General features: G+C 35.5%; 2 protein-coding genes and 1 non-coding gene across 3 annotated transcripts; all 3 read left to right on the forward strand.

Annotated features, from left to right (window-relative positions):
- The first annotated feature begins 3,820 nt into the window (after nucleotides 1-3,820).
- LOC132274662 (receptor-like protein 35) lies at nucleotides 3,821-38,731 on the forward strand. The gene is made up of 3 exons (XM_059775988.1): nucleotides 3,821-4,049; nucleotides 36,893-37,036; nucleotides 38,466-38,731. The coding sequence occupies exons 1-3, from the start codon at nucleotides 3,821-3,823 to the stop codon at nucleotides 38,729-38,731; spliced, it is 639 nt and encodes a 212-aa protein (XP_059631971.1).
- LOC132283939 (small nucleolar RNA R71) lies at nucleotides 16,119-16,227 on the forward strand. Its single transcript, XR_009472170.1, has one exon. It is a non-coding gene; the product is annotated as a small nucleolar RNA R71 (small nucleolar RNA).
- A 671-nt stretch (nucleotides 38,732-39,402) lies between the features above and the next one.
- LOC132274671 (probable LRR receptor-like serine/threonine-protein kinase At3g47570) lies at nucleotides 39,403-40,901 on the forward strand. The gene is made up of 2 exons (XM_059775999.1): nucleotides 39,403-40,445; nucleotides 40,634-40,901. The coding sequence occupies exons 1-2, from the start codon at nucleotides 39,403-39,405 to the stop codon at nucleotides 40,899-40,901; spliced, it is 1,311 nt and encodes a 436-aa protein (XP_059631982.1).
- The last annotated feature ends 31,188 nt before the right edge of the window (nucleotides 40,902-72,089 follow it).

Here is a 72,089-nt window from a genome sequence, read left to right on the forward strand (position 1 = left end):
ATTTGAGACTAATGAATATTGAGTCGAGAAAAAAGAAAATTATAAAGTTGTAAAGAGAGAGGACTGAGAAGAGAGGTCATGACTTGTAACTCATAAGTAATTTGTTGAGTTTGCTGAGAGAGAAGATAAATCAGATGATTAGGAATAAGAAAAAATGAATAAATAAATAAATAAAATAAAAATCTAGAAAAAGAGAATATGGAAAGTTTCTTCTTTCCCCATATAATGGCTAAATATTTATTGTAGTGCAACTTACCGAAAAAAAACGTGTATAAGATAGACAAAGAAATAAAATATTAATGAGATATTTTAGGAGATAAATAAAAAAAAATGAGATATTTTAGGAGTTAAATGTGTATAAGATAGACAAAGAAATACAATATTAATGAGATATTTTAGGAGATAAATAAAAAAAAAAAGATATTTTAGGAGTTAAATAATTTCTCTCTTGGTTAAAATTTAATAAAAAGGCCAAAAAAGAAGAGTTATTTTAGGTGATAATTTTTTTAGAATTAGTGTTTAATAAGAAAATAATTACAATATATCATATACAAAGCAATTATAATATTTTGAGGTCTTTTTATTGACTGTGGCCTTAGGCGGTCGCCTAACTCATCTAAGGCTCGAGCCGCCCTTGGGTACTCCCCTCGTATTGGTTTCAATCTGATTGTAGGCAGGGCTACATCTAAGGCTCGAGCCACCCTTGGGTACTCCCCTCGTATTGGTTTCAATCTGATTGTAGGCAGGGCTACGAGGTGGTTAATGCTATTATTAAGCTTTCCAGTAGTCATGTTTATACGGATTATGTGATATATCCAGGTTCTTTCGGTGCTACTTGTTACCTTTGCAGACCAAGATATCTCAAATGTGGATGCTGATATGCATGTGTGTGTTTGTTTGGATGATGGGATGATCTCCTACTCTGTCAGGTTCTTTAAAGATTACTCTGAATATTGCCCTTCATCCGGTGTGAAGGCTCCAAGTCTTGTTCAGCTAGCATTGATTAGGAAGTTATCTTGGAGAGCTTCAATGATTTTCACTTTTGTTTGTGGGTGTTTTTCATGACATACTTGTTCAGTTTGTTAATACTATCTTCGGTTGCCAGAAAAAACAAAAAAAAAAAGTATATAATGTATAGAGAGGGAGAGAGAGAGAGAGAGAGAGAACCTGCATCCAGGACATTTGCGCCACATCATCTCCTTGGCAAGCTCCCTAAACAATTTTTTATTTATCTTTTCATCCTTAATTGTTTGCTCTCATTTTTTTGCTATTGTTGTTGTTACTTGTTACTTAATTGTTTGCTCTCATTTTTTGCTATTGTTGTTGTTAGTTGGTATGTATTTGTTTGCTCTCATTTTTTGCTCTCATTTTTTTGCTATTGTTGTTGTTACTTGGTATGTACTTTGTTTGCTATTGTTGTTGTTACTTGTTACTTAATTGTTTGCTCTCATTGTTTGCTATTGTTGTTGTTACTGGTTTTTTAAACTAAATTATGATATTATTGTTGTTACTTGCTATGTACCATCAATGGAAGATTACTACTAATTCTTTGTCATTATGTTAAATGAGTCAAAAATTTACTAGGGTTAATTTAATTTTAAAAACCATAGGAAGCTATAATTATCATAATATAAATATTCAAAAATTATTTAATAAAAGCAACTTAAGCAAAAATAATTATCAAAATGTCAATTTTCACTATTCATAGATACATAAAAATACCTCTAAACACCTTTTGAGACTTACCAATTGCCCTTTCCATCTCATCTCTCTCGTACTTTACCAATCTCTTATTCTTTCTTTCCCTTGGACCACCTCTTCCAATGATTTTTTTTTTTTTTCATCACTTGGTTTTCTAAGATGTGGGTGTGTGTTTTATATATTTTTAGTTTTTATGGATTTGAAGAGATGCCAATCAATAAATATAGATTAACCTAATCAGTCGAACGAACAGTTAAATCTCTCATCATTTTACATTAGCATTATAAACAAATTTTTTTTTTCCTAGTTGGGTACTCACACACACATGCCTCCATTGAGGCTCAAACCCCTGACCTCTCTTTGAAAAGTAGAGACTTGGTACCGCTAGGTTACTGGCCTGTTAGTCATAATAAACAATTTATATTAGTGTATTGAATTCATTAGTGTAGTGAACCGTTTACATTTTACAATATTAAAATAAAATTTTCTACTTCATTTTAACAAATCAGTATAAGAATGCACCCGCGTAAAATTTCTCAAGTTTACCAAAGAGATAACTAATTTTTTTTTAAAAACAAAGTATATATATCATCTACACTTTGAACTATTTTTAAGTTTGACATTTTACAATATTATTAGTCCAATAAAAGTTTTATATTAGTGTAGTGAATGTTTTTCCTTTTACAATAGTATTATCAGTACAGGAGTGTGGCACAAACATTTTTTACCGTACTAAAAATTTTGGCAAATTTTTTGGCCGAAAATTTTGCACATTGTATTTGAAATACATAATAGACATTAAAAACTTCTGAATGCACTACACATGAACACAATGATTCATTAACACACACACACACACGTTCGTTTTAGGATTGCGGAGAAGTGCATGGACGGCGGCAGAGAGAGAAAGAAGAGAGAGGAGAGAGAAAGGAGAAAAAAAAAAAATTTATTTCTATTTTTTTTATTTTAGGTTTTGGGTTGGGTTCGGGTTGAGCCTGAGCCCAATCCGAATTTGTCTGGATTTTGACAAAACCCAATCCGAACATGAACCCGATTTGTGAATATAAGCCTTAATTTCAAAAATTTTGGGTTGGGCAGGGTTAGCCCGCCCAAGTTGCAGCCCTAGAATATACCAGACTTGAATTGGTAGTACGTCAATCTTCTATGGAAAATTTTTAGTACTTTTTCTATTTTTATTTTTATACCAGATTTGGGTTTCCATCCTATCGGTTCTAGTCAATTTCCTGATGAAAGGTAAAACTATAAAACTCACTTCCGTATAAGTATGTTGCCGCGAATTTTTCATGGTTCTGTGGGTGAAGTTCATCACAACTAATTATAAATTTTTTTTAGATGTATTTTTTCTTTTATTTAATGTATACTCTTGGATCATGACCTGGTCAGTATATACAAGATCATTTTTTTATGGAGACAAGGAAGAATGCTACATGAAGTGTTGGATTCATATACATTTTAGAATCAGAAGGATGGTTTTGGTCTTCCAATCTTTGTCTAGTCTAGTGCCTAGTGGTGTTTCAGTATTTGTCAGCATGAATTGACTGAATATATATGAATTGGTAGTCTTTGTTTCGTGTCCTATATTTTCTCCTAAAAACCGGCCTGCCATTACTCAAGGCTGCCAAGTCCTTGTTTACCAAAAAAAAAATTGTTTTCAAGGGCCGGCTGCTTGATCATTCTAGAAACATCATATAGAATTTAACATAAACTTCACATTCATTTCTGTACTCATCACAACAATAAGAAGATATTTAGGAAATTTATATATACCGTTATACATATAGATTTTCATTTTTTATATATCTTGCAAACTGAGTTGGTACGTATTCCAAATTATTCACACACACTCATGGAGAAAATTACTTGGTTTTCTCTTTTGCATGCAGTGTTGTTAGTGCATTGTGTTGTGGCTTGTTTAGCTAGGAGTGTACCCAACATTACCAGTGACTAATCTTCTCTTCTTGAATTGAAAGCCCATATCACTTTTGACCCTCATGGTGTCTTGGCTAACAACTGGTCCACATCAACATTCGTTTGTAACTGGGTTGGAGTCACTTGTGGTGTTCGCCACCGACGAGTGATATCATTGGACCTTTCTGACATGGCTCTTGAAGGTACGGTTCCTCCAAACCTGGGTAACCTCTCATTTCTTGCTTCTCTCAACCTCAGTAACAACTCGTTCAGTGGTCATTTGCCTAATGAATTAGTTCATCTGCGTCGATTGAAATTCATGAATTTGAGTTTTAACAAATTTAGTGGACAGCTTCCGTCATGGTTAGGTGCCTTGACTGAACTGCAAGAGTTAATTCTTGGTAACAATAGTTTTATAGGTACTTGTTAGGATATGTGTGCCCTAGCACAGCAAATTCTAATTTTGGATTGTAAAAGTCATGGTTTCTCATCTGGATATTATTATTAAAGCATTATACAATTGGTGAATGGAATATATTATTTTTCGATTTTTTATGGAATTGATTGTGTCCGCTTGATTACAAAATATATTTATATATGTATGTAATGACAATCAATACTATGATATAAATTAGTAATCATAAATGGTTTAAAGTCGGTAATTATGGATGGACATTTAATTAGTTAAGACTTAAACCGAGTCCACGATAGATTGAGATATATTGCGAGAGCTGTCGTATGCAATTGCTCTCTATCACAGTCATGACTTTTGACTCTCAAGCATGAGAGAAGTATAGACTCTTTTATTAATTAATAATTACTTTGATTTGTTCGGCGGATACCTCGGGATCCTTAGATCGACACTTTGGGTAGTTATGTAAGTAATAATTAGAGGTCTATATTCTCAATATTTGCATCAGTGCTATTTGTATTTATTTTGTTTTAATTATGGTTGATCACAAATTAAATTCGAAGGCCTTCGTATGTTTTAAACAAATGTTTTCTATATATATTTATTTAATAAATTATTATTATTTTTTGTCAAATAAATATTTTATTGTGATCGAGCCGGAAATAATCAAAGGTAACAAAATAATTATATTAATTATGTTGTCGGATTGATGGCTTTAATTATCCGATAAATAATTAAGCATAGAGGGGTCAAAGTGCAACATTGACTTAGAGGTTTTTTTTACTATTTAATTGGAGTGCAATTAATTTCTTTTAGTGGAGTAGAAATTAATTTATGAATTAATTGAATTGGGTCCATGGTTTAATGGACCAGACCAATTATTAATTTATAGGAGCCAAGAAAATAGTAAGCCCAAAAGGATTCTCACCAATAGCCCAAGTTGATATTGGAGTCATGTTAGAATTGAGAAAGTTGAATTAGAGATGGAGAATGATTTATTATTTCCTTATTCTTATTTTTATTTTGCCTATATATACATGAGTTCATGTATATTTTAGGTGTGACTTTGAGAACAAGAAAAAGGAATACACTTTCTCTCTCTAAATTTTAGGGTTTTGTTTTCTCTTCTAAAGGAAGCTACCACCAGCCTAGATTCCAAGGTCATTCATCAAGGCATATTGGTGATTCCTAAAGGGAAGATAATGATCAAAAAGAAGGAGAAAGGATCTTGCTAAAGGGATCTACAATAAGTGAGAACATTCACTTTAGAAGAAAGTTCAAAAAGTCTACTCAGATCTTTGATGTAAGTATTCAATCTGTTTATTGAATTATGCATCATCTTTTATTTATCTTTGCATAAAACTTGTCTCTATGTGATGAATCAAGATCTATGATTGCAAATCCCTCAAAAAGTTTTAAAAACTTACACGTTTCCCAACAGTGGTATCAGAGCACATAGTTTAATTCATTATTAGAGAACATGTGTTTATAGAAATCATATTCATGGATCCAAATTATATATACATATATAAAATTATTGATATATGTTGATGTATGATTTATTATGTTGATATATATTAATACATGATGATGTATGTATAATTGTGAATGGATGATGATGTGTGTTTGGGCCATGGATGAAGCTTATAGGTATATAGAATGTAATTTTATTTTGGATGAATGTAATTAAGGCTTTATTTTAACCGTTTGAAAATTTAATGATGTAATTTAATTTTTTCCATTGTATTTCAAATTATAAGTATTTATTAAAGCCATGTAATATTCATCAAAGGATGCTATGAAGCTTCAAGAGGGTCCGAAATGGTTAAATTATGCTTCAGTAATTTTCTGAAATTTTTCTGAATTTTTTGGAATTTTTCTGCAATTTTTTGAGGCTTAATTTAATTTGCTGGGAATTTTTCTAATTTTTCTGGAATTTTTCGGCGTTTTTCCGGTGGCCGGAGCATCGCCGGCGGCGAGAAAAGGCGTCGAAGAAGGCTGGAATCACATGTGATGCAGGTAAGGTGAGCCTGGCGCATGTTCCTCACGCGCCAGGAAGTGGCAAATAAAGGACAAGCTGGCGCGTGGATCTCACGCGCCAGCCAAGGAGGTGTTACCCTCCACGCGCGTGAAGGCGCGTGGAGGCGCGTTCCACGCGCCCCAGGTGCGTGGGAGCGCGTAAGGGCGCGCCCCAAGCTCCTGCCGGCGCGTGGGAGCGCGTGCCGAGTCTTGCAGCCAGCCCTAGGTGCGTGCTAGCGCGTGTGGGGTCCTCCGGGCTTGTTCCAAGCGGCGTTTTGCTTCTCCTGACGCGTACAAGCTTCCTATGGGTGTTTATAGACAGTTGAAGGACGCCCGTACAGCAAGAATAGTTTTTAAATGTTAAAAGCTGAATCCATTGGCCATTTATATTGCTTCTGTCTATTATTTGATGCATGGAATAATTTAATGCTTATTATAATTGTTCATGCATTGGATCCATGATTTTTAACTAAATGGCTTGATTTATATTAATTAAATTATGAAGATAAATTGGATTAGATTGCTAATTAATTTGAGGGCATTTATTAGGAAATAGAAAAATTATTTTTGTAAATTATTTTTTGCCTCAAATTAAATATTGGTGAATGGTGTTGGTTTCCTTGATGGAGTCGCCACAACCAACAAAGCTTGAGAGTTGTGTGTGTTTAGGAGGTGTCCAAGTTTTACATTTATAAAAAGCCACTACTACCTTTCTCTATATAAAATATAGATAGGGCGAGTAGGGATCGTCCCAAGGGATTTGATGGTGTATCGAATTGTGAACTATGGTAATTAGGGTTAGTAGGTCGAGTGATCACACAATTGGTTGGTTGGTTGATTAAGCTAAATTGAATTCAACTAAATAAAATAATATGAGGTAAACAAGAGAGAGAGAGGTCTTGGGGTGTAGAGATCACCACCAAGCAATACTTTTCTATACTACTAACAAGTGATCAATTGAGGGTAATGGATATGTTGCAATATGATAAGGGTGTGTGTACATTAGGTTGATTTAATTGGCAAGGATGACAAATCAAGTAAGTATTGTCTAAACATCATGTGAAGAGCACAATATATCTAAGCAATAGAGCATATATTGTCTAGACAACATGGGGATAGCACAATAGATCAAAACAAGTCATTAATCCTTCATTAAGCTCATAATCCACATGCAACACAATATTAGAGGAATATGCCATTTGGACTCACAAGCATGGAACATCAAACATCAAGAGTAGATTGTCCTCCCATCTAACATTATACTACCACTACACTAAATCTACACTACTAGCATGAAAATAAAGCTATCTAGACTAGGGGAGAGGCACAAACCATTAAGAATAGGCATAAACCATAAAATGAACCAAAATAACATTCATTAAACATATCATCTTGATAATCTCTAGATCTATAGCATCAATACACATAGACATGCATCAAAAACACTAAATCTAGAAATAAGCACATGAATATCCTACTTTAGCATACATAGACATATGGGTAGCATAGAATAGTCAATTGGAAGCATTAAACCATACAAACCATGAAATAATCAAGATTTATATATACATGAATATCAAGATGTATCATACAACACTAATCCCTCAATAATACACAAGATTAGAGTATAGAAAGCATGCTTGGGGCTAACTCTAGCCCCAAGAAGATGTCTCGCCACTCATGGTAGTGATGATCCAACCCTCAAGGGCTAACTCCATGGCTGCTCCTTGTAGATGAAGATCTCCTCCAATGGTTTCTCTAGCTTCCTCCCTTCTTCCTCTCCAAGAATAGCCTCCAAGATGATTTTCAATGTGTGACAAGAGACTCTAGACTCCCCTCCAAAAAGTGTATCATATTCCTTATATAGGTAGGTCAAATACACCCTATGATGAGCTGTGGTCGTGCAAGGCATATTCTCTAATGATTGGGTGAAGGACGGAATAAATGAGCTGGACTTTAACTTTTTCTCGCTGGAGGAAGTTCGATCGATCGAACCTTAACTTGGATCGATCGAAGATGTGTTCGATCGATCGAACTGCATCTTGGATCGATCGAAGTGGTCTGACTCCTCTGGATAAGGACAAGGCTGAGATATTTCGAAGATATTTATGGGGAAAATGACAAAAGTGGTTGGTAGGCGTACAGCTGTGGATAAGATCAATCATTTGAATAGGACAAAATAGGGTTCGATCGATCGAAGGTGATGTTGGATCGATCGAACTTGGAATTTCAGCAAAGGCCAAGGTTGGATCTATCGAGAAGTACTGTGATCGATCATAGATGTTCGATCGATCGAACTCTAAGTTGGATCGATCGAACTTTTCAGCTGCACAACTTTGATTCCTTTTTGCTCCTTGCTTTCTCCACTTTGCTCCCTCCTTTGGTTTATCTCAGAATTGTTTCAATTAAGCTCTTATTTGGCTGAGTTAGCTCAATTTTGGGATTAGTGCCTGAAAATATAAATAACACGTAATAAGTCTAAACGGCAAAGTAAGATAGATAAAGGTACTAGAATGCTTAAGCTTAACGGTTTTAAATGCGCACTTTTCAGTGCTCATCACACCCCCAAACTTAAATATTGCTAGTCCCTAGCAATGAACTAAGAAGTAAAGGAATGAAATGAACAACTAAACAAGTATAAACTGGAAAGCAAGTAAAATGATAGCGCCACTTTCGTAGGGAGCACGATTGCATTTAGCATATGCAACAAGCCTTTTAAACCCCTAGGTTACCCCTAGTGGACGAGTAAAGTCTCGTGAGGGTTTCCAGAAATGGTACCCACAAACATTAAGCTCATTCTTTCAAAAGAGGCACCAATATTGCAAACAAGCATTGGGAGAAAACTACCTCAAGTATGCAATTTTTCAACCATTTCTAAGCAATCTCCCAAAATTTCAATATCAAGCAAGCAAACATGGTCCTCCACACATCAAGAAAATGATCATGAAAATCAAAACAAGTCTAGAATCCATGTGAGAGGTCCGGCATCAAGTGTGTTGCTATCTTAGCTAACTAGAGAAATAATCACATCCTTACCCTCAAACTAGCACACAAATCTAGTACCGATCATCAAGATAAGAGAGTGGACCTTTTATTAAAGCTTTATTGTTCTAGGTGCGCTTATTCTTTTCACTCTATTTTTTTATTTTTTTTATTTTTTATTTTTTTATTGAGGATCAAAGATGGAAGTATTGTGCAATGTGTTGATCTCTTAAGCTTTCTAGAAGATTCATGTAGCGAGCTTTAGGTCAATGACTTCCAAACCAGATGGCTTTAGGGCATTAGGTGTTAAGACACCCCTACGGACTTACAAACTCAAATCAACTAGGCTACAAATCAAGACAACAACCATCTAATCATTTCCCACTTCTCACCTTTTGGGAGAAGTCCTCACTTTTATTGCTTTTTGCAACTTCTTCTTCTTCTTCTTTTTTTTTTTTTTTTGTTTTTTTTTTTCAATTCAATTATTAACCTAGAGTTTGGGCCCTCCACCTTTCGGCGCGAGAAGTTCACTGCTTAATGAGGCAAGAATCCCGGCTACTCAATGAAAAGGGGTTGTTATCCACCTTTATCAAGAATGAAAGCTTTGAATGCACTACTAGCCCAATTGGGATATAACCAATTCAATAATCAACAAAGCATGTACCCCACAAATGAATGCTAGTGTGCACCGGTGCTAGTGTAGAATCCTAGAATGAATCTCAAAACAATCACAAATTCAGGATGATGTGGACCACAAATGCAAGCAAGATATCAATCTTTTGAAAAATTTACTCCTAAATGGCATCCTCAAGGCATACAAGGAGTATTGGACTCTCAAGTCAAGCAAATTTTAAATTTTAAGCAATATAGTCCTCAAAAGATCAAAATTATAGCTAGAAATGGACCAAGTATAGAAATATCCCTCAAATACACAAGACATGCTAAAAATTTGAATTTTAAAGTAACACTGAAATATACACCAATACCCCCAAACTTAAACTGCACATTGTCCTCAATGTGTGAAGAGAACAAAGGAAAGAGTATACCAGTGCTTTAGACATGAATAATCGGGATAGAAGTATCCAAAGTGGGTGGCATGGCCCCCCCAAACTTGGGATAAACTATGGTCCTGAAAAGTTTGCACTCGGATAAACTCATTAGATAACAAGATAGGATAATCAGTGCACAGTGGACATGCAAGTGTAAAATAGGATAAATAGAGAATAGAGAGAGAGGTGTAAGAGTGGTCCTGAAAAATTAGGCAGCACTCTCTCACTGAAGTCACTGTGGTGTACCTGATGGAGTCAAACATACAAATATGAGATACTAAGAGACATCCATAATCAAAAAGTAATATATAGAGAATATAAAGTGTAGGTACATCAATAAAATAATAAAGCCGATAGACCGGCCACAAAGTATAATACAGTAACAGTGACAGTATAATACAGATCCAGAATAAAAGAAATGAAAGCATAGAACAACTGGAAGTGGAGTCTCAGGAGGCCTGATCGTGAAGATCTGCAGTGGCTGGAGGTGCAGGTGCGGGTGCAGGTGCAGGGAGTCGGCTGGAGAGATCGGCAAAGCAAGCCATAACATCCGCCCTGAAAGAGGTGAACTCAGCTCGGTGGGCAGTGATGTCGGCTCGCATGGCTGCTATGTCCTCCTCCAGTGTCTGCAAGCGTGCTTCGAATCCGAGAGTGGGAACTGGAGACTCAGGCAGAGATGCCTCTGAAGAAGACTCCCGAACTCGCTCCTGAGCAGCGGCTCGATCACTGGTATCATCGGCATCAGCATCATCTGCAGCATCGGCATACTCTTCCGCAGGTCGCTCCAGGTCAATGTCCATGCGATCGGTAGCCAGACCGATTGGTGCGTCGTCCGCTGCGATATCTGCTGCTGCTGGAGGTACCGGCTGTGCCTGGGCTGCCTCCTCCTCCTCTAGTTCAGCTGCTGCCTCTACAGCTGGCTCCTGAAGACTCCGAATAAGAGCATTATAGCTCTTATTCTAGTAGCTCCTCCTATAGAAGCTGGACCGTGCAAGGGGCTCCTCATCTGGGGGCACTCTGTAGCGCTGGTCAAGAAGGATCTGCGTGATGAGGTGTCCGAAGGGCAGGACCTTGGACCGCTTAGGGTCCTTCCTGGAAATGAAAGAATCATACAGTAACCTCATCACGCTCCAGATGAGGACTGGGATAGATACCCAGCAGCCCGTGTAAAAAGCGTAAAGAGCTGTCAAGTAGTCATGACGCCTCTGGATCTTGTGGCCCGCCATGTAAATATTCTGGAAAAGAACTGTGTCAATGAACCAGAGGTCGTCAGGCAAGAAGGTCCTGGTGGCGAATGTCTGACCACCGGTATGATGGCCTGTCAAGGAGACAGCCATGTCAGAAAATGAAGGCCTATGCAGCCTCGGGTATGTCTCTGCAAGCTCAGGTGGACACCGGTGTGGGCACCGGCAAGCACGGGCCAGAGTGTCAACTGTGATGACAATCTCGTGGCCATCCAGTGTAGTGATCATCTCTGCGGTAGATCGTGGCGAGGGCCGGAGATGCTGAAAGAATAGCCGCACCAGTCGCGGGTATACAAGGCCGGTGACTGGGGCAAAGATGGCTGAGAGGCCCCGCTGCATGATATCCTGATAGCCAGACCGGGTCAAGATAGACTCGGAGAAGTACTCAGTATCGAAGTATGACTCCTGAGCCACGGCCATAGCTGCATATCTCGGCAACAACTAGTCACGGCGCTAAGCCGGTAGAGGTGGCTGCGGTGATGGCATGGCGGCTGCATCTGCCTGATGGCGCATAGGAGAAGGTGATGGTGTGAAGGCTGAAGGAGCCTGGGATGTAGATGGCATGTGGTCAGCTCCCTCCTCAGCCTTGTGGGATGGGGACTGAGGGGGAGTAGCCTGTGCGGGCTCCGCCTGAGCATGAGATGGCTCTGCAACCATCTCTATCCTGGGCCGTATATGTCTGCGGGGTCGCTGTGGCCCCGAAGATCTCCTGGCTGTACTCTTGTATCGCGGAGGCATGATCTGCAAAAAGACAAGAAAATTTCAATATAAATCAGCGCCAGACATATAAGAATTTAAGTGCATAATAGAAATATGTATGTCAAATAAGATAGGAAAAATACGGATGACATGAATCTATGATGATGATGATATGTGAATCATGCTAAGCAATGTAGGTATGAAAAGCATCCAATGTGGAATATCACAGGCATTGTGCATATAAAGATAGCATGAAGACGACACAAGATGAATGGAGTGTGTATGTATGATCTGTGAAAGTTCGATCGATCGAACTTTAAGTTCGATCGATCACAGAAAACTTCGATCGATCGAAGTGAAAAATGTTCAAAAGTTGGATCGATCGAAGTGAATTGGATCAATCCAACACTTGGATCGATCGAAGCATGAAAGTGCACAAGATTGGATCGATCGAAGATAGTGAAATGAAGTTCACTACTTCGATCGATCGAAGCACAAGTTCGATCGATCGAACTGTGCAAATGCCGAATCTGAAAAGTCGCAAATCTGTGAGATCTAGAGCACGGGGCCCACACAAACGTGTTTGTGGGCCCATCTACACACCAAACATCCCATCCTCAACACCCAAACACTCCCCAAACTTCACAAATCACATCACAATCCCCAATTTGGTTCGGCCGAATGGATATGTATATGTATATCATGTAACAGGAAATTCAAGCTTCAAAATGGATGATTTACACATTTATAACATAATTCGACATAGAAAATCAATAATATGCATCAATTTAAGCTTTTAAATCAAGAAATGGCTCGCGGTTTACCTCAAAACCGAGAGGGATGAGATGAGAGAGAGGGTGCGAAGCCGCAGTGAAAATAAGGCTCTACCTTGCCGGAATTGGCTCGCCGGAGATGGGGAAGATGATTGGAATGGAGGTTGGCCGGATTGAGATGAGATTGAGAGAAGAGGGAGACTAGGGTTTGGTTTCCTTTTGAAGTTGGATCGATCCAAAGTGATCGATCCAACTCGGTTATATTTTTAAAAACACGATATGCAGAGTTCGATCGATCGAAGATGGAGTTCGATCGATCGAACTTAGGTCTCCACTCTTAATGGCATTTTTTTTTTTTTTGAAATAAATTTTAAAAAATCAAAGGGAATTAAATTAATGAGATGCAAATTTCGATCGATCGAAGAAAGATTTCGATCGATCGAAGAGGATAAAGAATGTACAAGTTTAAGGGTTCAAGAGTTGACACGTGTTGGAACCTTGGATCGATCGAACTTGGAATTCGATCGATCGAACATGAAAAATTTTGAAAAGTCCCGAGAGCATGCATTTTGGAATTTGGATGCAGGTCCAAAATTTTTCTAAGTGTTGGGACTCATGATCGATCGAACCACATGTTGGATCGATCGAAAGGTAGTTCGATCGATCGAAATGGTTTACGATCGATCGAACTTTTGAAAATTTGGAGATCCCGAGAGCATGCATTTTGGAGTTTGGATGCAGGTCCAAAATTTTTCTAAGTGTTGGGTGCAAAATGAGAGCTGGATCGATCGAGTCCATAGTTGGATCGATCGAACCAAAGTTCGATTGATCGAACCAAAACTTGGATCGATCGAAATTATGTCTAAATGCTCAAAATGACTTGAATGCTCATGCAATCCCTTACTCAGTTCCTTCCAATGTATATGAACCACAAAAACAGTATCTAGACTTCGCAAGAATCAAAATGCAAGATAGAAATGAGGGAGGAATAGGGTTTTGACATCCTACGAATTTCGGTGCTAGTCTTTAACGTCTCTAGCAAGACCTTGGGCTCTTTCAGCCCGGATCAAAGATCTTGCAATGCATCCCCTCCTTTTTGGGATGAGAGATGTTTCGAGTCACTCCCAACAAATGGTTCTTAAAAGAACTTGTTGGAGTAAACTCAAAAGACGTCTTGAGTTCTTTGTCAAAACTTTCCTTGGGCTTCCACGCCCTTTCACAACAAGAGTTCGAAATCACTTTTCTGGCATGCAATGCTGAAGATGAAGATGAAGGCTTTGAAACATTGTTCATGCACAAAAGCTCATTTCTTTCACAAGCAAGATCATGATATTCCTCTACCACATTAACCTATTCTTCATATTTGTCAAATGAATTGGGTGTGGGGTTAAAGATGTTCAACTTCACTCTCATGTGCCCAAAAGAAATCTTCATTATCCCCGTCCTACAATTTATGTTGGCATTTGAGGTTGCCAAGAAAGGACGGCCAAGGATAACCGGAATTTGGTTCTTTGGATTGGGCACCGGTTCCGTGTCAATGACGACAAAGTCAACCGGGAAGAAGAACTTATCAATCTTAATCAACACATCCTCAATTATCCCCCTATGCTTCTTAATGGATCGGTCGGCAAGTTGTAAAACCACCGACGTCGGTTTCAATTCACTTAGGCCCAATTTGACATAAACCGAATAGGGAAGAAGGTTAACACTAGCCCCTAAGTCAAGAAGTGCCCGGTTGATGACATGTTCACCAATGACACAAGATGTTGTAGGTGCACCGGGGTCCTTAAACTTTGGCAAAGTGTTGTGTTGTAGAATGGAACTCACTTGTTCGGTTAAGACCACCTTTTTTGATGTTTGGCTCTTGTTCTTCCGCTTTTGGGTGTATAAGTCCTTTAAGAATTTGGCATAAGCCGGAATTTGCTTAATTGCATCCAAAAGTGGAAGATTAACTGTGACTTGCCTAAACATATCCATTATCTCATTGTTCTTGGTCTTTTGCCTTTCTTTTGAAATGAATCCTTTCAAGGCGTCCGGAAATGGAGCTTTTTCAAAAACTCTTTCAGCATTTTCTTTCAAAGAATTTTCAGCATTGGACTTGTTCGATTCATTGGATTTTAAATCACTTTTCAAAGAAGAATCATGAATAACATTTTTCAAAGAACTTTTGTCAAACACATTTTTCAACACCGTTTTCAATGAATCTCTTTGGAAATTATCTTTCAACTCACAATTTGAGGGCTTCTCATTCTCAAGATCATGCACATGCAATGAAGGAGGAATAGTGTGTGGAACGGGACGGGTGACAACTTGAGGTTGTACCGGTTCACTCTCTTCATTAGGCATTCTAACTTGATTGTCTACTACCCTACCACTTCTCAAGGTTGTTACCGCATTGACATGCTCAACATTATGCCCTTCCAATGAGGATTTGGTTTCTACAACACATTGTTGTTTGATTGGGGCATTCACGTGCATCTTTCCCTTCTCTCTAGTATTAAGTGTTTCAGTTATTTGCCCTACTTGGGTTTCTAGCTTGGTAATTGATTGAGAATGAGAATGCAACAATTGAGTATTTGCTTCTAGAGTGCCCAAAGCATTTAAAACCTTTTCCTCAAAAGCGGAACCTCTAGAATTTCCTTGAGAATATGATTGGTTAAGAAAATGAGAATTAGCAAATTGATTTCCTTGTGAGTTATATGGTCTTGAACCTTGGGATCCTTGGTTTTGAAGTGGAGGTGGAATCTATTTCCCTTGAAAACCGCCTTGGGAAGAGTTTGAGCCCTCTCCTTGGTTTTTCCAAGAAAAATTAGGATGATTCCTCCAACCGGGATTGTAATGGTTACCATAAGGATTGTTCCCTTGGTTCACAAATGTTGCATTAACTTGCTCAATGGGTTCATTTTGAATTTGTCCATGAGGACAATTAGAAGTAGAATGAAGAACACTAGAACAAGTCATACATGATTCATTTTGAGCTCTAGGAGAATGATTAGGAAAGGAAGACACTTGATTCGCAAAGTTTTGATTAATCAATTGATCAAACTTTTGAGATAAAGACTTCATCTCGGCGGTTATATCATTTGAGTGGTCAACTTGATGTAAGCCAACACTCTTCCTACCTTGAGAATTTCTACCATTCCTAGATAACAATGTTCTATGCAAAGAGTTTTCACTCATGCTCTCATAAAGACGCCACACGTCTTCCTCTTGCCGGTCTATATAAGAACCTCCCATTGAAGCATCAACCATGCCTTTATAATTGTCCGATAAGCTTTCAAAGAAGAATTGGACCAATTGCCATTTAGGCATGTCATGGTGAGGACACTTCCTAAGCAATTCATTGAAGCGTTCCCATGCCTCATGGAAAGTTTCTCCCTCCCCATGTGTGAATTCCCTAATGGCGGTTCTCATAGCATTGGTCTTCGAAACCGGATAGTACTTTTTCAAAAATTCTTGTTGCATTTCTGCCCAAGAAGTTATAGAAAAAGGCCTAAGGTTGTTGAATCAATACTTCGCCTTATCTTTAAGGGTGAATGGAAAAAGTTTCAGCCTTAAAACTTCTTCCGGCATGTCCGTGTATCGAACGGTAGAACAAACTTCAAGAAACTCATCCAAATGCTTGTAAGGTTCTTCACTAGGAAGTCCATGAAAGTTAGGTAGCATTTGGATAGTTTGTGCTTTAATCTCATAATGGTGTGCTCTAAATGGTGGCAATTGAATGCATGTGGGTGCATTATACTCATTAGGCACATAGTGATCTCTCAATGCGAGTGGTGGATTAGCAACTTGAGGTGCAACATGGACACCTTGGTTATATTGAGCTTGATTAATGATGGGGGGTTGTGGTGCATACATTGGCCTTGGAATTCCCATTGGAATTTGGCCTTGTTGTTGAGGAGGTTGATGAATGTATGGCCTAGGCATGCCTAATGGAACTTGCATATTATCATTTTGCACATTAGGGTGAAGGATGCCTTGTTGGTCTATGTGACCAAGGTTTTCAACATGATCATCATTGAGAGCATCCATTGGTAGATTGGTTCTATGTGAACTTCCTCTTCCCCTTGGATTCCTAATAGTGGATTCTAAATGCAAATCAAGAGGGACAAGAGTAGGTCTCAATGAACGACGACCATGCATGCACAACAACACGAATAAGCAACTTTCTCAACAATGCAATTAAACTTCACAACCACAATTTTCAAATGCAATATATGTCAAATAAATGCCTCCACGTGGGCCCCCGATTTAACTAAGGAGATTGAGTAAGAAGGTCTCACAATAGTCCTTTAGCACTTCAACTCCAAATTTAAAAGCTTAGCTTAGCAAAAAAATTTTTTTTTTTTTTTTAGCAACTCTTCATTTTAAGCATTTTTCCTTTGCTTTGCTTTGCTCCTTAGCTTGGAAGTTCTTTGCTAGCTCCTTGCTCAATGCACCTTGTTAATGAAGAACAAACTTAATAAGTAATCAAAAACAGAAAATAAAAAGAAAGTAAAGACACGATCAAAAGAGTACTAATCCTAATTGAATTTCACAATTCGACGTTGCCAATTTAAAATCCCCGGCAACGGCCCCAAAAACTTGGTGTTGGTTTCCTTGATGGAGTTGCCACAACCAACAAAGCTTGAGAGTTGTGTGTGTTTAGGAGGTGGCCAAGTTTTACATTTATAAAAAGCCACTACTACCTTTCTCTATATAAAATATAGATAGGGCGAGTAGGGATCGTCCCAAGGGATTTGATGGTGTATCGAATTGTGAACTATGGTAATTAGGGTTAGTAGGTCGAGTGATCACACAATTGGTTGGTTGGTTGATTAAGCTAAATTGAATTCAACTAAATAAAATAATATGAAGTAAACAAGAGAGAGAGAGGTCTTGGGGTGTAGAGATCACCACCAAGCAATACTTTTCTATACTACTAACAAGTGATCAATTGAGGGTAATGGATGTGTTGCAATATGATAAGGGTGTGTGTATATTAGGTTGATTCAATTGGCAAGGATGACAAATCAAGCAAGTATTGTCTAAACATCATGTGAAGAGCACAATATATCTAAGCAATAGAGCATATATTGTCTAGACAACATGGGGATAACACAATAGATCAAAATAAGTCATTAATCCTTCATTAAGCTCACAATCCACATGCAACACAATATTAGAGGAATATGCCATTTGGACTCACAAGCATGGAACATCAAACATCAAGAGTAGATTGTCCTCCCATCTAACATTATACTACCACTACACTAAATCTACACTACTAGCATGAAAATAAAGCTATCTAGACTAGGGGAGAGGCACAAACCATCAAGAATAGGCATAAACCATCAAATGAACCAAAATAGCATTCATTAAGCATATCATCTTGATAATCTCTAGATCTATAGCATCAATACACATAGACATGTATCAAAAACACTAAATCTAGAGATAAGCACATGAATATCCTACTTTAGCATACATAGACATATGGGTAGCATAGAATAGTCAATTGGAAGCATTAAACCATACAAACCATGAAATAATCAAGATTTATATATACATGAATATCAAGATGTATCATACAACACTAATCCCTCAATAATACACAAGATTAGAGTATAGAAAGCATGCTTGGGGCTAACTCTAGCCCCAAGAAGATGTCTAGCCACTCATGGTAGTGATGATCTAACCCTCAAGGGCTAACTCCATGGCTACTCCTTGTAGATGAAGATCTCCTCCAATGGTTGCTCTAGCTTCCTCCCTTCTTCCTCCCCAAGAATAGCCTCCAAGATGATTTTCAATGTGTGACAAGAGACTCTAGACTCCCCTCCAAAAAGTGTATCATATTCCTTATATAGGTAGGTCAAATACACCCTATGATGAGTTATGGTCGTGCAAGGCATATTCTCTAATGATTGGGTGAAGGACGGAATAAATGAGCTGGACTTTAACTTTTTCTCGCTGGAGGAAGTTCGATCGATCGAACCTTAACTTGGATCGATCGAAGATGTGTTCGATCGATCGAACTGCATCTTGGATCGATCGAAGTGGTCTGACTCCTCCGGATAAGGACAAGGCTGAGATATTTTGAAGATATTTGTGGGGAAAAGGACAAAAGTGGTTGGTAGGCGTACAGCTGTGGATAAGATCAATCATTTGAATAGGACAAAATAGGGTTCGATCGATCGAAGGTGATGTTGGATCGATCGAACTTGGAATTTCAGCAAAGGCCAAGGTTGGATCTATCGAGAAGTACTGTGATCGATCATAGATGTTCGATCGATCGAACTCTAAGTTGGATCGATCGAACTTTTCAGCTGCACAACTTTGATTCCTTTTTGCTCCTTGCTTTCTCCACTTTGCTCCCTCCTTTGGTTTATCTCAGGATTGCTTCAATTAAGCTCTTATTTGGCTGAGTTAGCTCAATTTTGGGATTAGTGCCTGAAAATATAAATAACACGTAATAAGTCTAAACGGCAAAGTAAGATAGATAAAGGTACTAGAATGCTTAAGCTTAACGGGTTTAAATGCGTACTTTTCAGTGCTCATCAGTGAATCATTTAAAATCCATATATATTTTCTAAATTTAATTGGATTAAAATCAAGGCGTTTTGCATGCATTAAATCATGAATTGAAAACCCTAATTTTATATTATTAAAAATTGAGTGGGAGCGGGGATTTTTATACATTACCCCATGGCCTTCGTAATTATAACCATTGTGATTAGATCTTTAAAAATAAGGCTCCACGCATGATTTAAAGAGTCTAGATTACAAGAATGGTTGTCTCACGAAAATTTATTTATTAAAAAACCATTATAGTTAGATCTTTAAAAATAAGGCCCTACACATGATTTAAAGAGTCTAAGCTATTAATGGCAATATATTTAATATTTGTTTTTTCGTTGGAGCATTAATTATGTTATACACTCAATCTAAAATCAATAGTATTAGCTCCCCAACGGAGTGGTTTATACTAGGTGATTTTAGAAAGGCTAAATCTAATCGGGAATTATTTCATATATAGATAAGGCATTGTCTAAAGAGATATGGAAATAATGAGTTGTTCTCGTCAATAAGCAATAATGAATTCCGCCAACCGGATAAGTTATTGGCATATTGATTGTCCGATTTTTCATGCAATGTGGTTAAGGGATCCACAATTAATTAATTATTTTATACTTGTATGATTATTATTATTCACTTTATTTATTGTATGAATGCTTTTATTTTCAGATTTATCATGACTAGTCCATTCAGTCCACTTGCAAACATACTAAAAGAAAATCAATTAACTGGACCTAATTATATCGATTAGAAAAGGTAACTAGATATTGTACTCACATATGAGGGGTTGAATTATGTGCTTACTACTCCTAGACCTTTTCCACCTTTGCCTGAGGATCCTCCTGAGGAGCATGAAGTTTTTAAGAAATGGAATAAAGCAGATGAGATGACTAGGTGCTACATTCTTGCTTCACTCTCGAATGTACTCCAAAGTCAACATCTTCAATATCTCACTTCTGCAGACATCATGCTTAACCTTAAGGAAATGTTTGGGCAAATTGGTAAGAGTGCACGCCAAAATGCTATGACAAATTTGATGACCATTAAGATGGTCCAAGGTACTTCAGTTCGGGAACATGCTTTAAAAATGATTGGTTTTTTAAATGAACTGGAGATCCTTGGATGCAACTTGGATGGTGAACTTCAGGTTGACATGATTATCGCTTCATTACCAGACTCATTTAACTCTTTTAGGGTTAATTATTATATGAAGAAGCTTGAGTACATACTCGCTGAACTATTGAATGAGTTGGTAACCTTTGAAGGGATAAACAAAAGCAAGGGTGCATCTATCAACTACACTCAGTCTGCTGGACCATCCACTTCTAGGCCCAAGAGGAGGGGCAAGAAAAAGAAGAAGGATGGTGCAAAAACTGTGGTTGTGCCAAACAAAGTAATCCAAAAGGATAAGGGAAAGAAGAAAGTGCGGGTTGAAGGCGAAGGAAACTGCTTCCATTGCGGTCAACCGGGTCACTGGAAACCTAACTGCCTAATATTTCGCACACAAGGCACAGGAAAAGGTATATTCATTGTTGAGGCATGTAATGTGGTTGAATCTATAGATTCCTGGTGCATAAATTCTGGAGTCACTAATCATGTTTACAATTCATTGCAGGGATTCCAGGAGTCCAGAAGCCTCAATGAAGGAGAGATATACTTGCATATGGGATCTAATGCCAAGGTGGAAGCTAAAGCAGTGGGAGTGGTTCATATGCAGTTTGATAGTGGGAGGAGTCTTATTTTAGAAGATTGTCTTTATGCGCCAAATGTTAGGCGCAATTTAATTTTAGTTTCTTCGTTGGTTTGCAAAATTTATATTTTTACTTTTGGAAAAAATGTTTTAATTAAATTAAATGGTTGTGTTATAACTTCTGGTGCATTGAAAGATAATCTATATGTTTTAACTCCTAGCTCATATCAAATGCAAAATTATGAATTAAATACAATTTTATCTAGATTGAATGTTAAAAGAAAAGCAGTTTCTCGAAACTCATTGTATCATTGGCATCTACGATTGGGTCATATCAATCAAAATAGGATTCAAAGGTTGGTTAAAGAAGGTTTATTACCTTGTGAGGCAGAGGAGCCTATGCCAACTTGTGAATCCTGTATTGAAGGAAAGATGACTCGAAAGGCTTACTCAGCCAAAGGATATAGAGCCAAAGAACAATTAGAGTTGGTGCACATAGATGTGTGTGGTCCCATGAACACCCAAGCGAGAGGAGGGTTTGAGTACTTCATCACTTTCATTGATGATTATTCACGTTTTGGATATATTTACCTAATGCGGCACAAGTCAGAAGCTTATGGAAAATTCCGTGAGTTTCAGGCGAAAGTGGAACGTAGATTAGGTAAACTTATCAAAACACTTCGATCTGATCGAGGAGGTGAATACCTCTTGGGGGAGTTCAAGGATCATATGGTCAATGAGGGTATTGTGCGCCAGTTATCCGCACCTGACTGCCCTCAACAGAATGGAGTGGCAGAAAGAAGAAACAGAACTTTACTTAACATGGTTAGATCTATGATGAGTTTTGCTACATTACCTCTCTCATTTTGGGGATTAGCTTTAGAATCAGCGATGTATATTTTGAACTGTGTTCCATCCAAGTCTATTTTAGGAACGCCATATGAGATACCCCTCGGATCCGAGACACGAGTTGATCAGGCCCAGGCCCAAACCCGAGGGAATATCAAACAATTAATATTTTATAATGAACATGGAATACAAAATAAATTAAGAAATGAAATTAAAGCTGGAAGGAACTAAAAATAAAATCCGCAAAATATTATAATTATTAAAATTCATCAAACCCAAACTCCAAAACTCCATCAGTTTACATCTTGGGAATCCATCTCTAGTGGACCCCTATTAAACATCCAAACGGAAGATAGAACAACTGTAATAAAACGTCCAGAAATAAAACTATAGAGAGAGCCCTACATCGTCGGAAGAGTGAATAGAGACCTCTGCTCAGCACGAATACGTCTAAGCCTGGAACTGTCGTGTACCTGAAAAATAGAAGTGGGTCAGGCCCACGCGCAAGTTCTATACTACTACAATCCAAACAGAGGCCCGATACGCATGTACATCCTAAACAATTCAACAATAGCTAATAGTCCATAAATATATATATATAGTCACACTTAAGGACTCTCACTGGTCACTGGACTACAGGCCGGTCTCAACCTGAATAGAGGTAACATGCTAAAACGAACACGAAGTGGCATATGTACCTATACCTAAACAGGGTACACCTCCAACCATCATAGCCAGCTACACATCCCGATGCATATACGCTCCCTAGCCATCGGTCCTGAGGCTCAAGCTCATACCGAGGCACCATAACAGTACATATATAAAATCCATCCAAAATCCCTGGTATTGCCGCTCAACAAGTAGTTGCCATAATAATACAAATCCACGGGACTTAACTTTTAGTTAATCCCATCCTTATTCCAAGTAGGTGGGTAATGGTATTATTTTAAAAACCAAACCCATCCTTAGTATGCCACCGTCCCATACCGGTGCCTACTTTCCAATCCTCCAGTAGTCAATAATACCAATAAATCAAGTATATATCAACTAAATTCCAACATCCAACATTCAATGTTAGCAGTGATAAAATAAGCATTAATAAACAGGGTCACAACAACAACATATACATGCCCAATTTAAGTTGTTCCCTTTAGTCTGATATAAAGACAGAATTAATTAAAACTTTCATTTAACACCTTACAAACGACATACAGATATGTAGGGTATGTATCACAAAATCCTAACCTCCACAGTTGATACTAACTGTGATAATGTAAGCATCAAAACAATATTCACAGTATGTATGTAGACATGCTCAAATTATAGTGTTCCACAAAACCGATCTAGTGTTAAACTCAAATCCTCCTAGTATTTAAGTTCCAACAGTTGCTATTACAGAAGTTAAGATAGCTATCATCTAGATCCATCCTTCCAATAATTTATACTAGTAGTGGTAAGGAAAAATGTGAACCACAGAACCACAATGCATCCACAAACATGCTTAGTCTAGGTTGAACAAGATACAACACTACTGTAACTACCAGTTTCATAGCAAAGCAGATATCATTTTAGTTTGGTTTAATCTTCATTAATCCTGAAATCATTTAAGAGTGCAAAGAGTATGAAGCCTAAGGGAAAGAGTAAGGATAGAATCTTGCCTCAGAAACTTTTGTTCAAAGTTTCAACGTCGTCTTCTTAAAATATCCTGGCGAGTTCCAAAACCCGGTTACTGTTCATGGGTACGAAACACTATTCCCGAACTCAAAATATGATCTACACCGTTCAGATTATGCGACACTGAGTCATGAACCTATCCTCCAAATTTTAGCTCGATCGGACCACGGACGAAGCGGGATCGGATGTTTGATGAAATCTGGGCAGAATGGAAAAAAACCTGTGCGACCCGGTTACTGTTCACGAGTACGAATCACTGTTCCCGAGGTCAAACTCTGATCTCCACCGTTCAGATTGTGCGTCACTGAGTCATGAACCTCTCCTCCAAATTTTAGCTCGATCGGACCACGGATGAAGTGGGATCGGAGCTTAGATCAAACCTTGGCAGAATGTGAAAAACTGCGTTTTTCCTTCTCCACTTCCACAAAACGTGTGCTTTGTTTAAAAAAAACCCTACACAGATGTCTACCTTATACTTATAGAGTTTTCCTAAACCCTAGGTTCATTTAAGTCCAACTCACAATCCTAACCGGCCCATCCAATTTACGTAGAAACCTACGACGGCTATAATATAAAACCCTAATTTATACTGTAATTAAAACCCTAGTTAGATGTATTTACCTAATTACCCTATTCACCATTAAATACTTAACAAATAATCTAATTGAACAAAATAATAATTAGTAAACCTAATTAAACCAAATAAGACACACATAGAATAATTAAACCAATTACACTTAAACCATTAATGCCAATTAAATAATTAAAACACTAACAAGTAATTTCAATCAAATAACTAAACCAATTACACTTAAACCATTAATGCCACTTAAATAATTAAAACACTAACAAGTAATTCCAATCAAATAACTAAAAATAAATATCATTTAAATAAATTAAATCACCACAAAAGAAATAAATTAAATCACTACAAAAGAAAACAATTAAGCACCTAATAAAAAAAATAATGACACATAATCAAATAAAATGCACTTAAATAATAAATTAAATACCATTAAATACCAGGAATATCCTTTTTAAAATTAGGGGTATTACATTCTTCCCCTCTAACAAAAGGAATTCCGTCATCGGAATTCACTCTTACCTTCTTCCAATATTTCAGGAAACCGTGAGCGAATGACATCCTCTCGTTCCCAAGTGGACTCAGACTCATTGTGATGACTCCACTGAACATGAACCAAAGGAATAACCTTATTACGAAGAATCTGATCTCGTCGGTCGACAATACGACACGGTGGCTCTAAATAAGTTGCATCCGACTGCAACGTAATCTCCCCAACATCGATATGCTGATATCGATCCTCATCTCGAAGAAATTTCCGCAACATGGAAACATGAAACACGTTGTGGACGCGATCCAAAGTATCCGGAAGTGCCAACCGATAAGCAACAGCTCCAATGCGATCCGTAATCATGAATGGACCAACAAATCGCGGTGACAACTTCTCTTCTTCCCAAAGCTCATAACACCCTTCATAGGAGACACTTTGAGTAGAACCTGATCCCCAACCTGAAAATCCAAAGCCCGAGTACAACGATCAGCATAGCTCTTCTGCCTACTTTGGGCAGTACGCATGCGATCTCGAATAAGAGCAATCTTTTCAGAGGTATCCTTGATGAACTCAGGACCTAAGAATCGATTCTCTCCAACCTCCATCCAACAAACAGGTGACCGACACAGTCGACCGTACAATGCCTCAAATGGTGCCATACCAATAGTCTTCTGGAAACTATTTTTATAAGCAAACTCCACAAGTGGCAAATATTCCTCCCAGTGGCCCTTGAAATCCAGAACACACGACTGAAGCATATCTTCCATAATCTGATTCACCTTCTCAGTCTGTCTGTCAGTCTGAGAATGATAAGCAGTACTAAGGTGTAACTCTGTACCTAAAGCCTGCTGAAAACTCTTTCAAAATCCAGATACAAAGCTCGAATCCCTGTCCGATATAATAGACAATGGAATGCCATGTAGCTTCACAATCTCTGAAATGTAAAGCCTCGCCAACTGCTCCAAAGTGTAGTCAGTGCAAATAGGCAAGAAATGAGCTGACTTGGTCAACCTATCCACAATGACCCATATGGAATTATGCCCCTTGAAAGAATTTGGCAACCCTTCCACAAAATCCATAGATATGCTCTCCCATTTCCACTCCGAAATTGGTAGTGGCTGTAGAGCTCCTGGCGGCCTCTGATGATCAATCTTAACCATCTGATAAGTACTACATTGAGAAACAAAAAAAGCAATGTCCCTCTTCATACCTGCCCACCAAAACTGCCGCTTCATATCTTGATACATCTTATCGCCTCCTGGATGAATAGAGAACTCAGAGTGATGAGTCTCAGTCATCACATCCTTCCTCAAATTATCAGCAGAAGGTACCACTAACCGTCCCTTGTACCTTAAACCTCCATCAGCCCCAACATAGTAGAATGGAACCTCTCCGGAAGCTATCTCTGCGACCTTGTCGACACACTGCTGATCGGTGAGTTGTGCTTGTAAAACCTTGCGAATGATGGAAGGTGTAACCACCATGCAAGCCATAAAAGCATCCGATAACTCATCCACACTCTTTAAAGCATTCCACTCAGTAGTGAATAGAAGCAGAAAGACTACCAACAGGTCGGCGACTGAGTGCATCCGCCATTACATTCGCTTTCCCTGGATGGTACTGTATAGAAAAATGACAGTCTTTTACAAACTCCAACCACCTGCGCTGTCTCATATTTAGCTCCCGCTGAGTGAACAAGTACTGCAGACTCTTGTGATCACTGAATAATCTGAAGGACTCACCCAACAGATAATGCCTCCAAATACGCAAGGCAAAGACCACTGCTGCCAACTCCAAATCATGTGTTGGATAATTAAGCTCATGAGGCTTAAGTTTCCGAGATTTATAAGAAATCGGTCGCTCCTCCTGCATCAATACACATCCAAGACCCTGCAACGAAGCATCCGTGTAAACAAGATACTCTATCCCGCTCTACGGAGTAGCCAGAACTGGTGCAGAAGTCAGCTTCCTTTTCAGCTCATCAAAAGCTCGCTGACAGTGTTCATCCCACACGAACTGTACACCCTTCTTGGTCAGATGAGTGAGTGGTCCTGCTATCTTGGAGAACCCCTGGATGAATCTTCTATAATATCCTGCCACACCGAGAAAACTCTGAATCTCAGTAGGTGATGTAGGCTGTCCCCACTCAACCACCGCTGAGACCTTGGCCGGATCCACTGCTATCCCCTTTTCTGACACCACGTGACCCAGAAATTTCACCTCCCGCTGCCAAAATTCACACTTCTCGAACTTGGCATATAACTGGTGCTCACGAAGCGTCTGCAAGATTATGCGAAGATGTCTAGCATGATCGTCCTCCGACCGAGAATAGATCAAGATGTCATTAACAAAGACAATAACAAACTGATCCAAATAAGCCCGGAAGACTCTATTCATTAAGTCCATGAATACTGCAGGTGCATTAGTCGTCCTAAACGGCATAACTCGAAACTCATAAGAACCATATCGCGTGAAAAATGCTGTCTTAGGAACATCCTGCTCCCTGACCCTCAGCTGATGATACCTAAAACGCAGATCAATCTTGGAGAAATATGTGGCTCCCCTTAACTGATCAAACAAGTCATCAATCCTGGGCAAAGGATACTTGTTACGAATCGTAACCTTGTTCAACTCCCTGTAATCTATACACAGACGAAGCGAACCATCCTTCTTCTTTACAAACAGAACCGGTGCTCCCCAAGGTGATGTACTCCTACGAATAAAACCCTGGCTGAGTAACTGCTGAATCTGATCCCTCAGCTCTCTCATCTCTACCGGTGCCATCCTATAGGGTGCCCTAGTAATAGGCGCAGTGCCTGGAGCTAAGTCTATCACAAAATCGATCTCGCGACTAGGTGGCAACCCTGGAATCTCCTGAAATAAATCTGGAAAATCCTGTACAATCGGTATGTTATCTAATGACACAGTAATCCCCTCATCATTTTCTTCCTCCACATGGAACAAATAGGTGCTACCGCCCCCTTTAGAACGTGGCATAGCTACCACATACATATCCTGACCAGGTATGGTAAAAATAATAGATCTATCAAAACAAACAACTTGGGCATGGTAATGAGACAACCAATCCATCCCAAGTATCACATCATAAGTGTGCATGTCCAGGACCAATAGATTGGCTAGAAATCTGAGTCTGCCAATATCTAGTGTCACAGGCCCATCACTCTCATGTATAATAGCTGTATCACCCAATGGTGTAGAAATACCCTGAGGTCTAGTGCATACCCTCGTCCTCATCCCAGACAAAGCAACAAAAGTCCTAGCTACAAATGAGTGTGTAGCACCCGTATCAAATAAAACACGTCCATGCAAACCATGAATAAGAAACTTACCCTCAATAGTCTGAGGTGGCTGAACATCCTGTGGCATGGGGTTATACACCCTGCCATATTGCAACTGCTGTGGTGTTTGTCCCTGAGTTTGCGGCGGTACCGGTAAAGCCAGATGTGTCTGTCCCTGAATTCGTGGAACCTGTGGAGCTGGTAGAGGCACTGGCGCCCTCTGTCCCTGCTGCACATACTGTCTCTGTCCCTGTCCTTGTCCTGCTTTAGGACACTGCCTGGTGGTATGACCATACTCTCCACAAGTGTAACAACTACCCTGGAAAGTACCAAATGGCCTCCTCTGTCGGTTAGCCTGTGGCTGACCCTGTCCTGCCTGTGGTCCCCCATTCTGTTGCCTCTGAATAGGTGCCCCATTCCGGTGAGCATCTGAACCACCTTTGTGCTTCTTCCAAGGCTGTTGTCCTTGGAACTTGCCTTTGTCATTCTGCCGGTGACCATTGCCATTCCCCTTTTCAGCTGACTGATTAGTAGAGTCTTTATCTCCCCGCTTCTCACCACGAGCCTGTCTGATGTCCACAGTCAACTGATACTGTTGTAGAGCGGCGTCTACCACCTGAGCATAGGTAGTATAGGCTGGACTACCTATAATAGCTCTCTTGATAGACCACATCAGTCCCTTGACAAAACTGTTGCGCTTCTTCTCCTCTGTATCCACCTCCTCCGGTGCAAAGAGAGATAAGTGTGTGAACTACTGCTCATACTCCGCCACTGTCATGTTTCCCTGCTGTAGACTTAGAAACTCGGTCTTCATAGCTGCCCTGACTGCATAGGGAAAATATTTCTCATCAAAGCGAGCACTGAACTCATCATAAGACAATGTCATCCTCTCCTCTGAGGTGGTAACTGACTCCCACCACTGTAATGCATCCCCAACTAGCTTGAAAGTAGCAAGCATCTGCTTCTGAACCTCCGTGCACTGAACCAAACGAAGATGACGCTCAATGTCCTATTTTCACTGGTGAGCTGCTCTTGCATCGGTTGAGCCTGAGAACACAGGTGGACTCCCCTTTGTGAAAGAGCTCCTAGCCTTTCCCCAAGAATCCGTCTGAACCACTGGTGCTGGTACAGGTGCCGGCTGTACCTGAGGCTGATTCTGAAGTGCAGCTGTTACCCCAGCCTCTATAGCCCGAGCAACGAGGTCATTGAGGTGAGGAGGAATCTCTGAATCTCTGACCTGTTCCAGAGTCTGTTGAACATTCTCCTGTTCCTCCTGAAACTGATCCATGTCATCTTGAAACCCAAGCCTTTGCTGCTCTTCCTCCATTTGCTGATGCCATAGGAGATATTGTTGCCTACGTGCCGTTCTCCTTTCCTTCCTAGTTCCTTGCATGTTCTGTCCATTTCTAGCGTTAACCATCTGTTAACACGAAAAGATAGACGTTAGTACCCTTTCTATACGAACCATAAGGAATACAATGAATCCTAACTTAAGCTCTATTCAAGAGAAAACGCTACGCGGAAGACTTAATACGAAACATTTTAGAGACACTTGAACTTGGAGTGCTCTGATACCAACTGAGATACTCCTCGGATCCGAGACACGGGTTGATCAGGCCCAGGCCCAAACCCGAGGGAATATCAAACAATTAATATTTTATAATGAACACAGAATACAAAATAAATTAAGAAATGAAATTAAAACTGGAAGGAACTAAAAATAGAATCCGCAAAATATTATAATTATTAAAATCCATCAAACCCAAACTCTAAAACTCCATTAGTTTACAACTTGGGAATCCATCTCTAGTGGACCCCTATTAAACATCCAAACGAAAGATAGAACAACTGTAATAAACGTCCAGAAATAAAACTATAGAGAGAGCCCTACATCGTCAGAAGAGTGAATAGAGACCTCTGCTCAGCATGAACACGTCTAAGCCTGGAACTGTCGTGTACCTGAAAAATAGAAGTGGGTTAGGCCCACGCGCAAGTTCTATACTACTACAATCCAAACAGAGGCCCGATACGCATGTACATCCTAAACAATTCAACAATAGCTAATAGTCCGTAAATATATATATATAGTCACACTTAAGGACTCTCACTGGACTACAGGCCGGTCTCAACCAGAATAGAGGTAACATGCTAAAATGCACACGAAGTGGGCATATGTACCTATACCTAAACAGGGTACACCTCCAACCATCGTAGCCAGCTACACATCCCGATGCATATACGCTCCCTAGCCATCGGTCTTGAGGCTCAAGCTCATACCGAGGCACCATAACAGTACATATATAAAATTCATCCAAAATCCTTGGTATTACCGCTCAACAAGTAGTTGCCATGACAATACAAATCCACGGGACTTAACTTTTAGTTAATTCCATCCTTATTCCGAGTAGGTGGGTAATGGTATTGTTTTAAAAACCAAACCCGTCCTTAGTATGCCACCGTCCCATACCGGTGCCTACTTTCCAATCCTCCAGTAGTCAATAATACCAATAAATCAAGTATATATCAACTAAATTCCAACATCCAACATTCAATGTTAGCAGTGATAAAATAAGCATTGATAAACAGGGTCACAACAACAACATATACATGCCCAATTTAAGTTGTTCCCTTTAGTCTGATATAAAGACAGAATTAATTAAAACTTCCATTTAACACCTTATAAACGACATACAGATATGTAGGGTATGTATCACAAAATCCTAACCTCCACAGTTGATACTAACTGTGATAATGTAAGCATCAAAACAATATTCACAGTATGTATGTAGACATGCTCAAATTATAGTATTCCACAAAACCGATCTAGTGTTAAACTCAAATCCTCCTAGTATTTAAGTTCCAACAGTTGCTATTACAGAAGTTAAGATAGCTATCATCTAGACCCATCCTTCCAATAATTTATACTAGCAGTGGTAAGGAAAAACGTGAACCACAAAACCACAATGCATTCACAAACATGCTTAGTCTAGGTTAAACAAGCATACAACACTACTGTAACTACCAATTTCATAGCAAAGCAGATATCATTTTAGTTTGGTTTAATCTTCATTAATCCTGAAATTATTTAAGAGTGCAAAGAGTATGAAGCCTAAGGGAAAGAGTAAGGATAGAATCTTGCCTCAGAAACTTTTGTTCAAAGTTTCAAAGTCGTCTTCTTAAAAAATCCCGGCGAGTTCCAAAACCCGGTTACTGTTCATGGGTACGAAACACTATTCCCGCACTCAAAATCTGATCTCCACCATTCAGATTGTGTGACACTGAGTCATGAACCTATACTCCAAATTTCAGCTCGATCGGACCACGGACGAAGAAGGATCGGATGTTTGATGAAATCTGGGCAGAATGGAAAAAAACCTGTGCGACCCGGGTACTGTTCACGAGTACGAATTACTGTTCCCGAGGTCAAACTCTGATCTCCACCGTTCAGATTGTGCGTTACTGAGTCATGAACCTCTTCTCCAAATTTTAGCTCGATTGGACAATGGACGAAGTGGGATCGGAGCTTTGATCAAACCTTGGCAGAATGTGAAAAACTGCGTTTTTCATTCTCCACTTCCACAAAACGTGTGCTTTGTTTAAATAAAACCCTACACAGACGTCTACCTTATACTTATAGAGTTTTCCTAAACCCTAGGTTCATTTAAGTCCAACTCACAATCCTAACCGGCCCATCCAATTAGCGTAGAAACCTACGATGGTTATAATATAAAACCCTAATTTATACTGTAATTAAAACCCTAGTTAGATGTATTTACCTAATTACCCTATTCACCATTAAATACTTAACAAATAATTTGATTGAACAAAATAATAATTAGTAAACCCAATTAAACCAAATAAGACACACATAAAACAAGACACACATAGAATAATTAAACCAATTACACTTAAATCATTAATGCCAATTAAATAATTAAAACACTAACAAGTAATTCCAATCAAATAACTAAACCAATTACACTTAAACCATTAATGCCACTTAAATAATTAAAACACTAACAAGTAATTCCAATCAAATAACTAAAAATAAATATCATTTAAATAAATTAAATCACCACAAAAGAAATAAATTAAATCACCACAAAAGAAAACCATTAAGCACCTAATAAAAAAAATCATGACACATAATCAAATAAAATGCACTTAAATAATAAATTAAATACCATTAAATACCAGGAATATCCTTTTTAAAATTAGGGGTATTACACCATATGAGCTGTGGTTTGGACGTAAACCTAGTTTAAATCACATGCATATATGGGGGTGTCCAGCACACGTGCGAAAGAAACAGGCAGACAAGTTGGAAGCAAGATCAGATGCATGCTTGTTTGTTGGCTATCCTAAAGGCACTAGAGGTGGATTATTTTATGATCTCAGGGACAATAAGGTTATTGTCAGCACTCATGCTGTTTACCTGGAGGAGGATTATATTATGAACCACAGACCTAGTAGCCAGATAGTGTTAGAGGAGATGGTTGGCAAGTCAGATATACCCCCTGTGGACACACCTAATATAAATACTGAGAATGATGAGACACAAGAAGTCCCTGTTGAATTACCATCATCTAGTACATCGATTCCTGCACCGGTCCTTCGGCGTAGTGGGAGGACTATAATCCAACCCGAAAAACTCACACTTTTGGGTGAGGTATATTAGGCTGTCCCCGATAAGCATGAGTCGGACCCAGTAAGCTATGCGGAAGCGTTGACCGATATAGATGCGAATCGTTGGAAAGATGCCATGAAATCAGAGTTGGAATCGATGTATTCTAACAAAGTCTGGGATATTGTAGAACTTCCTAGTGGGGTTCAGCCCATTGGTTGTAAGTGGATCTACAAACGAAAGAGAGGAATGGATGGGAATGTTGAGACATTCAAAGCTAGACTGGTTGCCAAAGGCTTCACTCAACGTGAAGGTATTGATTATGAGGATACATTCTCACCAGTTGCAATGCTTAAATCTATTCACATTCTTTTGGCCATTAGTGCTTATTATGACTATGAGATATGGCAGATGGATGTTAAGACGACATTTTTAAATGGCCATCTTGAACAAGACATCTACATGAGGCAACCGGACGGTTTCGTGGTTAAAGGTCGTGAGGACTGTGTATGTAAGTTGAATAGGTCTATTTATGGACTTAAACAAGCTTCACGCACATGGAACATTTGTTTTAATCAGGTAGTCAAATTATTTGGCTTTGAACAAAACGTGTTTGAACCTTGCGTTTACAAGAAAAAACAGGGTAATGTCATCATGATTCTCGTTTTATATGTTGATGACATCTTACTCATTGGTAATGATGTAGAAGCATTGTCATCAGTTAAAAGGTGGTTGTTCAATAAATTTGAGATGAAAGATCTTGGAGAAGCAAGTTATATTCTTGGGATCAAGCTTATGCGAGATCGGGTTAAAAAGAAAATAGGCTTGTATATATATATATACGGACTACTAGTTATTGTTGGATTGACTAGGACTACTAGTTATATATATATATCAGATCTCTGCTTGAACTGTAATAGAGTAGAACTTGTTTGTGGGCCTGACCCACCATTATTTTTCAGGTGTTCGTCAGGAGTAGAGGTTGTTCGTGCTGAGCGGGGATCAGTCTACTTCATTCTTCCGATGCTACATAGGAGTTCCTTTATGATTCAGTTTCATGATTTAGACAGTTATTGCTGTCCTTTGTTTAGTTTGGATTTTCTAGGGGTCCACACAGTATGGATTCCCGAGTTGTATTTTGGAGGATCAGTTGTATCAGAAGAGTTTATTAATTAATGGAAATATATTCTGACGTTTATTATTAGATTATCATTTTAGTTTCTTGTCAGCATTTTATTTATTCTTCTTTATTCTTTTGTACTCTGTGTTCGTTTATTATCAATTTGTTCTGATATCCTCGGGTATTCGGGCGTGGGCTTGGCCAACCCGCATTCGGAAATCTGAGGGTATCACAGGAAGAGGAAGAGTTGTACTATGAATTGGGCTCATAGGATGAGAAAAAGTAGTACTAAAAATTGATTACATATTGACTGTGCTGATAAAAATAGTAACACTAATTTTTTTAAAAAATTGGACCTTGGCTATAGCAAGCCCATTAAAAGCTCCACCCTCAGACATGTTAACATGTCATGAACCTAGTCAGTTAATTCGCGTATGATACGCAAATTAAACACGTACGTACGAATTTTGAAAAAATACTTCGGTTTGAAAGATACGATAAAATACGCATTTTTTTTCCATCACCTGTATCTAACGCGTTTATTCGTTTATTCGTTTTGGTTGCTCTGTTTAATTCGTAACCTAATTATTTTTTTTTTCTTTTCGTTCACGAACTTCACGTTTCTAATAGCGTATTTTTCTGAAACACAAACTACCGTCTTTTCTACCCTCTTCTGCTTGATATAGCCCATTATCTTTCACGCCATCAAAATAATGTTATTTGTTGTGCAATCTTGGGGAAGGTTGTGACCACTTTCTCACTCAGTTGTTCGATCTACATTCAAGGTATCACTTTCGTTCTTTTTTTAAATCTTTTATTGTTGTCACTCCAATGTATGATCTTTAATCACAGTAATAAAAGATATATATATATATATATATATATATATATATACACACACACACACACACACTTGTGGAACACTATAATCTTGAAGAATCATAAGTTTTTATTGATGTTTGTAGATATTTATAGATTTTTTTGTTTTGTTGTGAGATCGTTTAAATTTTGTTAGTATCTTTATTATTATTATTTTAGAAGTTTGTAGATCACCACACTCCCTAGATGTTTTAGTAGAGTATCACATTATATACTTATGAATTTTTCTTTTATGATTATTGTGATAGTGTCAATTATAATATATTTATTTTATTATTTGTTACATATTCTTTATTGTCCTTACAAATATATGATATATAAGAAAATAATAAGATGTGTATAGCCAAATTTTTTATCCCGAATTTTTAGTGTATATAATGTATTATACACATACATATCCGTATCCGTATTCGTATTTTTACTTTTTCATATTTTTTTGCCTAATTTTTTAAATGTATTTTAAAAAAAATATCGAATTATACTCATACGTTTCCATACCCGTATTTTTCCCGTGCCTTATTTTACTGACTATGGTCATGGACATGTTCATAAACTTTTTTTTGTTTTTTCTCTTTATAAGCATTTACTAAAATATAATTCTATAGAAATCCAAAGTGAAGGTTTCTATATGACCTATAAGAAAGTAAGGTCCTTAGGATGTACTAAAAAAAAATTTTGGAATTTTTTTTTTTTTTAGTACATCCTATTAAAAATTTAATATACACAATTTCATACTTGGCCCCCACCCCACCCCACCCCACCCCAAAGAAATTTTTTGGAATAGGCCTTGTAGGCTTTCTCTCTCTCTCTCTCTTTATTTTTTTTTATTTTTTTATTTTTTTATTTTTTTTTGTGGTTGTTTCAGTATATATGCATATATATAACTCTTTTCTCAATTCTAAAAATTTTTCCCACTCACTCTCTTTCCTCCCCAAAATGGTTTCATTTGTTGTTTCAGTACATTAGAATCTATTAAAAAAAAAATTTAAAAATAAAAAATAAACAGACTAACATGTCAAACCAATAGTGGACTAGTGGATTTTTTCTGCTTTTCGATTAATTAATCACTTTTACAGTTTTGCTATTTATTTTGGTATTTGATTACTGTATTTGAAAATGTCAATAATTTAAAGATTATAGATCTGATTACTGAATTTTTTTTTTTTTTTAATCGTTCATAATTTTCAAGTTGTTTCAACTAAAGATTGTTATTTGTCTGACCTATTTGCTACAATGTGTGTGTATATATGTGTGTAAATATTCACACACACACAATTACATGTATATCAATTTCTTTTTCTAAATGTTTTGTTCCTTTTTGGAAATGCTTTAATTCAAGATTATTGATATAAAAAAAGAATAGGTTACATTTAGAAATGATGAATTTGCTTGTTGATTTGGGGATTAGGAGTTCCCTGTAGAAGAACATGAGATATTTATCTTCAATTCCATATTGTTTACTACACACACACACACACACACATCATGTGTTCACATGATGTGTTTCGGGTTTGCTTGATTATTGATTTGTGCAATTATTACATTAATTTCGTATTTGTTTATAGATTAGAAGTCTAATTGGTTTAATTGAAAGTTCTTCAAATTTTTGCTTATTTGTTAAGACTTTTAGTTCAAATTCCATAATAGAAGATTTTTATTGTCTCAAAATCGTTAAACTTATCTTATGTAGTACATATTTGGCTTTTTGGGTTTATTTTTGTACATATTTATGTCATATTTGACTAGATATAGATCATTTAAAAAAATAATTATTATAAATTGACCAAAGTTTGGCTAGGTATAATTTTTATGAATATTATCGTTAATAAAATATTTTTGGCTTAAAATAATCTCAAATTAGATGATAATGTTGCTTATAAGTTTGCCCCCCAACCATAGAATCCTGACTCCGTCCCTGTTAAGAGAGCCATTATATGACAAGATTCATGAATGAGCCTTCTTTGTTAATCATTGGATTGACTAACTTATTATAAAATTAAAAGACTCTTCCTGTATTTCAAAACTATCTCATTGCAGTGGTTAATAGCTTTCTACTCAAATTTATACGAACTTTGATCATGTATAAGGAAAAAAATGGAAGGTAGCTAGATTCCATTGTTTGCCTAGCTATATGCAATATGGTATGTTTATATGATTAACAATTAAAAGCTTCATATGGATGGTAAATTGTTAAGTGTGAGGAAGTAGGTTTTAATATAATGTTAAAGTTAGATTTGAGCACACTTGATTAATAGGACTAAATTGGATCATGAGTCATTTTATTATGCCCCTTTTTATGCAAATGGTAAATTCTTTTGTAGGTGAAATTCCGCAAGAGATGAGCAACCATCTTCATTTGGAGATATTAGCAATGTTTGATGCAGGTCTCACTGGTCTCATTCCATCTTCCATCTTTAATATCACTTCTTTGCAAGGGCTTTATCTTTCTGGAAATAGCTTTACAGGTAAAATCCTTATATTCTGGCAAGTTTTGCAAGTTATGTTTTCCTTGCACTTTAAAACTTTCTTCTCTCATTTTCTACTTCATTTTTTTCCCTCAGCTTAGAAAAATGAATTTCATTATGAAGTGTTTAAAATACAAGGGTAAAAAGCACTTATCAAAAAAAAAAAAAAAAATTAAACGGTTGGTCACCTGACTTTGTATAAAATCATTAGATATGATTATATTAGAAACTTGTGACTTGATTGGTAAAAAGTATTTTATGATTTTTGCCCCCCAAAAGCATTTTTATTTATTTATTTTTTCCGACACACAAAAAAAACATTTTGTTGTCTACTAATGGGATTTTCGCCTTTGCACCTTGTGATTTCTAGGTTTTGGAGTTTGTTTAAATTTAATGTCCTAATTGTGTTATATCTTTTGGGTTTTGGAGTCTGGTTAATTAACTTGTAAAATACCAACTTGCTTAAAGAGGTAAGAGGTTTCTTCCTCTGATAATCAACATGTTTTATTATCATTTTTATTTTTCCTAATTTGTCATAATATGAAAAAGCTTTTCATAAGAATTTAGTTAATGTCTTCCTTAACTAAACCATTGTAGAATTTCAAATTTCGAAAGAAGTATTTCCAATATGGATTTTCCCACAAACAGATATGCCCATAATTGTTTGGATCTTAAGAAATCAAGTCAAATTAGTTAATTTTTTTTCATATAAATATGAGAAATAATATAGTGATTCCATGAAAATCCTTCGCATGCTAATATTATCTTGAAATGTTCATTTTTCTTCATCGTTTATTTTATATATTTTTCTTAATAGTTCTTATGAGACCTCTCTGATCATTTTCCACGAATTAATGTTACATTTCAATGTTCTTTACATTTCTTAGCAGGTGTGATACCATTAAATAGAACGGGGTTATGTTGAATTCATTGATGAGGCTTTTTTGTAAATTTCATGTCTTGACTGTGTGGTTTATTTTTATTAGTTATTATATCTTTTGGTTTTGTAGTTTGGTTAAACTTGTAAAATACCAACTTGCTTAAAGAGGTAATAGGATACTTCCGTACAAGATGACACCATTCTTATGATAATCGAATATGTTTTTGTTGTCATTTTTATTTTTTCAAAATATGTTTTTTCGCCAATAAGCATTTTCCTACAAACAAAAAGATCCTTGTGAACAATATAGTAGCTAAAAGTTTTGGTGAACAATAAATGTCAAATTAGTTATATATATTTTCATATGATTATGAGAGACGATATAGTGATTCCATGAAAAACTTCAACATCTATATATATCATCTTGAAATTGTCATTTTCCTTCAACTTTTAGTTTCTATTTTATGTTAATAGTTCTAACGACCGCTCTCTCACCATTTCCAATGAAATTAACGTTAGATTTCAATGTCTTTTTACATGGCTAAGCAGGTGTGATACCGAAAGAGATTGGCAACCTTCATAAGTTGGAAGGAATAAATTTGGCTTCGAATAAATTAAGAGGACGAGTCCCAGCAACGATGTTCAACATCTCAACACTACAAGGGATCTCACTTGCTGGCAATCACTTTTCAGGCAACGTACCATCAAGCATAGGCCAGACTCTACCCAATCTTGAAAGACTTTATCTTGGAGGAAATAACTTCACTGGAACTATCCTTGATCTATCTCAAATGCTTCGAAACTTACCACTCTAGATGTTTCCTCCAATAGGTTGACCGGTCCTATTCCCAGCTCCCTTGGTAATTTAGGACGACTCCTAATTTTGAACCTCAGGGGAAACAACTTCATTGCTGAATCTAGAATTGAGTTTCCTCACTTCTTTAACAAATTGCACATATTTAAGGAAATTACGAATTGCTGGAAATCCACTGCATGAAATTCTTCCAATCTCCATCGGTGATCTCTCTGATTCCCTCGAACTGTTTGATTTAGATGATTGTGGAATAAAGGGCAATATTCCGAGTGAGATTGGTAATTTAAGCAGCCTGTTATCGTTGTTTCTAGGTGGCAACAACTTAAGCGGGCGTATTCCAACGACCATCAAAGGGTTGAGCAAGCTACAACAACTGTAATTTAATGACAACAGAATAGATGGAACCATTCCTGAGGAGCTCTGCCATTTACTGAACTTGGGTGAGCTGCGCTTGAGTGAAAATAGATTGTTTGGAACAATACCAGCATGCTTAGTGAATATTACTTCCTTGAGATATCTATATTTGGACTCCAACAGATTTAATTCCGGCATACCTACAACCATTGGAAACTTAAAGATCTTTTGCGGTTCAATCTGTCCTCTAATTCTTTGAGTGGGAATCTACCCCAAGAGATTGGAAGTTTAAAAGTAGCAAGAGAAATTGATCTGTCAATGAATAAATTCACTGGTGATATTCCTACAACCATTGGTGGTTTGAAAGACTTGATTAGTCTTTCCCTTGCACATAATAGGCTACAAGGATCAATTCCTAAGGCATTTGGAAACTTGGTAAGCTTGGAATCCTTGGATATATCCCAAAACAACCTATCCGGTCCGATTCCTGAATCATTGGAGTCACTCTTGCATCTTAAATATTTCAATGCGTCTTTCAATAGACTAAGAGGAGAAATTCCGACAGGTGGACCTTTTGTGAATTTCACGAGTCAATCTTTTACGTCGAATGAAGCATTGTGTGGTGCTCCTAGGTTCCAAGTCCGACCATGTGATAATAATTCTCTTCACAAATCGAAGGTAAACAGAATGTTATATATTTTGTTTTCAACCGCATTAATACTTCTTGCCTCAGCAATTCTATTAATGTGCCTAAAAAGTCGATGGAGGAGAAATAAAAATCCAATTCAACCTGAATCGATAGCCGTAGTTACACGTGAAAGAATCGCATACCATGAACTTGTCCGAGCAACAGATGGGTTTAACGAAAGCAATTTACTTGGAATGGGGAGTTATGGTTCAGTTTACAAAGGTACACTAACCAATGGGACGGTTTTGGCTGCAAAGGTATTCAATCTGCAACAAGAAACTGCTTTTAAAAGCTTTGACACAGAATGCGAAATATTACGTAACATTCGTCACCGAAATCTCACAAAAGTCATCAGCAGTTGCTCTAACCTTGATTTTAGGGTCTTGATACTCGAGTACATGCCTAATGGGAGCCTTGAAAAATGGTTGTATTCACACAATTACTTGTTGGATATCTTGCAGAAATTAGACATAATGATAGATGTGGCATGCGCATTAGACTATCTCCACCATGGTTACTCTACACGTGTGGTTCACTGTCACCTCAAACCGAGCAATGTCCTACTAGATGAAGAGATGGTTGCACATGTGAGTGACTTTGGCATCGCAAAGTTCTTAGAACAAGGGGATATATTGCACCAGGTGAAGCTTTTGCTTTCAATTATTTTTCAAATGTTTTTTTTTTTTTTTTTGATGATGACAAAATTTCAATGTAGTTTCTCAAAATTTTATTTTCATCAAAACACGTCCAACTCGTTTGATTAATTATTATGTTGGATGTAGAGTACGGATTGAAAGGATTAGTATCAACAAGGTGTGACGTTTACAGTTTTGGTATTATGTTGATGGAAACATTTACAAGAAAACCCACTGATAATTTATTTGCTGGGGATATGAGTCTCAAGGGTTGGGTAAATCAGTCACTACCCGACGCAATTATTAACATTGTAGATTCCAACTTACTCAAGCCAAAGGAAGAACACTACACTGCAAAGGTGCAGTGTGTATCATCCATCATGGAATTGGCTTTGTATTGCTCTACCGAATCATCCCAGGAGAGGATCAACATGAAAGATGCTCTAGTAGCACTCATGAAGATCAAACTTCAATTTATCAAAAACTGTGAGTGAGTTGAAACATGAAAGTATCTATCTATTCTAATTCTAGTTTTGCTATTCCAAGTTACAGAATAACTTAGAATATTGAATTCCATGCAGGTGAGCAAGTTGAGACAGTAGTAACTCGATGCACTCAATGAGGACTGAATTTGTGTGATAATTGATGCTCCTATCTCACAAGGTGCAACTAGTGACTAATTTCTAGTTCTCTGACATTGCTATATCCATAGAAGTGAAAAAGTTTTATTCTATCATTTTACGTTCTAATAGAGAGTACTTTTGCAGCAGGAATTATGGAAATGCAAGCGTGGTAGCTTAGCTGCTTCATGATATCAAAACGATGATGCAGCAACAACAAAATAAGGTATATGACATCGTTGCATGTAACATATGCTTTAGATTAGAGTGTACCGGTTCATGGGTAAATTACTCGACAAGCACGATAGAGAATAGGCTAGGAATTTGGCAGTGTAATTGTTATTTTTTTTTTTCAGAAATGTACGACAAATGTTGTAACTCAGAGTCTGGGAAGCTGAAAGCTTTGATAACGTTTGTAATTTCTTATTAGAACTCTTCATACAAAGTGTTAATTCAGCAAGGCTTCAACTTACATCACAAATTGAAAGAAAGAGGATATGATGAGAGCATTCTCGCATGAGCTCGTGTGTTTCTCCATTGAATCAAGACATGAGATTGCATTCTCATCCATTGGATCGTGAACATGAGATAAAAACTTCAATCAACAGAGGAGGACGTCAGGACGTGAACTCCCATCGAGAATACCTATCCATTTCTATAATGACACAGAGATCTCTTGGATGTGGCGTTTGAATGGGATAAATTCTCTTTATTTAAGCATGACATTGTGGTAGATGGTCAAGAAATGGCTAGGAAAATGAACTCTGGCTCAATCCATGGGTGAGAAAACAACTCGAAAAGATGGCTAAATTTTCTACGTTAACAATCCATGGAAAGGATGATCATTCAATAACTAGCTTTCGACAAGACCTGAATAAGCCCTTACCCCCAATTACTTGATGCCCTTGACCTTTCTTCTCCAAGTGGCATCTTCAACTTAGCATCCCTATTTCTAAAACCAAGAATGTTATGGAAGTTGGAGAGACCAGCGCAGATTCAAGTCTCCTATTGACGGAGAGTGCCATGGTTCTAACTACTAAAATAGGCAATTCAATGTTGAACTAACTTGGGTTTGAACCAACTTTGAACTACTTGCCTTATCTAAAACAGGAGCATAGCAAGACTCGAAACAATTATGTTCAATCTATACTTGACAGCATTTTACCGATGAATTCAAATTCTGGGAATGATATATGCAATCAATGTTTCAACCACATGACCTAAGAAGAGTATATTTACACACACAGTGAAATACTTGACAGACCGACATATTGCAATGAGTTAATTTCTTGGTAAGATATTCTTCTAACTTGTTTTTTCCGAGTTTGACCCAAAATCTCAAAAAGATCAGAAACCTGCATATTGTTGAAAGTGCATTCTTGCGATCGTATTTATCATCTTTGTTACCACCATACTTTGTTGAATTCCCATTCCAGAAGGAATTTCTATCACGGCTATCATCTTCATCATGTTTTAGTGTTTTACTGTCTTCACTAGGGGGCACGGGGCACGGGAAGACTGGAGAGTATAGGGTCTTCCCGTGCCCCCTAGGTTATTCTGCAGCGTAAGATTTGGACCTGAATATCAAAAGCCATACGGTGAGAATGAGAAACACAGAGATATTGGTAAACACGGGTCATTAAAGTAGACATCAATTTCCCAGAAAGCAGATAACATATCCCTTTGTTCTCTGTAGAAAATAAATACATAATTTTAAAAAGCCACCAACTGCCACGCTCTCATCAAAGAAAAGCAAAAAATATTTAAATGGAGGTACCAACATTTGAATAGTCATATATGTAATTCTTTACATAACAACAAATGGGTAATCAATTTTTATTAAAAAAAATAAAAAAACCAACCAATGGATGTTCAATTGCCTACCATAAACATATTATTCAAAACGCGATAAAACTACCATTAAGATCAAAAGATTCAAAATAATAATTATAAAGTAAAAAAAAAACACTAATATAATATGTTTACCGTACGTATCATAACCCCTCATGTATTATATGACTATTTTTGTCATATTATAAAATGATATGTAAAATGTGTATATAAGGGCGATTTAATCAAAATATAAATTAAATGTGTCAGGAGGAACTTATTTGCACTAGATTGTTTGTGGGTGGTTTTTGCACATGAAAGATGTGATATGCATTATAAACATACTATAGAAGTGTTTTCTGCACTTAACCCCTTTTCAAATTAAAAGTAAAGAAAATTATTTGTAAGGGACATTTAGTTTCAAATTACAATCCCAAACAAATAACTGAAACAAAAATCCTACCCAATATCCAGTAGATCAGGCATCAAAACAATATCTATCATAGGATTAACCAATTTCTAGAAACATAGAGATAAAGAGGAGAGAGTACATAGAGAACAAGAATTGAATCTCACTAGAGAACTAAAACATAACAAATTAGAATTGATAAATTTCAAATCACAATACCTTAACAGAGAAGTGTGAACCACAAATTCCAAAAGAAGAAAATCAATCAAATGATAAAAAAAAATTCCAACAGAAAATGCACCAAAACAAGATCAATCATGTGATTAATTGATATGCGGAAACAGAAGTGAAACCCTCCAGCGTTGAGATTAGACAGAAAATTATTTATAAAGAAAATTTAGTTTTAAATTGTATTTACTCTCTAAGAAATTACTAAAAATATATGGTCCAGTATGGTCACATGGCGTGTAAATAGGAGCTATGAGCTACTTAATAATTGTATTTGTGTATATTAATGAATGAAATAAAGTATACTCCGTATATATCAAATGGTTCTAGTGTCAAAAAAAAATTGGTTCTGCAATTTTAAGTGCTTTAATGAAACATTTTATGAAAAAAAAATTAAAAAATAAAGAAATGATTCTACAACTTTAAGTGTTTATTTTATTTATTTATTTATTTATTTTTGATAAGTAAATTCTACAACTTTAAGTGCTTTAATCAGAGTTTTTATGAAAAAAATAAAAAAAATATTAATAAATAAATAAATGAGCTCACACTTTTAAAATAATTAGCAAATGAGTACATGCAAAATGTGGTGTAAATCCACGTGCAAATGCATGTGGTGTAAATCCCAGTGATTAATAAGATTATAATAAATTATAAAAAAAAATATTTGATTAGTGGTTAAGAAAACTTTAATAGAATGTAATTTATTTGATATGTTTTTCAATGTGAAGCAAGGAATATGAAAATATATCTTCATATGTCATCTATATCACAAATGAGCTTCTATTTTTAATTTGTGTTTTTGTTACTTGAATTAAATATTTTTTTAGTTTTATCACACTTCTATCCATAATCATATATTCTATGTAGAAATCTCTGGATATCTTAGTAGAGCAATTCTCATATATTTTTAACGTTCAAATATTTTAAGTGATTATCATGCATGTCAAGCGAAAAGATATCTTATTTCGCTTCTTAGGCTTTAAACTCAAACCCATGTATATTAAGATATATTCTAAAATATAGATTCTAATCAAATATATATATAATTATCATTTTGTAATCCATATGGATGAAGCACAAAAGGAATAACCTTCCAGCATTTTGTATTGTAAGAAAGAAGACACTTTTTCTTTTTATAGCATTATAACATTTTTTGTTAAGACTTTCCTTTCATGGACTCAAGTTTCTTGAGATGAACGAGCTTTCCAAAAATAAATACACTGGAGAAAGAAAAAAGAAAAAAGAAAAAATAGCAATCCAAAACTCACATACACAAGTTGACATACAAATACCATATAAAATTTCCAAGAAATGAGACCAAGGAGCTGTTAGCCTTTTTGGCTATTAATGAACCAACACGTAACAACAGGAACATGACGGAAAATATACGTGAAAGGAAAATGATATTAATTTTTTGGATACCAATATGATTACAATCACTTTCTTTAAATAGGCAGTAACGTAATTTGAATGATAACAACCATCATTCAAACTCTAACAACCTAAACCTATCAATCATTTTATTGTAATTTCTAAACTCTAACTGTCAAGATAACATTGACGATATCAATGAATATTAAATTTTGAATTAACTTCCAACACTCCCCCTTAATTCAAATTTTCAAACAACTTTAACAAATTTTAGGGTAAGTCTTCAAATTTCTACCACGATTACTGCTACTGTTTCTTTTGAATCTTCTGCCAACATTGTTGCTTCTTCCATGCTTTGTTTTGTTTGAAATTTTAGTCTTTTCAGGCTTGTCTTCCACTGGTTTCTTCTTTGTCTTTTGAATTCTAAATGCTTTTTCTAGAGTTGGTTTTGCTGTGCATGCAACCACTTCTCTCTTCTTCTTATCATCCCTGAGCTTAGAAAAATCAAGAGGATAAATATTATTATCAGACATTTTTGAAAACAATATTAATTTTTTATCTCCTTTGTTGTACAACATGCATCTGTCATCTTCAAACACAACTGAACAACCTTTCTTGAGTAGCTGTCCCAAACTGATCAAATTTTGAGCCAAACATGGAACATACAAAACCTCATCAATCAATTTTTTTACCTAAATTTGTATTTACTGCAACGGTTCCTTTGCCTTGAACTTGCACCCTTTTGTCGTTCCCCATACGCACGTCAGACTTTACAGATTCATCAAGTTTAACAAAAATAGATTTATCTCCAGTCATATGGTTACTACAATCACTGTCAAGATACCACATATTTTTTGTAGTGGCATTGAGGCAAGATATGATTAGATGTTCATCATTAGCATTTTCATCTTCAACTTTTTCTACATCAACTCTTTCCTCATGAAAGTTAGCTTGATTTTTAGGATTATACCAACAGTCTTTTTCATTATGTCTATATTTTTCACAAAAAGAACACTGAGGGATATTAAGATTCTTATTTTTGTACCAACAATCCTGTTCAATATGGCCTTTCTTCCTACAACGAAAACAAATAGGAATTTCACCATTACCTTTATTGAATTGTCTCTCTTTTCCATTGAATTATTCCCTCTTTTGCCTTGAAATCCATAGTTTTTCCCTTTTCCATTTGAGCCTCTTTTAAACTCCAATTTTGTTTGTAAAGCCTGCTCCACTTGACTTTCTGTAGACCTGTTTAATCTTTCTTCATGCATTTTTAGTGATCCCATCAATTGAGTAAAAGACAACTTAGATAAATCTTTTGACTCCTCAATTGCAGCTACGACACTATTGAATTTAGGAGTTAGACTTCTCAAAAAATTTTCAATGATTTTTTGATCATTCAAATTTTCACCAAGAGATTTTGCTTGATTAACAATAGAAGTAACTCCAATTAGGTAAGCATGAATTGACTCAAAACTTTTCATCATCAATGTTTCAAACTCTCGACGGAGAGTCTATAATCTTAAAGTAATTACCTAACTCGATCCTTCATACTCATTCTGAAGCAACTCCCATGCTTCCTTGGATGTTTTGGCTCCCATTATGCTTGGAAAAATAATGTCGTCTAACCCTTGTTGGATATAGGACAACGCCTTGGCATCTTTATTCTTGTTTTCTTTCAATGCTGTTGTTTGTGCAGCAGTAACTCTCTCTTCCTGATTATCATTTTCTGATAACCACTCTCAACTAGTCCCCACAAATCAAGAGAAATAAAAATCGTTTTCATTTTAATACTCTAAAACTGGTAATTTTCACCTTTGAAAATAGGAACAAATGGATGAGAGTTGTTATTACCTGTTGCGGCCATCGTTTTGTTTTGGTTTGTTTTTTTTTTTTTTTTTTTTTTTTTTTTTTTTTTTTTTTTTTTGTTTTTAACTCAACCTTTTTTCACGCTTTTGTATAATCCCGGCTGATCGTCGATTGCTCTGATACCACTGTTAGCCTTTTTGGCTATTAATGAACCAACACGTAACAACAAGAACATGTAGGAAAATATACGTGAAAGGAAACAATCACGTAAATGATATTAATTTTTTGGATACCAATATGATTACAATCACTTTCTTTAAATAGGCAGTAATGTGATCTGAATGATAACAACCATCATTCAAACTCTAATAACCTAAACCTATCAATCATTTTATTTTAATTTCAAAACTCTAACTATCAAGATAACATTGACGATATCAATGAATGTTAAATTTGAATTAACTTCCAACAAAATTAAGCAAACATATTTTAAAATTTGAATTGACAAATGCAAATCAAATGAAAACCAAAACAATTGAAGGATCTGAATAACATGAACAACCAAACTCAAGTCCTCATTAGGAAAAAAAGAAGAAGAAGAAGGTACATGTAATTCAAAGGAATAATAAAACAAAATACTCATATTCAAATAGGTACTTCAACATGAGTTTGTTAATTTGTTAAATGAAACCTAACAATCCTTTGATCATGATCACAACGCCTAATATTAAAACAATTTAATATGAATTCATCATTATGAGTTAAACTGAGTAGATGATTCAAAACAAGCAAATAACTTAATCAAGTTAATTGATGCTCCTGATTTGTTGCACATGAATTCTGCATCCTCATTACCAAAGCTAATTGATGAAAAATGCTCCTTGATACTACTTCTTCTTGTGATCCCTATTTGTATTGCTCTTGTTGACCTCTAATCTTGCTGCTTCCTCAATATTGGAGCTTTATCTTGTAATTTTTACCTCTATTAATATAATAGGCCTTTATGTTATTGTTCAAAATTTTAAGAGACGTCAAATAGTATTAAAGGTTGGAAATTTCAAGAGTTACTCCGTATATATCAAATGTAAGTGCTTTAATGAAAATTTTTATGAAAACAAAGTAAAAAATAAAGAAATGATTCTACAACTTTAAGTGCTTTAGTGAGACATTTTATGAAAAAAATAAAAAATATTAATAAATAAATAAATGAGCTCACACTTTTAAAATAACTAGCACGTGGTGTAAATCCAAGTGATTAATAAGATTATAATAAATTATAAAAAAAAATTAATTTAATTAGTGTGGTTAAGAAAACTTTGATAAACTGTAATTTATTTGATTTGATGCTTTTCAATGTGAAGCAAGGAACATGAAAATATATCTTCATATGTTATCTATGTCACAAATGAGTTTCTATTTTTAATTTGTGTTTTTGTTACTTGGATTAAATATTTTTTCAGTTTTATCACAATTTTATCCATAATTATATATTCTATGTAGAAATTTCTCGATATCTTAGTAGAGCAATTCTCATATATTTTCACGTTCAAATATTTTAAATTATCATCATGCCAAGGGAAAAGATATCTTATTTTGCTTCTTGGGCTTTAAACTCAAACCCATGACCCATGTATATTAAGATATATTCTAAAATATAAATTCTAATCAAATATATATATAATTATCATTTTGTAATCCACGTGGATCAAGTATAAAAGAATAACCTTCTAGCATTTTGTATTGTAAGAGAGAAGAAACATTTTTTTTTTTCCCTATAGCATTATAACATTTTTTGTTAAGACTTTCCTTTCATGGACTCAAATTTCTCGAGATGAATGAACTTTCAAAAAATAAATACACTGGAGAAAGAAAAAAGAAAAAAATAGCAATTCAAAACTCACATACACAAGTTGACATACAAATACCATATAAATTTTCCAATAAACGAGAACAAGGAAGATTAAGCAAAAATATTTTAAAAATTGAATTGATAAATGCAAATCAAATGAAAACTAAAACAATTGAAGGATTTGGATAACAAGATTAGCGAAACTCAAGTCCTTATTAGGAAAAAGAAAAGAAAAGAACGTACATGTAATCCAAAGGAAGAATACAACAAAATACTCATACTGAAATAGGTACTTCAACATGAGTTTATTAATTTGTTGAATGAAACCTAACAATCCTTTGATCATCACTACACCTAATATTAAAACAATTTAATATGAATTCATCACTATGAGTTAAACTGAGTAGAGGATTCAAAACAAGCAAATAACTTAACCAAGCTAATTGATGCTCCTGATTTGTTGCACATGAATTCTCATCCTCACTACCAAAGTTAATTGATGAAAAATGCTCATTGATACTACTTCTTCTTGTAATCCCTATTTGTAATGCTCTTGTTGACCTCTAATCTTGCTGTTTCCTCAATATTGGAGCTTGATCTTGTAATTTTTACCTCTATTTATATAATAGACCGGCCTTTATGTTATTGGTCAAAATTTTAAGAGACGTCAAATACTATTAAAGGTTGGAAATTTCAAGAGTTATAAAATTTTTGTATTAAACATGAAAATAATAAACTTTAAATGAAATTTAAGGTTGAAAATTCTAAGGGGTTATACACGTTTTGTAGTCTACTTTTAATGACATTTTTTTAGGTTGAAAATCCCAAAAGTTATCAACCATTACAAAAATGAAATGAAATTCAAGTAATTAATGTCCACTAATACTTTTTAATGAAATTTAATTTAATGTAAAGTGAAAAAAAAAAAAAAAAGTTAAGAAATACCTTGGTTGGAGATTTCAAGTATCAAAATAAAAATAATAGAATATTGGATTTTTTTGTTATGAATATTTTTTTTTTCCATTAATATCATCTCATATATACATTTATGTATTCTTATCTATACTATTAATAGTACACATATGTGATATATGTGTGCCTTGCGTTTGTTTTATTTATTTTTCTTGTTTTTTTATTTATAATAATAAATTATGTATGAATCATTATGTGTTCTGAATCACTTTTAGAATAATATTTTTTATGCCATGAAAGTGCTATATATTAAAGTAGTTTAAATGTATATACATTAAAAAATATATATAAATCAAAATTGTTAAGAAATTATCTACACTTTTAGAATATTATATAGAAGATAATAATAAATTATGTATGAATCATTATGTGTTGTGAATCACTTTTAGAATAATATTTTTTATCCATTAAACTGCTATTAAAGTGGTTTAAATGTACATACACTAAAAAAAAAAAAAAAATTGTTAAGAAATTCTCTACACTTTTAGAATAGTATATAGAGATATAGATATAGATATAGATATAGATATATCCTTCATTATTGTTTCTAAATTCAATTAATAACAATCATTATAATTTAATTTCACGAATTGAAAGCAACCTTATTGTAAAATTGTAAAACAAATGCTTAATAAACCAATGATATTACACCATTCCCAATTCTATTTCAAATAAATTGTCCAACAAAAATAAAGAAAAAACTTGTACTAGGGAAGGCAACATACAGGTCCAGTGAAAGACCTACGTGAACCCTTGTGTGTGGCTTTTAACTTGTGTGGCTTGCTCCTTTGTGACTGGTAACCACAATCGGAACAAATGTATCCTTTAATCTTTTCTCCACATTTGTAACAAAAATAGGTTCTACATCTGCATTTATTAGAAACAATACAAAACTTAAGATCAACAATGAAAATAATTTTTGCCCCGATTTATTGCAATTTTTATTTGGTCCAGCTATGCAGCAAATAAGAAAATAGAACCCTCCACTTATTTGTTGTGGATAAAAAACCTATGCAGTTTTTTTTTTTTTTTTTTTTTTTTTTTTTAAATTTAGTTTTGTAATTTTATGAATTCAATATATATAAATAGATCCGTGGAAGACAATTGTGATTGTATTGAATGAAAATATTTCCAAATCGTATTTTCATCATTATAGTAGTCAAGTTTTTCTAATACTCCTTAGTTTGCATATTATTTTGTCTTAGTTTTTTATTTTCTATAAAAAAACAAGGTACACTAAACCACCCAGGGAAATAAAATCATGGCACTGCCCCTAGTGTCATGGTGGCCTAGTTACATATGTATGTGTGTGTATATAATGTAGAGAGAGAGAGAAAAGCTGCATGTAATATTACTGCATCCTAATTACATATGTATGTGTGTGCATATAATGTAGAGAGAGAGAAGCTGCATGTATGTGTGTGTATATAATTACATATGTATGTGTGTGTATATAATGTAGAGAGAGAGAAGCTGCATGTAATATTACTGCATCCCTCACCACGAGGCTCAACGCAATATTTACATCCAGGACATCTGCGCCACATCATCTCCTTGGTAAGCTCCCTAAACAATTTTTTTTATTTATCTTTTCATCCTTAATTGTTTGCTCTCATTTTTTGCTGGATGTTTCCCATGGCTTCTAGGGTTTCTTTCACATAGCCAGCTATGGTTCTCTTTGGTATTGTAGGTTATTATATACAGCTGCCGAGCCATATATATGGTATTTATATATATTACATATATGATTGTTTTAAATAATGTCCCCCTAAAATTATTAGTTTCTAATATTATCTCTTAATTTTTTAATTTTTACTCTTTAAATTCCTTAAACAAAGTTAAAGTTTTCTTGTTAAATTAAACTCTATTTTGTTTTTCCTTTTTAAGTTCTATCATTTTTCTTTTCTTTTGTCATTTTTCTTATTTTTTTTCTCTTCTCTATATATATATATATATATATATATATTTTTTTTTTTTCTTCTTAATACTGGCCGGAAATGCTAGCTCGGCCCCTGTTTATATAAACATCTTGATCATCCAATAAACTTGTGATAAAAACCCATCCCCATATATATGATATATTCAGGGGCGGAGCATATAAAAAAAAAAAAAATATATTATTTTAAGAAGCATAAGGAAAAGTTACAGAGGATGATGAAAAAGGAAATAAAAATGACACAATTTTGAAAAGAAATAATTAAAGCGTGATTAAAGGTCGAAATTTAACCTCTTTTTTTTTAAAAAGAAAATTAACGGAATTTAAAGAGTAAAAAAGAAAAAGCTAGGAGATTATTTTGGAAATAAATAATTTTATAAAGGCATTATATACAAATGTTCATATATATGTAAGAATTAAAAATAATAATCTACTTATTATAGTGGGCGGGGCCATGCTAGGGGCACATGTCCGGGTCATATACTGGTTCCGCCCTTGAATATATATTCTTCATTAATGCTTTGTTCGGTAGGGGTGGACAAATAATCCGTGAATCCGCGAATCCGATCCGATCCGATCCGATCCGTGTAGATCGGATCAGATCACTACACCCACGGATCGGTGGCGGATTCAAAAAAATTAAATCTGTTGCTTATGGATCGGATCACAGATTGGGCTGCTAAAAATCCGATCCGATCCGTGAAATATATATATATATTTTTTCAAAAAATATATTAGTTAATTTAATTAGTTAATGATAATTTAATGTATTCTAAGGATGTATTAGTTAATAATTGTTTAAATATATGAATTAATATTAATAAATTAAAATTTTATGTATTGGGTTAGGGTTAAAAGATAAATAAATAATAATTAATATTACTTATAAAATAAAAATAGATAATTTAGATAAAATTTAATTCACGGATTCAATCTGATCCGATCCGTTATTACAAGGATCCAATTCGATCCGTAAAATAACGGATCAGTGGCGGATTAAAAAATTTCTAATCTGTTGGAAGCGGATGGGATTAGGATTGATACCTAATCTGATCCGATCTGATCCGTGGCCACTCCAACCGTTCGATAGGAAAGAAGAAAATTAGATGGAAGAGAAAGAAGAAGAAAACATCTCTAGGAAAGAGATTACGAACTTCTCTCATTTTGTTCGATTGGATGGAAGAGAAGAAAGAAGTTGGACAACTTACTTTGTTTGTTAGGAGAGAATGAAAAAAGAATTTTAAATTATTTTTACCATTATACCCTCACTATTTTTACTACTCATTTGAAATTTTATTATGCATGCGATTAATTTCACTTTAATTTGTTGTTTTGTCTTTTATATATATATATATATATATATATATATATATATATATATAGATAATCATATTCCATCATTAAAAAAGAAAAAATAGCCACTATCTATCAACACGCCTCGTGGAACTAAAGAGAGGGATTCCAATATCTAATCCTACTTACTGGATGGGCATTGCTATGTGTTTAACCTCAAAAGCTCCTTTAGTTCTCTCTTTATATATATACACATTTATGTATGTATAGTTGATCAATGTGAATCTATTTTATGGATGGTGAAATTCCAATTTCCAATTTTTAATTACCCAAAAAGAAAAAAAAAATTGTGAATCTATTTGGGTACCTCAAAGAGCCAGGCACATAAATTCAATTTCTTCTTCTATTGAATCAATGATTCAATTTTATTGGCGGTACCTATGTATAGTCCTATGTATAGTGGTATGAAATGATATACAATTTATTTGTTTCTAGTTCCCTATTGATGATTAATGCTCCGTTCGGTAAGAAGGAAAAAAATTGAATGGAAGGGAGAGAAGAAATAATGACTGAGACATCTCCATAGGGAAGAGATTAAGCGCTTCCCTCTTTTTGTTCGGTTGGATGGAAGAGAATGGAAAAAACTGATAATTTAATTTGATCGGTAAGATAAAAGGAAAGATAAATTTTTAAGTTGTTTTTACCATTAAATCCATCCCTTACTTTATTTATGGAATTTATTAAATATTTATGAATAGTGATATAGTAATTTAAAATATCTATAATAGGCTCACTTGTCTTTTCTTTTATCTTCCGCCCATATTTGGGCGGATGAAAATTTATAAAGGAGGAAGGATGACTTATCATTTTTTTCCTTATATCATCTCTACCGAACGAAGGAAATTTGTTCCTTTCTTCCTATTTTCCTTCCATCCCTTTTCTTTCCTTCCTTTCGAACATAGCACCACCAATGTGAAGGTGAAAAAGTTATACCAGCTAAGCTAATAGCGTGACCAGAGTGCATTGTCAAGAAATTTGATTAAGAGGTGTTCATTTAAATTATTTTCTTTTTTGTCCGTGATTAATAGTATTATATATAATTATTATAAAGTTTTTTTTTCTTTTTTTTTTTTTTTTTTTTTTTTTTTTTTGAGTTAACCCCGGGTGTCCAGGATGGCACGAACCCTTAGCGCCTCTTAACAACACGATTAATCCCCAAGAACTCGAAAGGGCACCTCCCCACCCTGGTTGGGTAAGTCACTACAGGGCAGTGGAGACTAGCCACAAAGAACACCCAGCGGGACTTGAACCCTAGACTTTGGGCTTACTAAGTTCCAAAGTCTAATGAGTAAACCGTTGGGCCATATCCAAATCCGGATGGAACCTTAGACTTTAATAGTAAAAAAGTTCTTATCACCAATGTTGTTACTTGGTATGTACCATCAATGGAAGATTACTACTAATTCATTGTCATTGTGTTAAATGAGTTAAAAATTTACTAGGGTTAATTTAATTTAAAAAACCTTAGGAAGCTATAATTATCATAATGTAAATGTTCAAAAATTATTTAATAAAAAATAACTTAAGCAAAAATAATTATTAAAATGTCAATTTTCTCTAATCATAAATACATAAAAATACCCCTAAACACCTTTTGAGACTTTACCAATCTCTTATTCTTTCTTTCCCTCGGACCACCTCTTCCATCATTTCATCCAACCACCTCCTTCAACGAACTCTCCGTTAGGGGTGTTCAAAAAATTCGGTAAACCAAAAAATTGGACCGGCCTGGACTGAACTGAACTGGGCGGTTTGGGCTAGTTGTATAGCAGTTTGGTCTGGTCCTGGGCCAAAAATTATGAAACTGTAATTTTTCCATTTGGTCCTAGTTTGGGGTCCTGGACCACCCGGCCCGGCCCGGAACGAACTGTTATATAACTTATGTTATATATATATATATATATATATATATATATATATTCTTTTCAACTTCATAGTGATTAGTTAACTAAGTTTATATACTTTTAGCCATGGCAAGAAATAATTATGATAGTTGGGGACTTCAAACATTAGCTATTTTGTACTTGATCTCCATTGTTTTTTGAAATTTTGAGTTAATTTTTTTTTTCTTTTCCTAATACCTCGTAAATGGTAAACAGGGAATGTTGTATTCTTTTTTCCTTGTGGTGATCATGGTCACTGTCTGTTTGTTTCTTCCACAGGTGCCCGATATTATTGACAATGCATATGTGATTGTCATCTGGTCATTATCGATTCCCTGATGTATTATATACAGGGGAAAATATGAGATTTTGTTTTTAAAAAATTAAATAAAAAGGAAATCAACTTAAACCAACAAACCGAACTGAACCAAACTGGTTTTTTGTGGTTTGGTTTGGTTTGGTTCCATGGGCATTATGGTTCGGTTTGGTTTCAAAAATAATCGAACCGTTATAAGTGGTTTGGTTTAAAAAAAAACTCTCAATCCGATCCAAACCGGACCGTGTGCTTACTCTCCGTCCTCTCCAACATACAACTTTTTTTTTTTTTTTACCTTGTTTTTATAAGATGTGGGTGGGTGTTTTATATATTTTTAGTTTTTATGTATTTGAAGAGATTAGGGGTGCAACTTGGGCTGGCCAACCCAACCCAACTTGAGCCCAACCTCAACCTGGCTTCGGGTTGGATTTGGCTAGCCCAAGGTAACTCAAAACATATGTCAATATATATATATATATACCAACAGTCCTATGGCCTAACGGTACAAGGCTCCTACTTCCAGAGGGAGGTTAGGGATTCGAACCTCAGTGGAGTAAGTGTGTGTGAGTCCTCACTAGAAAAAAAAAAAAAAAAAAAAATATATATATATATATATATATATATATATATATATATATATATATATATATATATATAAGTGAACAAAAAATTTAAAATTCAGAAATAGTAAAACAAGGAGAAGATTCGGGTACCATCAACTAATATCAAATGATAAAAACTAATAGGCTGGAAAAAAAATAGTCTTTCCATAAAAATATAGATTATATTTACTTTTACATATATAAATTTGAATTTCCAAAAATAACACTTAAAAGATTTCAAATTGAGATTCGGCACCTATTAAATATAAATTTCAAAATTTTGGGGGGCTTAATATGTATTTCAAAGACAACCATTCGACCAAAATGAAAAAACCACCCATACAGAAACACTGTAGAGATGATCAAACTTTGATGACAACGGCGGCGGTGGAGCAACGGCGGTGGAGGGATGACGACGGCAGATTCTCTACAGTGGAGGTGGCGACCGCAAAAGTAGCATGTTCTCTCATTAGGTTCTGAAATTTTTGTTAGGATTAGGAAACTTTATATACAGCCATAAGAATTCGGATTGGGCTCAAGTTGACCATGTTCTAACTCGAGACCAACCTAAAAATAGGCCCAGGTTGAAATGTGTCAACTCGAAGTCAACCCGATTTGTTGGTGAAAGAAGCCTAATCTGAAAAATCTCGGGCTGGGTTCGGGTTGGGCTAGGCCAGGCCCGTCCCAAGTCGCACCCCTAGAAGAGATGTCAATAAATATATTAACCTAGGGCTCTCTCTTCCAATCTCCAATCTCTCATCGCTATGCTCTGTCAGTCGAACAAACATGAGGCAAATCTCTCACCATTTTACATTAGCACAATAAATAATTTAGATTAGTGCATTACATGTTTTACATTAGTGCAACGAACCGTTTACATTTTACAATATTAATTTTTTTATTTTTTATTTTATTTTAACAAATCAATATAGGAATGGACCAATGTAAAATTTCTCAGGTTTACCAGATAACTAAAATATTTTTAAAAACAAAGTTCATATATATATACCATCTACACTTTGAAATATTTTAAAGTTTGACATCATGCATTAAATGTTTTACATTAGTCCAATAAAATTTTCATATTAGTGTAGTGAATGTTTTACATTCTACAATATTGAATTTTTTTTTTTTTTTTTTTTTTTTAACAAATCAGTATAGGAGTCTGGCACAAACATTTTTTACCGTATTATAAATTTTGGCAAATTTTTTTGCCGAAAATTTTGCACACTGTATTTGAAATACATAATAGACATATATAAAACAACATCTATATAAATCCACAATCCACATTCTTTTCTGAATACATAATTACATGTGTATATAGTGATTCATTAACTGACAAATATATATATACAAACTCATAATTTTTTTTTAAAAAATATAGAACACACACACCCCCACGTCTTCTTAAAAAAAATTGTATGTTGGGGAGATCACCGAAAGAGGTGGTTGGATGAATTGTTGGAAACTCGTTTTGAAAAAGTAGTGTTTCAAGTGTGAATGAAACTTATCTACAACTAATTTATAGTTGGGTGTATCACGTTAGACTACAACGTGAATATTCTTAATGTTTAATGTGGTTGAGGATTGGTTACAAATAGTTAGTAAACTGAAAGGATGCATTGGATAACAATACATGTGTAAATGGGTGTGTTGGTTGAAAAGGTACAATCAAATAGACATAACCTATTCAATATGAACCATTGCAACCTATTGGAGTGGATGTGTAGTGGTGAACAGACACTATATGAACCATTGCAACCTATTGGAGTGGATGTGTTTGGTGATGAACAGACACGTATAAATGGTTGTGTCTAATGATGAAGAGACACACCTAATCTAAAAAGGCACTTCTACATCTATAAATATCCCACTTGGCTGCATAATTCATTAGTTCATTTTTCATTCTTCTCTCCCCCCTCTCAACATGAACCTAACCCAAGTAGGTGTAGGTTCAAGCCATAGATCAAGTGGTCCAAGCCACTTAGACCCAAGTTGTAGTGTCCCAGATTTTTTTTTTTTTGGAATTTTTGGTATTCATTTTTTTTTTTTCGTATATCATTTTGTGTGTCATGTGGGTTTCGGTATTATTTTCCCATTGCTTGTATTTATTATTTTATATGGTGATGTGTTATATATGTATATACATGTGTGTGTGTATATATATATATATGTGTGGTTAGTGAGTGGAAAGAGATACTTTATGGCATGACAAGCGATTAAGTGAACTTTAGAGGGCATTTTTGGCATTTGAGTGTTGGGTGGACTTTTGACAAAATGAGAACAACTCATTTGATAAGGCTAGGGTCAAAATCTTGGACTACAACCTTATTTCCTCACTCTCTTCCTCTTTCCTCCAATTTTCTTTCATTCTCTACATTCTTTCATTCTCTCTAGGATTTGATCTACTTAGAGTGAGATCTAGGCAAAGAACAAGAAAGGAGGTTGATTCTACTCTTCAAGGGCTACATTTATATACATGTTTTGCATGCATTTGGTGAATTTCGAGTTTGGGAGCTAAGGGCTTGGGTTGCATCTTTTGAGGTAGGGGTGTTTAATACATTATGTTTTGCCTCTATTTGAGTTTTCCCTACTTGATTCCATGCCATATTTGTCTTAAATAATGATTATTAGAAGTTGAAGTGATGTATATGTTCTTAATGAAAATGTTATGTTTATGCATGTTGAATGTATATTTGAAATGCTAAAATTGTTAAAAGCATGCTATATGTGCGAGTTACTACTTTGAGATTATTTGATACAATGTGATGATATGATCTCATTGATGCAAAGCATGCTTATTTGAGTTTAGAAAGTATGAATCATGTTCAGTTATTCTTAAATAATGCATGATCCACTTCATGGCATGAGCATGGTTTGGGGAAAAATGAGGTTGAAATGATTTTAAAGGATTTGTTTAGGAAGGGTTGTTGGAAATGGTTTTGTGAAAGACACTGGATTTCACGAGTCTGGGGTTAATTCAACCTAGAGGGAGCGCGTGCCGGATTTGGACGTGTAACATTGATTACTAAGCCTGAATTGCTGTGAGTTTTGGAGTTAGGGATAGCTAATCAATCTCACCTAGGTAAAGTCGGTTAGCGGTTTTCGGTGTGTGTTGAGTTGGGTCGGGATTGGGGTCCGGAAAACATGACATTTCATTGCATGGTGGTGTACTTGTGTTAATTATGACTTATTGACATTCCTGTGTATGATCCTGATATCTTTTATCTATTCCTTGTATGTCGACTTAAGGGAGCTCAAAGCCAATGCTTAGGTATCTCCTACTATGCCATTGTGCTCACCCCTTACTTATCATTTTCAGGACATGGCAAGGAAATTGTAGATGACGCACCCCTGCAACCTTAGAAGCAGAGTGATGAACTTTTAACATCTTTTGTATTAGACTAACATAGACAATGATTATATGTAACCGACTATATTCTTTTGTGAGTTTCAAGTGAAGCCTTTGTAATTATAGATATGGAGGCCTCATCATTTTGTAAACCTATTCTTTTGCACATGTATGAATGTTTTAAGATGATTTTAATTCACGAAAGATGTATGAAAAATGTTATTTTGATGATTCAATGAAATGTTTGAAGGTTGATGATGTCTATAGAGCTTTATATTTCATGTTTATGTATTTCGGATTGCGTCTGTACAGGACCGGTTAGATAGGGTTATCTACTTGGTTAGATGAATGGGTAGTGTCTAGATTTAATGGGTTTCTCCCATCTAACTGGTTAGATGGAGCCTTCTAACGTTTAGATATGATCTAGGTGTTCATCTACCCAGTTAGATACTCCCATCTACCCGGTTAGATGAATGGGGCAAAGAGGGGGTTAAATAATTTTCTTCATCTAACCGATTAGATACTTATATTTACCCGGTTAGATGAGATCTGAAATTTTAATGCTTATTAGACCATTCATCTACCCGGTTAGAAAAAAATCTTCTACCCGATTATATGAATTGTTATTTGCACCTTAACTCCATATTTCAGTATAATTACCCAATGACCCCCAGACTTTAACTAAAACATATAATGGCTTTAGAAAATGACAATGTTACCCCTAATAAGTTGTGAAGCCATAATAAATGTACCAAATGACCATTTTACCCTTATGGGCCCTAAACCATTATTAATGACCAATATACCTTTATGGACTCTAGAATTATTATAATGACATGAAATGACCATAGTACCCTTGTGTGACCTCGGGTTTGGGTAAGGACCCGGTTAGTGATCCGGATCCCTGGGTTAGGGTCATTACACAAAAACAATATGGATGAGCCATATTAAAATTGGTGTGAACCATTTGGTTCGAGTTGCACCAATTTCATCATTTTTATAGTATAGAGTGATGTAAACCGTTGTATCATAGGAGACAAGCACAATAGAGTCCGTTAGTACCTTACGGGGCGTAAATTGTCTTAAGGCCATAGTATTCAATACTAACCTCCGTCCAGATTCTTTATTTATTATTTATTAATTTATTTCTTTATTTTACATATTTAATTAAATATTGAGTTGCATATTTAATTAATCATTTCTTAGCATATTGTTAATTATCTCATGGCATATTAATATAAGGTTTGTTATATTTTAAATGTTATATGAAGCATATATATTTTCCAACATGAAATCATCGGAAGAACAGGTCCAACGAGGTCGCTATACATGGGAAAGGTAAAGAGAAAGGTATATGTGTGAGAATTATAGAGTGTATGTTAGACAGAGATAGTAGAGAGAGAATAAGAGAATTATCAAATTTGATTTTTTAACTTGAATAAGGATATTTATGTAATAGTCTCACTAGTTATAAAGGATAATTTGGATCTAAGTGTAGAAATTCACATATTGGTAATTACTTTTGTTTTAGTTATTTTTTCATGATATATATTGTTGTTGAGTGTTTACATTATAGTAATTATGATTCCTTAAATTGTTTCAAATTAACCCAATTTACTAAGTCAGCACAATAAAAAATCAAACTTCAAGACAAATCCTTATTAAAGTGAAAACATTGACTATGAATGCTGAATTGGCCAGCCTGGACAGTCCTCGTCAAGTTGAGAAGGGAAAAACTGAATGTAATGAGACCACAAACATAAATACGCTGAAGTCCAGTTTGCCAACGATGACTTCAAAGATGTGTGAATATACCCTCAAGACTTGAATTGGTAGTAGGTCAATCTTCAATGGAAAATTGTTAATACAATTTTTTTTATTTATTTTTAATTTATTTTCTTTTATACCAGATTTGGGTTTCCCACCTTTGATTATTGTCAATTTCTTGATAAAAGGCAAAACTGTGAAACTCACTTTTGTATAAGTACGTTACCGATGCAGTGTTTCATGGATCAAAATCATCTCTAGTGAATTTTTTTCACGGTTCAGTGGGTGGAGTTCATCACCATCACGTACAAGTTTGGGGGAGGAGCTCTCTAAAAAAACGCTTTCTAAAAAAACCCCACTAGGCGATTAATCAGCTAGGGTTCGAATGGTGGCGCATAATGGAAGGGGGTTCTCCCTCCTCTAAACTGGTAAGAACTCAGGGCCGCTCTCCTAGCCATAATCCAATCTCTCTCTCTCTTTCTCTTTCTAAACCTAACTCTACTTCTCTGTCTAACCCAAACCTCTCTTCTTCTTCTTCTTCGCCTATTCGGACGTCACCCTCGTCATGGCGCAATCTTTTTTCTTTTACTTCTTCGAAATCTTTTACAAACCTCACATATCATAGTGCCAGCTGAGGCGCCAAGGTGTCTATCATAGAAAAGGATGTTGCAAAGGAGATTTTCTACTGGAAAAACTCGGTGATCGGTTATGTGATGGGGAAAAGGCCTTATTAGCATCGATTTAAAGGTTTTGTTGAAAAATGATGGGCCAAGAAGGTGATTGTTGTTTACTTGAAAGATAACATCTTCATAGTTCGGTTTAATTCTGAAGAAGAGGTCATACAAACGTTATCTAGGATTCATACGTTTGAAGGCAAGTCGATCATAATCAAACAATGGGATAAGAATGTCAATTTATCTAAGGAAGTTTTGGACTCAATTCCGGTTTGGATACGAATACATAATCTCCCTGTACACTGCCATAATGAAGAATCGGTGTCCAAGGTTTATTCAAACTTTGTAATAGCCCTAATTTTCAAAAGGATATGATTGGAATTTAATTTTTATTTCTTGTGCATTTGTAATGGAATATGTGGCTATGTGCTTATGTGACTATGAGTTTATTTGAGTCTATTTGCTTAATTGTTTATTTGAAATACGTGATTTAGTTATGTGTTTTAGTTTGATTGGTAGTGTAAAGTTGCTTGATTAATTGTGTGAAATTTCTTGTAAATTATTTGTTAGTTTTAAATGATTCATTGTTTAATTTTAATTTTAATTTTTAATTTAAAAAAGAGTTAGATTTGGATAGTAGTAGTGGACCAAATAAATGGGTCACATGGACTACTTCGATGGACCTACATGGGTAAGGATTATAACCCATGGGTATTGGAGGTTATTATTATTATTATTCTAATTAATAATGAATTAATATTGATAAGGAGGATTCAGTTATATATATATATATGTATATATATATATATTTATATACCTATATATATATATATAATTATATTATTTTTATAAATGGTTACGTATTTATGTAAATACGTAATAGTGCAGGATAGTATTAGTATTACTATATGGTAGTATTATTTATTTATCTTTTTCTTTATAAGCCGACTTGTTTTACGTATAGGATTAGGGTTAAATCTTTTTGCCTATATAATTATATTTAAGTCTATAAAGGAGGAGGCTAGGTTTATACGTGAGTGGTATTATACTTAGAGAAGGAGAAGTAACAGAGAGGAGAGAAGAGAAACCGAGAGACAAAAGAGAGGGTTTTGGCCAAAGAATTAGGCCGGACCAAGGAGGAAGGTTGAGGGTTGTTCAAGGATTAGAACCAAAGCAGAGGAGTCATTGACGGCAGCCACGATCGCCGAAAAAACTAGGAAGAAGAAGTTAAGGTTTCAATTTGAAACCTAGAGGCAAGTTCTATATTTTACTCCTTCTCGTAGACCTGTGTTCTGTGCATGCCTAGATAATCTCTAGGATTAAATCAGACTTTAAAATTGAACTTGTATGCATATTAATTCAGAGTTTTAACTGTATTATTTGATGTTAATTGAAATTGACGTATCTCATAAATTGTTTCATTCTATGTACTCTAAATTGTTGTTTATGATGTGTACTGTGTTTTTAAGTATTTCTGGAATAAATTCGGGCATAGATTGAACTCCTAGGAACCCTAACAAAAAGTTATAGAGGTGTTTAAACGTTGCCGGAGACAGGGACGAAAAAGTAAAATAGTGGAATTGGGTTTAGGGCTCTCAGAGAGGGAGAGAGCCGGCTTCATGGAAGTGGGAGCCGGCTCCCTCAAGCAAAGAGCTGACTCCAAGTGATGGGGACCCGGCTCCCTCATGAGTAGAGCTGGCTCCATGTGATGGGGAGCCGGCTACCTTTGTGGTGGAGCCTACTCTACAATTTTTAGAGCAGGCTCTCTTGCTATGATGCGTATAGAGTGTGTTTTAGGCATTGTTTGGGTGTTTAGGAGTTCCAGAATGGATTTGGGTTGATTGTAGGGATTCTAAATAATTCTTCAAGACATCTTAAAGTCCTATAATGTATAATTTATATCCGTATGCTAATAATTAGAACAATATGAAATTTTAAACAAGTTTACATGTTGTTATCAGATGAGGAGAATTTAATTGCTTAAATATTATTTTAGCAATTTAATGACTGTGACTATGATCTGATTTTAATTTTGTATTGGATGCATAATATGCTAATAATTAGAACAATATGAGATTTTAAGCAAGTTTTCATGTTGTTAACGGATGTGGAGGATTTAATTGCTTAAATGATAATTTAGCAACTTAAATGAATATGGTCTGATTTTAATCTTGTATTGGATGCATAATATGATCATGTGTATATCTGATTTTTATTATGCTTGTTTATGGAATTAATTGATGTGTTATGTTAATTATTTCATCAATTATTAGATTGGATGGATGTAATGCACCGGTATGGGACGGTGGCATTCTAGGAACGAATTAACCAAAGAAGTTAAATCCTACCTATTGTAGTATAAGGGAATGGATTCGCTACAATGCCAAATCCTACTTATATTCATGTCAGATCAACGGAACAGTTGGATGAGATTGGATGTTTATTTTTCTTTTTATGTTCTGGATTAGGATGGATGTTATATATATATATATATATATATATATATATATATATAGTTATGGGCAATGATATAAGCTTGAGTCTCAGGATCATGGTTAGGGAGCGTATATGCAGTGGGATGCATAGCTGGCTATGATGGTTTGAGGTGTACCCTATTGGGTCTAGTTAGTAATGCCCACTTCAGGTGCGTTTTGCATGTTGCCTACTAGTCAGGTTGAGACTGCCTTGTAGTCTAGTGAAAGTCCCTTAGTGTGGATATATATAGTTACGGACTATATAGTTATTGTTGAGTTATCTAGGATGTATCTGCGTATCGGGTCTCTGCTCAGACTGTAGTAGAGTAAAACTTGTTTGTGGGCCAGACTCACTATCATTTTTTAGGTATTCGTCAAGAGTAGGCATTGTTCGAGCTGAGCAGGGATCATCTACATCATTCTTCCAGGTTGTCTACATAGGAGTTCTCTTGGTGATTTCTGTATCTAGTTGAAAACCGTTGATTGTTCAGTTTTGGTTTTCCAGGGGTCCACATATTATGGATTCCCAAGTTGTATTTTAAATTGGAGGATTACTTGTATCAGAAGAATTTATTAATGGAAGTTTATTTTGAGGAATTGTTGGATTATCATTTTAGTTTCTTTTCAGCAGTTTATTTATTCTTATTGATCATATTTGTATTCTGTGTTTGATTATTACTGATTTGTTTTTGATATCCTCAAATATTAGGGCATGGGCTTGGCCAACCCGCATTTGGAGATTCGGGGGTATCACAAACTTCTCGAAACCTATCTACATGAGTCATGGTAGAAGTGGGGGTCAAATATGTTTTACCTAAGTCAATTGTGGTAGATATCCACGGCTGTGACTGCTTCATTGATCTAGAATATGAATGGAAACCAAAGCTATGTGAATTATATAACAAAGTTGATCATTTGGCAGACAGATGCCCTCTAAAGGTTCTACAGACAAAGCCTAAAAAGGGTGTAGATAAGTGGGTTGTGAAGAATAAGGGCAAACTCATTGCTGTTAATGAAGTGCTTGATAAAATGCCAGCAAAAGCACAGATGTCAGTGTCCCATGAACCTGTGCAGCTTTCCAATTCTTTTGCTGCTCTATCAGAAAAGGAAGATACTAACAATGTGGAACCTGTGGTGGTGGGTCAAACTACACCTCAGGTAGAGGAGTTAATGGTGATTCTTTCAAAGAGTCTAGAAAATATAGATACAGTTGAGGTGTAAGGAACTAAGGATGTGGTTGCAAATGAGATTACAAGTGATGTTGAGATTTATTCTCTAATGGGATTGGATATTGATTCTTCTGTTGCTAGTGTTTATTCAATTGAGGAACAAGATAAGATATAAAATACTACAATTGATAGAGATGAGAAGTTTTTTTTATCAATGATCAGACTATTTTAAGTTCTGATGGGGATACTAAGTTGATACACAAGGAAGATACAAGTAAGATACCAAAGAAGCCTAGGATTGGTATTTCAGCTAGGATAACTAGAAGCCAAATAGGGCTCCTGCCCCATACTACATCATCTTCTTAATGATTAGGGCTTGGAATGTGAGAGGCTTAAATAAGCTTAAAAGACAGAGAGAGGTGAGGGGATGGATCATGAATAATGCCTCTCAACTAGTTTGTCTCTTAGAAACTAAAGTGAAAATTGATAAATTTGACCTTATTTCCAATAAAATTAGGAATAATTAGTGTTGGATTACAGATTATGATTCTCATTTGGGGGGTCGGATTTGGATAGGCTGGAATCCTATTGTGTTTTTTGTGACTGTGGTGGATAGTAAGGATCAATGTATGCTTCTTAAAGTTACTGCTCACCATACTAGGGATGTGTTCTACTGCACTCCTGTTTATGCTGCAAATCAGAGGAAGGCATATGCTACTATAGTTCAAGGTCCTTGCTTTAGGGGACTGGAATGCTATAAGATTTCATGGTGATAAAACAGGAGGTGGGAGAGTCCCTCAAAAGCTTTGGATGAATTTAATGAGTGCTTACAAACTGCTAATCTTTTGGAATTACCTCTTGCGAATGGGGAATGGTCTTGTTGTAATAGGCAGAGGGTGAGAAGAAGGATTCATGTGAAGCTTGATTGGGTTTTTCTGAATGATAGCTGGTTGGATAAGTTCACTGGAACAAATTTTCTTACATTATGGCAAAAACTTCAGACCATTATGGAGTAATGGTTCAGGTTTCAAGTAATTTTGTTTCGGAACCAAAACTATTCAAGATGCTCAAACTGTGGTGTGTAAAAAGTGAAGTTTTACCTTTGGTTCAATAGGCTTGGGATATGGCTGTAGAGGGTTCACCAATACACAGACTTTTACACAAACTTCGGAATGTGAAAAAAGCCCTTAAGGAGTGGAATAAGAATGTGTTTGGAGATGTGAGAGATAAAATTATTAAGACTACACTGAGATTGGAAACAGTCTAGGATTATCTTCTTAAGGATCCCTCTGATGTGTTACTTGATGAAGAGCAACATGCTAGAGAAGATTATGAAGCTGCTTTTGTTGATCAAGAAATCTTGGTGGCTCAGAAAGCTAGACTTGCTTGGTTAAGAGATAATGATAGATGTACTTCTTACTTTCACCAAAAACTGAAACAGCACAGAAACTTCAATGCTATTACCAAAATTGAGAATGAGGAAGGGGAGGTTTCAAGGGATCCAAAGGTGATTAGTGGTTGGTTTGTGGATTGCTACAGAGATCTATTCTCCAAACATACTATTGAAGTTGTGGGTGATGTAATACCTAGGCATTTCTTGAATTCTACTGATAGGGATCTTTTGAAAGGTTCAATTACATATGCTGAAGTTAAGGAGCTGGTGAAGAGTTTTAATCCAGACAAGGCACCTAGTCCTGATGGTTTTCCTGCCAAGTTCTACCAAACTTTTTGGGCTGTGGTGAATAAAGAAGTTGTTGCAGCTGTTCAACACTTTTTTGAATTCAAGAATATGCCTGTTGGGGTTAGTTGTTCCTTCATTACATTGATTCCAAAGGTGGGGGATACTGCTAAATTGGGAGATTTCAAGATAATAGCACTATGCAACTTAGTTTATAAGATTATAACCAAAGTTATAGCAAATAGATTGGCAGTAGTTTTACCAAAATTGGTTGGATTGGAGTAATGTGCTTTTGTGCAGGGAAGAAAAATTCAAGAGGCAGTAATCATGGCTTATGAGTTGGTGAGGGATTTCAACAAGCCCATAAATCATGCTATGGCTTTAAAGATTGATATTAGGAAAGCTTACGATTCAGTTTCTTGGGAAGGTTTGTTGACAGCTCTACAGAAGTATAGTTTTGGGGAGATTTGGATAAGATTAATAGAAGCAATTTTTCAATCATCAAGGTACTCTATTTTGTTGAATGGCTCACCTGAAGGATTCTTCCATCCAAAGAGGACTGAGACATGGATGTCCATTATCTCCCTTGTTATTCACATTAGTTTTTGAAATCTTCTTTACATTGGTGAATGAAGCAGTTCAAAGAAAAGATCTGGTGGTGTTGAAATCTGTAGCAAAGTTTCAGAACCTTATAAGCCATATTCTTTGCATATGACCTTGTTTTGGCTTGTGAAGCTTCAATCCATAATGCAACTGCGCTTGAAGGTCTTTTTAGAAGATTTAAAGATATTACAGGGCTTCAAATTAACCAAGGGAAGAGTAGAGTGTTATTCTCAAGAGGTGTGAGAAGAAAACAAGTGCTGTTACAGGTCCTGAAATGTGCATAAGATGTTTTTCCCATTAAATACCTTGGATTGCCTCTATGTCCACATGGTTTAAAGAAATCTCAGTGTAAGGACCTGGTGGATAAAATTTTTAATAAGATTGTTTGCTGGAATACCAAACTTCTCTCCTTATCAGGTAGACTAGAGTTGATTATAGCTGTGATTACTCCCATTTTTCAATACTAGTGTAGTATATATGATATCCCAGTGGTAACTATCAATCAAATTCAGAAGAAATGTAGAGATTTTCTATAGGGAAGTACAGACCATGTGAAGAAGATGCATCTTCTCAAATGGGACATTGTTACCAAACCAGAAGTGGAAGGGGGTTTGGTGATTAGGAAGCTTTCTGATTTGCAAATGTCTGCCAGATGTGTATTAACTTGGGACTATTTAAATAGCAAAGACAAATTGTGGATCTCTAGGTTTAAGTTCAGGTATGCTCCAAATGCTAATTACTAGGATGTTATTGTCCGACAGACTAGCTTGCCTATATAGAAATCAATGGTTGTAGTTAGGGATGTGATGCAGTAGAATATTCAGTTTCAAATTGGAAATGGACAACAAACTGATATGTTTAAGGACCCTTGGTGTAATGGACAATTGTTTGGTGCTTTGTTTCGCTATAGAGTGGCTAGAAATATGCAACTCTACAAAGATTCTCATGTCAGCTCAGTTATTTTAAATGGAAATTGGAATTTTCAGATTCTGCAAACTGAGATCCAAGAGTTTCTGCCAAGTGTGGTTATTAAAGGCGTGGAGGATCTTTTGTTGTGGGATAAAGAGAAGTTTACTTTCAAATCTGCATGGAATATTATTCGACATACTGATACAGAGGTGGAATGGTTTAAATTGTGTTGGGGGAAGCCTCAACCCAGATGGTCCACTACAGTTGTTCTAGTGTTATTGGATAGATTACCTACAATGTGTAATTTGCAAAGAAGGGTATGTCTGGTTGCTAGATGTACTCTTTGTCAAGCTAATTTGGATTTGACAAACCATGTTTTTGTTACCTGTCAGTTTTCTCAAGGCTACTGGAGATGGTTTGGAATGCTTTTAGGTTGGGATATCAGCAAGCTTTAAGAAATGGTAACAGTTTGGGACTTGTGTAATTAGATGAATACAATGTATAAAAATTCAAAGCAGTCGCAGAGTCTTTTTGTTGCAAGCCTATGGTACATTTGGAGGGAAAGAAATAATAGACTTCATGGTTCCAATAGCTTAACTTTTGAGGTGGCGGCAAGGACAGCTTTCTTGGAAGTTTGTGATGTTAGAGAATTAATTTTAATGATGTTATTTTGTAATATCTGGTTCGGTATAGTGCTTTTGTATTGGAAATGGGCTTATTCATTAAAGTACATTTTTCTTGTAGGCTTTTTCACTTCAGTTCTCTGAGGGTATGCCCTCTGTGCTCCTGTATCAATGTTGTTTTTTTGAGCTCAATACAATACCAATTATGAAAAAATAATAATAATAAAATAATATATATATATATATATATATATATATATATATATATAGATAATTTTTTTTTTTGAAAGGTTACTCTAATTATAACTTCGGTAACTATAATGGTGTGAAATGGGAAAAATTGAAATTTTGTTACTATTTGCTTACGGTCCATTTCACACAATTATAATAACAAAACTCTGTAAAAGATCTAACTGGGTCAATCCCGACAACTGGATTGGAATTGTTATCACTTGGTATCAGGTGTTACCTAAATAGTACTGCATTGAGAAAATTTAAGGGAAGATAAATTCATTAAATAGGAGTCCATTACTGTGCTTGACAGAAGTCCAAAATACTTACAGAATCTCATTGTGTTTTTTTACTGATAATTCAGAACCATCACGTGGATATGAGAAAAATTCTTTTGGTTAGGTCAATAAAAGCATCCTTATCTTAGATGTATTTTTTCTTTTATTTAATGCATACTTGTGTCACGCCCTGTTTTTCAAGACCGGGTTGTGAGTGAAAAATGAGAAATTTAAAATATAATCTCAATATAATACTATCAAACGTAACCAATCCTTTAATTTTCCTTTATTAATACTCTATTTTAAAACTAAAATTCCAACCCATTACAGTCCGTTTCGTTTAAATTGCCGTTTTAATCCAACAACATCAATTGACACCAATTAGAGGAATAAATACACTATATATATGTGTGTATAATAACACCAAAGTTGACATCTTGAAACTGAGATATATATATATATATATATATATATATATATATATATATATATATATATATATCAAAGTAAAACAAAACAATTAAGTATAAACTCATGGTGACCATTTAATAAAAAACGTGGTTTAGTTTGAAATCAATAAGGTAGCAAATATATTTTAGGAAGTAATGTGTAGCCTTGGAAACAACACTTAGTAGTCATCATTTTAAGAGAAATGTAGTTTAAATAAAAAAATATTTATAAGTAAAGCCTACTGATTAGTTGAAATCAATTATAGAATTAATATTATAATAAGTAATTAAGTATCATATAGGTTGTCTACTGTTAAGGCATTTAGAATGTCAAAATGTTACTATATATATATATACACACACACAAATGATCACAAGTTTAATATAAACTGGTTTATTGAAATAAAATAGTCTGTAAATCTGAAAGAAAATTACCCAGTCCAATTACAATCACAATAAAGAAATAATTAAAAATATCAAACGGTTTAACATGACAGATTTGAATTCTACAAGTGAAATAGAATTAAAATTATTACATAATCTCAAAACAAACAACCCAACATAATGCACTTCTCCAAAGCAAGCAACGCAAGGTAGTTCTCTCCAAATAAGCTAATTGTCTCCAATAACATCACCTTCATCCGAAAAATATTGGGGTGAGCAAAAGCCCAGTAGATGATGCACTAATAAATGTAACCAATAATTAATAAAATGCCTCATGCAAAACATAATTATTTTAAAACCATTCCGAGTCATAAACCATAATTTAATTCACAAGATTTCGCTCACTATTCAAGTTATTCAGGTATTTTCTGCCCTGCCATCCGCTTGCTTGCTAGCAAGCCCCATATCACAACTGTCGAATTTACGGGCTACTAACCCGATGGGGTTCAACACCACTTGGCCAAGCTTAGGGATTTTCACCTACGGGCTCCAGGCCCTTCTTGCTCTTACAGTACTGTACACATAAATTTTGTAGTCTACAAATAAAGAACAAAATAGGGAGCTGAAGATGCAAGAAATTTTCACTCTCAATTTGGAAAGAGAAACTCTACACTTCAAAAAAATTTCAACCCATTTTTCCTCTATTTTCAGTCTATTTATAGATTGTTACAGATCTTCTAGAAACTTCCTAACTAACTCTTTACACTGGGCTGCTCTTTTGGGCTCCTCTTGACCATGGGCTCCATTCCCTTTGCCTGAAATTGGCCCTCCAACATGGTTTCATGGAATTAGGCCTGAATAATAGAGACCTGGTCCAGAACGGTTGTGCCGGCCCGATCCGTTTTTATCAATCTGGATCGCACCAGGCCTAAGTCACTTTTGGTATCCTCATCTGCCCCCATAATCTCTCCCTAATTAATTAGGGTGGGATTATTGAGAAGCCACAATCATGACTTGATGGCTCGGAGTTATGACGTGGGGAATCGAACGGTTGGCTCAAGACCCATCCTTTGAGATCTGCCGCATCATTTTTGCCATAACTCCTTGGGTGCCGAATCATTTTCACTATTAAAAACCCTAACCCCTCAGTTTTTGCCTTCCTTCTACCTTCCTCACTTCCATCCTTTATTGTTATCTTCTTTGACTACCTCTGTCACCTATTTGCGTTTTTCGGCAAGTTTCCCTTGATTTTTCCGGCGGGTTTTTCTCTTCACGATTTGACCTTTGCTTTACTGTAAGGCACTTTGCAAACTCCTTTTCCAAGATTAGTTTCTTTCTCTTGCTACTCTATTTGAAGGAAAAGAATTTTGCAGTTGAAAATTTCTTCCCCCTCTCATGGCTCCCCTCAATTTGGAAGCTATTTGTTCAAAGAACAACATTCTAGATGATGTTTCCCTCAGAATTTATCCCGCAGACCTGGATAAGAGCTCTGTTGAGGGTCTCCTTCCTGGGGAGGTTCTATTTTCTGCTATTCACTTGAACGTAAATAGGTTTCCTTTACACCCGTTCTTTTGTTATGTCTTCAATAAATTAGGGCTTTCCCCTTTGCAGGTTGACCCTAACTTTCTCAGGGTAATATCAGTCATTCTGCTCTTGAATCATGATAGGGGTCTTAACCTAGATATTATTGACTTCCTCCCTTGCTATCGAATTAACTAAATCAAAAACAGCGAGAGATATTTTCATTTCTTTCCCATAGAGAAACGATCTATCTGTACGAATAAGCTCTCATTTGAAAAGGGTTGGAGGAAAAACCTAATTGGGGTCAGTGGAAACTGCAAACTCCCTTTGCTCAATCCTTCCCCATTCCAACTACCTTGGGAGAGTGTTCTGCCTCTCACTATAAA

Source organism: Cornus florida, unplaced genomic scaffold, assembly GCF_030987335.1.
Source record: "Cornus florida cultivar Cherokee Brave unplaced genomic scaffold, ASM3098733v1 CherokeeBrave_3.0.0_Hap2_Chr01, whole genome shotgun sequence".
Taxonomy (NCBI): domain Eukaryota; kingdom Viridiplantae; phylum Streptophyta; class Magnoliopsida; order Cornales; family Cornaceae; genus Cornus; species Cornus florida.

What these genes read in the sequence shown, in the direction of transcription:
- LOC132274662 (XM_059775988.1), top strand. Translation starts at nt 3,821, where the DNA reads ATGGCTCTTGAAGGTACGGTTCCTCCAAACCTGGGTAACCTCTCATTT. An exon ending in TGGTAACAATAGTTTTATAG is followed by an intron (nt 4,050 to 36,892) that starts GTACTTGTTAGG and finishes ATTCTTTTGTAG; the next exon opens with GTGAAATTCCGCAAGAGATG. An exon ending in TTCTGGAAATAGCTTTACAG is followed by an intron (nt 37,037 to 38,465) that starts GTAAAATCCTTA and finishes ATGGCTAAGCAG; the next exon opens with GTGTGATACCGAAAGAGATT.
- LOC132274671 (XM_059775999.1), top strand. Translation starts at nt 39,403, where the DNA reads ATGAATAAATTCACTGGTGATATTCCTACAACCATTGGTGGTTTGAAA. An exon ending in CTTTCAATTATTTTTCAAAT is followed by an intron (nt 40,446 to 40,633) that starts GTTTTTTTTTTT and finishes AACATTTACAAG; the next exon opens with AAAACCCACTGATAATTTAT.